Source organism: Euleptes europaea, chromosome 5 (assembly GCF_029931775.1).
Source record: "Euleptes europaea isolate rEulEur1 chromosome 5, rEulEur1.hap1, whole genome shotgun sequence".
In the NCBI taxonomy this organism is placed as follows: domain Eukaryota; kingdom Metazoa; phylum Chordata; class Lepidosauria; order Squamata; family Sphaerodactylidae; genus Euleptes; species Euleptes europaea.
In genome coordinates, this window is record NC_079316.1 from 5,181,267 (window position 1) to 5,242,214 (window position 60,948).

The window sequence follows — 60,948 nt, forward strand, 5'->3', positions numbered from 1 at the left end:
AGAAGGTCCCTATAGCAGAAAGCCTTTGTCCTTGTGAGTCAGGGGATATAGAAACTTCAGAACGTGTCTCAATCCGCTGTTCGTTCTACCACGAAGTCCGCACAAGGGTTCTTTACCCTTTGCTCAACACTTTCCCTGACCAACCAGATGACTTTCTGGCTACGAACTGATGATAAATCAGTTGACTGCTAAATTCTGCACTGCAGCTATTAAAATACGTTGTACCCTGACAGGATAAGAGTAACAGAAATACCTTATTACTCAAAATATTAAGGAGGTCACCCCAAGTTATACGATGTTTATATAAATGTTTATTCATACATGTAATATGTATTTTTTAAGCTTAGATTATTTCTAGTAGCAGTAGTGAGCCCCATGGCAAGCTGCAGTACTGCAGTCCAAGCTCTGCTCAAGACCTGATGAGTTCGATCCCAATGGAAGTTGGTTTCAGGTAGCCTGCTTAAGGTTGACTCAGCCTTCCATCCTTCCGAGGTCGGTAAAATGAGTACCCAGCTTGCTGGGGGTAAAGGGTAGATGTCTGGGGAAGGCACTGGCAAACCACTCCATAAACAAAGTCTGCCTAGAAAACGTTGGGATGTGACACCCCATGGGTCAGGAATGACCTGGTGCTTGCGCAGGGGACCTTTACCTTAGTAGCAGTAGTAGATGTTGTTGTGGTTTTCTTATTATCTGTTGTGGCTGTTGTTGTTTTTGCTGGTCAGTGACCATATTAATAAATGATTATATTATTAGATAAGGTTTCTCTGCAGAATAAAGTTCTTTACAAGAGGTAACATGTTTCAGCTCCTTCTCTGGTTGTCTTTGAGATTTGAAAGAAAAGAAAAGCTCTTTTCCCAGACTAAGCAGTTACATCATTTCTCCTTGTGTGGGTTCTTGGATGCTCCTGAAGATGGTTACGCTGAATGAATCTTTTCCCACACTGAGCATTCTTCCCATCTTAGATGCTTTCCAAGGTTGCCACTCTAAATCTATTTCTACACTGTGCTTCTGAAGAGAGCCACTGCAACTGAATGTCTTTCCATTCTCTGAAAATGTTTCTACCCTGTGTGGGTTCTTAAATGCAGTGCAAGACTGCCACTCCAACTGAATCTCTTTCCACACTCTGAGCATTCAAAAGGCTTCTCCCCTGAGTGGGTTCTTAGATGCTCTTGAAGACTGCCACTCCGACTGAATCTCTTTCCACACTCTGAACATTCAAAAGGCTTCTCCCCTGTGTGGGTTCTTAGATGATGCTGATGACTGCCCCTCTGATTGAATCTCTTTCCACACTCTGAGCATTCAAAAGGCTTCTCCCCTGAGTGGGTTCTTAGATGCTGTTGAAGAGAGCCATTGAAACTGAATCTCCTTCCACACTCTGAGCATTCAAATGGCTTCTCCCCTGTGTGGGTTCTTAAATGCAGTGCAAGACTGCCACTCCAACTGAATCTCTTTCCACACTCTGAGCATTCAAAAGGCTTCTCCCCTGAGTGGGTTCTTAGATGCTGTTGAAGAGAGCCATTGCAACTGAATCGCCTTCCACACTCTGAGCATTCAAAAGGCTTCTCCCCTGTGTGGGTTCTTTGATGCTCTTGAAGACTGCCACTCCGACTGAATCTCTTTCCACACTCTGAACATTCAAAAGGCTTCTCCCCTGTGTGGGTTCTTAGATGCTGTTGAAGAGTGCCCCTCTGACTGAATCTCTTTCCACACTCTGAGCATTCAAAAGGTTTCTCCCCTGAGTGGGTTCTTAGATGCTGTTGAAGAGAGCCATTGCAACTGAATCTCCTTCCACACTCTGAGCATTCAAAAGGCTTCTCTCCTGTGTGGGTTCTTAGATGCAGTGCAAGACTGCCACTCCGACTGAATCTCTTTCCACACTCTGAGCATTCAAAAGGCTTCTCCCCTGTGTGGGTTCTTAGATGCTCTTGAAGATGGCCACTCCGACTGAATCTCTTTCCACACTCTGAGCATTCAAAAGGCTTCTCCCCTGTGTGGGTTTTTAAATGCAGTGCAAGACTGCCACTCTGACTGTATCTCTTTCCACACTCTGAGCATTCAAAACTTTTCTCCCCTGTGTGGGATCTTACATGTTTTGCAAGACTGCTGCTGTCAATGAATCTCTTTCCACACTCTGAGCACTGGGAAGGCTTCTCCCCAGTGTGGGTTCTTAGGTGCTGTTGAAGATTGCTACTGCAACCAAATCTCTTCCCACACTCTGGGCATTCAAAACGTTTCTCCCCTGTATGGGTTCTTATATGTGTTTGAAGAGAGCTACTGCAGCTAAATCTCTTTCCACACTCTGAGCATTCAAACGGCTTCTCCCCTGTGTGGGTTCTTAAATGCACTGCAAGACTGCCACTCTGACTGTATCTCTTTCCACACTCTAAGCATTCAAAAGGCTTCTCCCCAGTGTGGATTTTTAGGTGCTGTTGAAGAATGCCACTCCGACTGAATCTCTTTCCACACTCTGAGCATTCAAAAGGTTTCTCTCCTGTGTGGGTTCTTTGATGTACTACAAGACGGCTGTTATAACTATATCTCTTTCCACACACTGAGCATTGGAAAGGCTTCTCCCCAGTGTGGGTTCTTAGATGGTCTGCAAGATTTCCACTCTGACTGAATCTCTTTCCACACTCTGAGCATTCAAACGGCTTCTCCCCTGTGTGGGTTCTTTGATGTACTACAAGACGGCTGCTATAACTATATCTCTTTCCACACTCTGAGCACTGGAAAGGCTTCTCCCTTGTGTGTGTTCTTTGGTGCATGAAGAGCTGTGATCTGTATTTGAAGTACTTTCCACAATGAAAGCATTTATGTGCCCTCATTATACTTTGCTTTGGGGAAAGGGCCTTACTCCTTCTTCCATGTGAGAACATTCTTCCACTCTCCAAGCAGATCAACAGCTTCTCTCCTGAATGTATCCTTTGGTGTTGAAAGATATCTGACTTCTGTGAAAAGCTCTTGCCACAGGCTGAGCAGCTAGAAGGCTTCTCTCCTGTTCTTCGATGTCTATGGAGCTCTGCTCTGCCAAGGAAACTCTTTCCACACTCCGGGCATTCATGGGTCTTCTTTCCTTTGTGCGTTTGCAAATGGATATCATATTGGGTGGGATCTGAGAAGTTCATTCCACATTCCAAGCACTTATACGCTTCCTCTACCATGAGGATTTGTTCACAGAAATCTCGCCCTTGGCCAGGAATGGGTTGATCCCTCTCAGGGACTATGTGACTTCCTTTCTGCCTCTTAAGTCTGATTTGATCCTTGAGGTTTCCTTTCAAGTTTTCTTTCAGGACTTTATCTGGTAATAGCTGATGCGGTTCCTCACTGCCCTCATTCCACTGATCATCCCCTGCTGGAATAAAAAGAGAGATCCCATTAGCACACACACAACGAGGTCGGACCTTCCCTTGAAGAAATACCATCCATGCTCAACACATTGAAGGCTTTTCCCTGCTGTATATTAAAGTGTACATTAATAGACACTTGGAAAAGACATAAAAGTCTGCTGCATCAGAAAGCTTGCTTTGCAAGTCTAACAATTTATACAGTTCCTCACCTGAGTAAATTCTTTGTTGTGAAGTAAGGGCTGAATTCTGACTCAATGTCTTTCCACATTCACCGCCAGCATATGGTTTCTCTCCTGTAGGAATTTGTCGCTTGAAAACAACACTCGTGTTCTTACTGAAGGTCTTTTCATTTTCCCTGGAGCAGATTCTATGGTTAGCATGGAGGCATTTGTTCCTTCTTGTTTTGGTTGACCTTTCTGTGTGGACTGGGATTTCACGGAAGCCCCCTCCTTGGGATGGAATGGGCTTATCCCTTCTCTTGTCTGTGTGGCTTCCCTCCTGCCTCTCATGTCCATCTCCATCCCCAAAGTTTCCTTTGGAGTCTTCATTCTTGGCTTCTTCCAGACAGAACCCCTGGAATCCCCCAAGCATCTCCTCTACATGTGATGCTGGAAGAAAACAAGATTTCCAGTCAGCACTTACGCAAGAAGCCAAGGCACCCATCAGGCACTGCTCATTAATGGGTGTCCTTCATCAGACCTTCTTCCTCTCCCAACTGAGGTGCTGGTCACACCTTCTCCCAGCCAGGCTCCCCAAGGGAGCAGTTTTTATATTCTGCCTACCCCTCCCATCCCCAAACTCCACGTACGTACTTTAAAGAAAAAAGTGGAAAAGAATCTTTCCCCCACCGGTCATATCTGATTTGTCATGCATCTCTTTTGATTCTCTACAATTGATGATTAAATAGAAAACAAGAAGAATGTAAGTTTTTATACCCCACTTTTCTCTACCCTCAAGAGTCTCTAAGCAGCTTATAAATCACATTTCTTTCCCCTCCCCACAACAGGCACCTTGTGAGATAGGTGGGGCTGAGAGAGTTCTGATGGAACTGTGACAGGCCCAAGGCCACCCAGCCGGCTTCAGGTGGAGGAGTGGGGAATCAAACCCGGTTCCCCAGATTAGAGTCCTCCACTTCTAGCCACTACACCACACTGCCTCTCCACAAGAAGTTACCGTGATGTCCACTCATGCAAATGATATCCACTTCTACTTGGGATGAAAGCCAAGAAGAGCTGGATTTCAGCCTTTGCTGGGGGGAGGGAAGGGAGAACCCAGGACTTAACCAAGTGAACCCCACAGTTCAAAGGCCCCCCCCCCACAGTTTTTGGAAGAGGTGCCAATTGTTGAGAGGGCAGGTAAGGCCCAAAGGGATCTGGGTGACAGCTGTAGGAAAGGGCCTTTTTGGACTCCTCCTGCTTGGCTGTCCTTAAGTAACCCCTCCCCCAAACGTTTCCTGAAATATCCAATATTTAAGGATACAGCAGCCCCCTCAAGAGCCACACCTGAGCTCAGCAACAGAAAGAGCTTCTGAGCATCCCAGATTTCAGGACCCAGAAGGCCTCCCTCCCTCCTCTCCCAGCAGGCTTTATGATTCTACCAAATTACAAGTTGCTGAGAAGTGAAGCACAAATCCTCCAGGGCGATTCCTTGCTCATTCACTGGACATAAACGTGAAGGATACTCATACAGTCATAGAGTTGGAAGGGACCACCAGGGTCGTCTAGTCCAACCCCCTTCACAATGCAGGAAACTCACAACCACCTCCTCCACACAACCCCAGTGACCCCTACTCCATGCCCAGAAGATGGCCAAGACGCCCTCCCTCCCATGAACTGTCCAACGTCACAGAATCAGCATTGCTGATAGATGGCCATCTAGCCTCTGCTTAAAAACCTCCAGGGAAGGAGAGCTTACCACCTCTTGAGGAAGGCTGTTCCACTGAGGAACCGCTCTAACTGTTAGAAAATTCTTCCTGATGTCTAGTTGCAAACTCTTTTGATTTAATTTCAACCTGCTGGTTCTGGTCCGACCTTCTGGGGCAACAGAAAACAACTCGGCACCATCCTCTATATGACAGCTCTTCAAGTACTTGAAGATGGTTATCATATCCCCTCTCTGTCTTCTCCTCTTCAGACTAAACATACCCAGCTCCTTCAACCTTTCCTCATAGGACTTGGTCTCCAGATCCCTCACCATCTTTGTTGCCCTCCTCTGGACACGTTCCAGCTTGTCTACATCCTTCTTAAATTGTGGTGCCCAAAACTGAACACAATATTCTATTTGAGGTCTAACCACAGCAGAGTAAAGCAATACCATCACTTCACATGATCTAGACGCTATACTTCTGTTGATGCAGCCCAAGACTGCATTTGCCTTTATAGCTACCGCATCACACTGCTGACCTCATGTTCAGGTCTACTAAGACCCCAAGATCCTTTTCGCACACACTACTGCTAAGACAAGTCTCCCCATCCTATAATTATGCATTTGATTTTTCAGAATGTTTGCAGAATTTTACATTTATCTCTGTTGAAATGCATTTTATTGGTTTTAGCCCAATTTTCCAGCCTGTCAAGATCATCCTGTATCCTGGCTCTGTCTTCTACCATATTTACTACCCCTCCCAATTTAGTATCATCTGCAAATTTAATAAGCATCCCCTCTATTCCTTCATCCAAATCATTTATAAAGATATTGAACAACACAGGGCCCAGGGAAGATCCCTGGGGTACTCTACTAGTCACTCCTCTCCAAGTGGATGAGGAACCATTAACAAGCACTCTTTGGGTGTGGTCTGTCAACCAATTACAGATCCACCTAACTGTAACAGGATCTAAATCACATTTTCCCAATTTGTCAACAAGAATATTGTGGGGAACCTTATCAAAAGCCTTACTGAAATCTAGATAAACTATGACTACTGCATTCTTCTGATCCAGCAAGGTAGTAACTTTCTCAAAGAAGGAGATAAGATTAGTCTGACATGACTTGTTCTTGAGAAACCCATGCTGGCTCATAGTAATCAGATCCATCCTTTCTAAATGCTCATGGACTGACTGTTTGGTGACTTGTTAAAAAACTTTTCCTGGTATAGAAGTCAAGCTGGTGGGTCGGTAGTTACCCGGGTCCTCCTTTTTCCCCTTCTTGAAGATGGGGACAACATTTGCCCGCCTCCAGTCTTCTCCAGGAATTCTAAAAACAATGGATAGAGGCTCAGAAATTACATCTGCAAGTTCTTTAAGTACCCTTGGATGCAATTTATCTGTCCCTGAGGGGTTTGTTTCATTTAAAGAAACTAGGGGTTTGTGTATTACCCCAATGCCAATCCTAGGCTGCAACTCCCTTCCCTCGTCATGTGTTCTACTTATGCCTTGTTGAGCACCATTTCCCTCGCAAGAAAAGACTGAGGAAAAGTAGGAATCGAGCATTTCTGCCCTCTCTTCATCTCCTGTTACAATTTCATTTTCTGGTCCCCGCAGTGGGCTTATCATGGGCTTGTTCTTATTCTTACTATGTACATAGGAAAAGAACCCTTTTTTGTTGTGTTTAACATGTCTTGCTAGCCTAAGCTTATACTGAGCTTTAGCTTTCCCAACACACTCCCTACAAGCACTAGTTATTTGTTTATATTCTTCTTTGGTTATAAGGCCCTCCTTCTACTTCCTAAATGAGTCTTTTTTATTTCTCAAATCTTTAAAAAGCTATTTATGGAGCCACCCTGGCCTCTTTAGGCTCCTCCTATTTTTCCTTCTTATAGTAATGGTTTGTGATTGCACCTTCGGTATTTCATTTTTAAGAAACTCCCACCCTTCTTGAACTCCCTTCTCTTTCAGTATTTCTGACCATGGGATTCTACCCAGCTTGTTAAAATTAGCTTTACTAAAGTCCAATCTATATGTCTGATTACGTACAGTTTTTCCTTTCCCCAATATTGTAAATTCCATGGTCACTACTACACAGGGTGTCTACTACTTTAACCTCATCAACCAGTTCTTCCCTGTTGGTGAGAATCAAGTCTAAGATAGCAGATCTCCTTGTTTCCCTGTCCACTTTCTGGAATACAAAGTTGTCAGCACGACAAGTCAGGAATTTATTGGACCTTGCATTTTTAGCAGAATTGGACTTCCAACAGATATCCGGTAATTAAAATCTCCCATGACCACCATGTCCCGTTTCTTTCAGAACTTTGTAATCTACCAAAGTAAGAGTTCCTGAGAAGCAAAGCAGAAATCTTCTAGGGCGAGTCCTTGCTTATTCCCTTCACATAACCATGAAGGATACTCACTTGCAGCCAGCTCATCTGGGAAGGAACTACTCTCTTGAGATCCTCTTGAGAAACTCTCCAGCCTTTCTTCAGATGCAAGGCCTCTGTCTGTCTCCACTGTAGTCTCTCTTACAATCCTGGCTCCTTTAGCACAGAGGGAGAGACAACATGATCATTCTTATATGGGTAAGGAAAGAAATCCAAGGAAGGGGAAATATTTTTTCTGGAAGAATGGAAAGCTGGTCAAGATTAAAGCCTACAATTCCAACCAGTGTAGGGGGGTGGGGGTGGGAATCCATTCCATATCACAACCAGAGGTGATTATTGTAATCCCATCTGGGGGACAAGTGTGTTGTAATGGTTGGCAACTGAGCAACTGGGAGATGACCCCTTCCAGAGTCGTCCTGAGGTCCTCTCAGTCCCACCTTGACCTCAGGCCAGGACACCCTCTCTGGCTTGATGGCCACAATACTGGCCTCAGGTGCCCTTGGGCCAGCCAGGAGGCTTGGGTCACTCTACCCAGCCATGGCTGAGCAGGACTCAAAATGATATATTGCTGTTCAAGACTTTGATTCATGCATCATCCCCATGGCAGCCATTTGCACGTGCAGCACCTCTGAAAGAGCCTTACCCAGAGAGGCCACGCTCCCATAGTTCTCCAGCATGACTTCCTTGTAAAGAGCTCTTTGGCCCGGATCCAGCAGGACCCACTCTTCCTCGGTGAAATGCACAGCCACCTCCTCAAAGGAAAAGTGAGACTGAAAGAAAAAAAGGATTCCCTCATCAGTGATCAAGCCAGGCAGAGATGGCACTCTGGAAAGGGGCATTCTGTGGGAATGCAGGATGGAGAGCTGGCATGGGTAACGGGAGTGGCATTTAGGGCCTCTCTCACTTGGACACTGAAGCAGAAACTGCAGAGCAAACCTCCACCCCCACCCCCCAAGAAAGGAATGGGGACTCAGGCATCCTCCGCTCATCTCCCCTACCTGAACCAGAGGTGAAGCAGCCGCTTCCACACCTCTGCAAAGATGACGGCTTACTAGCATCTCTCCACTGCCTGTGAGAAAGGAAGAATGTTAGCCTAGACCCCCTATTTTATTTACATGTTTGAATTCTCCTTCGCACACACCCATTTCCAGGGTGTTTGTATTACTTGGTTTTTGTGCCATCAAGTCACAGCAGACCTATGGCGACCCTGTAGGGCAGGAGACATTGGGAAGGTAGATTACACCAAGTGAATCTATACAATCAACAGAATGAGACATTCTGTTCACCATGTGCCCCAATCACCATGTGCCCCAATCCCATCCAGCCAAAAAGCACCCTTACCATGTGAGAGGGCATCCTGGGTCCGCTCCTGGGCCTCAGCCCACAGCCCTTCCTCCAACAGAGCTCTTTCTGCCTCAGAAAACTTCACTTCCATCTTCAGGGTTGGTCCCCACATCTGAAAGAACAGCAAGGGAGACAGGTGAGGTAAGAATCTTTACCCCTGCTTCAACCAACAGAGCTGCTTCAAGCACAAGCATCAGGGTTGGTTGTTTTCCCAGCTGAGTGAACTATCTAAAGGTATTAATATCTAGCAGAGAAGCCGAATGATAAAGTCGCTGCTTGAAGTGAGTGAAGGAAACCCCCTCACCTGCTCTGCCTGCCTCTGCTCCTCTGCCTCACTCAGGAGGAAACCTTCGGCCAGGGCCACCGCCTGGGAACTGGTCTCCGGCCCGCATCCTCTGACCCAGCACTGCATTTCCTGGGGCAGGATGGTCAGGAACTGCTCCAGGATCACCAGGTCCAGCATCTGCTTCTTGGAGTACCTCTCCGGCTTCAGCCAGTTCTTGCAAAGTCCATGAAGCTGGCTGCAAACCGCTCGGGGCCCATCAGCCTCATGGTAAAGGAACTGCCAAAAACGTTGCCTATCTGCTGTCCTTGTTTCCTGAGCTCTGTCCCAGAATTCAATACCACTCTCTGTTTGGATGGGATGGGGACCTTCCCTTGATCTCTTGCCAATTCCAGGTCCTTCTGGGTCCTGCTGTTCGATCTCCATCCCCTACTCTTGGTTAGCCTCTGACTGTGGAAAGATGCTCTTACTCTAGTGGCTATGAAGAGAGAGAGGAAAAATTATTAAAAGGGGAGAAAGAGACCAAAATAAAGTACACCTACATCATCTACCCCCCTTTTCAAGAAGCACCTAAGGATTGCCCCAGTGGATCAAAAGAAGCATCATTGTCCTCATTTGAGGATCAGCATTAATGTCATGGCACTTTTTATGAGCTTTGAGCTTAGCCAGCGGTGGTTTGGTGCGGTGATCTCTAATCTGGAGAACTGGGTTTGATTCCCCACTCCTTCACATGAGTGGCGGACTCTAATCTGGTGAACTGGATTGGTTTTCCCACTCCTACACATGAAGCCAGCTGGGTGACCTTGGGCTACTCACAGCTCTCTTAGAGCTCTCTGAGCCCCACCTACCTCACAGGGTGTCTGTTGTGGGGAGGGGAAGGGAAGGTGATTGTAAGCTGGTTTGATTCTTCCTTAAGTGGTAGAGAAAGTCGATATATAAAAATCAACTCCTCTTCTTCTCCCATGTCTGGGGATCAGTCTGTCTGGAGGCAACAGCTCAAGGTCAACTGGAGCCCGGGACAAAAGGAATGGTAACTGGTTAGTCATGGCAGATCTCTCCTAAATCTGTCCAGCAAAGGGTCAGGGCATTTCAGCCCCCACAACTGGCCCCTATTTAGCTAACAACATAAAGCATACTTTAAAAAAATCCCCTTATCTCTCATCTGCCTTGCTCCTTGGGAGTCTAGTTGGATTACACCAAGTGAGTCTACACAATCAGCAGTGAACACCCCGGTAAACAGCAGGTGGGCGAGGAGCGGGGGGGAGAACCAGCCAAAATGCACAGCATGTGGGGCAGGCAGGCAGTATGCATGATTCATCCACTGTGATCACACCCGGGACTCTTTTTCTGGGCCTCCCGATGACCACCATGGCTGAGAATTTATTTTTATTTACAGAATTCAGACCCTGCTTTTCTGCCCCCACAAGGGCCACCAATTCGGCTAACAAATTTTTAATATTTCCCCTATCTGCAGTCTGCCTTGTTCTCTTGGAGTGAAGGTAGATTATATCAAGTGAATCTATACAACCAACAGAATGAGACATTCTATGAACCATTATATAGGGTTTGGGTTGTAAACCAACCAGAAACCTAAAAAACAGAACAGTGTAAGCTCTAGCCCTGCGGCAAACCCATAAACAGATTTCAGCAGACGGCAAATCCACGAAAGCAGTTTTATTGGTTAGAATTGACAGGTTTCAGAAGCCATATTCAAAAGGACACTAGTAAGGGTCAAAGGCAAGGCACATAGCATATATGGGAGAGCAAAAGGAGATAACCGGTTACCCAGGCAACTCCCCCCCCTCCAAAAGGAAGGAAGGTGCTTGCGGCGATTCCCACAGTATGGGAATCTAAGAAGACTAAACACGGGGCTTAGACTGGCCTTGGAAAGAATAGCACAACAGCACCTGGAAGCAGCACAACAACACTACCACATACCATCCTCATGGCCTGCTCCTGACAAACAGAAACAAAGTATGTTAACACAGCACAGTAAATGATGGAAAATTGCAGAGTAGGATCCACCTTACAGCAAGCTATACACAGTAGTATAGAACACAATTTCTAATTATTTGTCCAAGTAACTGAATTGTTTTTTACAGTGCTATCCTACTGCAGAAAGCCAGGAGAGAGGGTGTCTTCCTGACCTCCTCAGGCAGGCCATTCCACAATGTGGGGGCCACAACAAAGAAGTCATACGCACGGGCAGTTATTGATTTTGCCCATTTGCCAATGACACCTGCAGAAGGCCCTGCTCAGATGAGTGAAGCTGTCATGACAGAGTATAAGAGGAGAGGCCGTCTTGCAGATATCAGGGTCCAAGTACCAGGAATGGCTTTCTACGTGGTAGCCAATATGTTTAATTGACCCTGGAGGGTCTGGGAATAATATGCATACTCCATCCAGCTGCCAATAATAGTCAAACTCCAGCATGGTCTGTGCATTATAGCCGTCTAGTCACAATGTCACCACAGCCTGGATCCAGGGGGCAGATCAGCCATGTCAAGGTATGGGGCTATTTTTTCCAATAGGCTGAGTTGGAAGAAAACTGCATTAACTTGCTTCTTCTGCAATAACGTTGGGTCCAGTATAACCCCGAGGCTATTAACTGTGCCAGCAAGGGTCAGCTAAATCCCAACAAAAGAGGGCAACATAATATCCCTCCAGACCTCCAACTTCCCAAGCAGCATTTCTTCGGTCTTTCCTGGACTTAGATTCAGTTGGTTCACACTTGGCTATTGAACCACATGCGCCAGGCAGCAATTTAGGATCTCTGCTGCATCACCAGGAGAGTTGGTGAAGGATGCATAGAGCTGGGTCTCCTCAGTGTATCAATGACAGCCAACCCCAAACTGCAAATGATTTGGCCTCAGGGCTTTACATAAAGATTTAAAAGCATGGGGGATGGGGGGAGAGAACAGGATTGCACCCTGTGGGACCTCCTCAGAATGGATAGAAGAGAAAGTTTTTATACCTTGCTTTTTTCTACCTTAAATAGACCCAGAAGGACTTACAGTTGCTATCCCTTCCTCTATTGCGGGAGCTAGCAGATTATGCAGATGATCCAGGACAAACCACCAGACATACTTGCTACTAGAAAAGCAGTGATTGATTTATTTACAGTGCACAGATATAACAGTAATCTATAACACACTGTCTCTCCACTATAGCAACCCACACTGGGTTACAGTACTATGGACATTTATACACATTGCCACCACCAGGGACCAATGAGACCACTTGCCGAGTCATTCACCTGTTGCAAAGCATTGCATCAGTTTCTGGCCTCATCTGGTTTAGGCTAGTCTACTTAGGGACTTTCCAGGCCATTGCATCATCTAGATGCCTCAAATCTAGATGCTGTCTGTCAAACCACTAATATGACAGCCTTGTTCCCTTTGGCATCCTCTCCCCACAACAGGCACCTTGTGAAGTAGGTGGGTCAGAGAGAGGACTCCCAGCAGGCTTTCTGTGGAGAAGTGAGGAATCAACCCTGGTTCCCCAAGAGAGGTTCCACCACTCTTAACCATGCTGTAGTAGGTCTCCAATGGCAATTCTTTGGTTCCAGTCCATGAGGAATGATTTGAATCTGTCCAGCGTACAACCCCATGAGGCCTCCTTCTGCCTGCCAGCACCTCAACAAGGCGGGCCAGTCCACTGTGCCAAAGGCAGCAGATGAGCCCAGGAGGAGCAACAAGAAGGAAGCCGGACCTTTGGCGACTTTCAGACGGAGGGCGTCAGCTCAGCCCAGCAGAGCCCACCTCCCTCCCGTAGCCTGCTCTAAAAACCGACTGAATGAGAAACTATGGATGTATATGAGGATGGCCAAATTAACAGAATTCCTACATGGAAAAGATATGGAAGAATTCAAAAAAACTTGGGCAAAGGCCGTCACATATTGGGATAAACTGGCAAAAATGGATTTTACTATTTTAGTTAGTGAGTTATAGAAACAAGTTTTGTTACTTTTCTATTTTACTGTTAACAATGTAATTTTTAAAACTGTTTAGACACTTCTTCGGAAGTCTGGTGATGGGTCACAGGACATAACCACCAGCAGACTTGCTTTATAAGAAACAGTGTCTTTTATTTACAGCGCACAGATAAAACATACCATCACGTACACTTCTCCACTACTACTTCCAGGCTGTAATTGATATCATTGGTGTGTGTGTTTTACAGAAGCACAGTTACATAGCCTTATATACACCCACTGCACCTGATCTGCATTAGGGCACCTGTGGACCTTCCCAAGCATTGCATCAGCAAACTGCCCAGATCCGGATTCCTGCAGTTCCCTTTGGTACCAGCAAGGCTATTGCTTCTGCTGACATCATCTTTGGCCTCTCAGATCTCTCAGATCTGACAGCTCTCACACAGCTGTTACTGTCAGATTATTACAATCAACTTGATACTCTGACAGGGTGGAGGGTCAAAAGGGTATTTTTGTTTTTTGAACTTTGTAACTTAGAGCAAATAATTGATTAAAAAAAAAAAAACCGACTGAAAGGGGTCTGGAGCAGAGGAGTTCTCCAAGAAGACCTGGAGCCGGCCGGCTACTCCTCTATCCGTTTGCCTGGGGAGGGCAGCTCGGAGACATTGGCTCCACCGCTTTCCTGTTCGTGTGCAAAGTGCCCTCGAGTCACAGCCTGCGTGTGGCGACCCAGCAGCGGGGTTTTCAAAGCAAGAGGCGAGCAGAGGCGCTCTGCCATCGGCGGCCTCTGCACATGCACAGAGACCCTGGGGCTTCCTGGGGGGTCTCCCACCCAGTTACTGCCCAGGGCGGACCCTGCTGAGCTTCTCAGCTCCGAGGAGATCATCGGGCCATCCAAGGCAGGGCTCCGTTTTTCTGCAGGGGTGGATTTTTTTTTAGAAGCAGAGGGACTAACTACACTGAGTAACTACTTAAAACGAATTCCCACGTCGAAAAGACTCGTGAGAGCTGCATTTCTCTCTTGCAAGATGGGGAAGCTTATTCCCCACTCCCCTGCAATGACTTACTTGTGAGTAGACCGCCGCAGGACCCGGCTGCAGGGCTTCTGCCTGCTGATGCATCCCTGAACGTCTTCCCGGTCTCCTTTGCAATTCTGTAGCAAAGCCTCCCTTCCTCCCCCCCCCCGGGGCAAGGAGCCTCTCCTCTTTGCCGCCCCCGCCCCTCCTCTCTGAGACGCTCTAGCAAACAGCTCGATTGGTTTAACCAATGCAGTGCTGCAGACAAGCGAACAAAGGCTTGCAGACCTTTCGGTGAGCTGGCTGCCAGTGAGTATCGCCAGCTGTTCAGGCAAGGGAACAGCTGAGCTGGTTAAAAGATACACCCAAGTCAAGCCAGATCACGCGAAGGGATCCGAAGCAGGTCACATAGGAACCCTCCTCAGATCTATTCAATGGGGCTTCCTCCCAGCAAAGTGGTTTTAGGATTGCACTGGGAATCTGGGTTACTGTAACATGTTCTTTGTTTCTCAAATCAAATGCCAGCTCGGCCGCTTCCTGGAGACTGATGCGATTCTGCCCTATCAAGTAGGGTTGCCAACTGCCAGGTAGTGGAAGATATTACTGCACACTTGCTCAATGTTATTCTAATAAAAAAAAAAATTTTTTTAACCATCAATAGTGTCTATTCTTTTTTAGTGTTTTCAAAATGTAACAGTGTTACTTGCACACTTTAGAGATTACTGCCAGGTAGTGGCAGGAGATTTCCCGCTAATTCAACTGATCTCCGGCAGATAGAGATCAGATCACCTGGAGAAAAATGGCCGCTTTGGCAATTGAACTCTATGGCATTGAAGCCCCTCCCCTCCCCAAACCCCGCCCTCCTCAGGCTCCGCCCCAAAAATCTCCTGCAGGTGGAGAAGAGGGACCTGGCAACCGCACTTATCAGACTAGGGTCGCCATCTCTGGCTTGGGACGTTCCTGGAGATTGAAGAACATGAGAAGAGCCCTGCTTGATCAGACCAGTGCAGGGTTGCTAACCTCCAGGTAGTACAACTCCAGGAGACAGAGATCAGTTCACCTACTTTGGAGGGTGGGCTCTATGGCATTATACCCCAGTTAGGTCCCTCCCCTCCCCAAACCCCACCCTCTTCTTCAAGCTCCACCCCCCAAATTCCAGGTATTTCCCAAATGCAGCTGGCAACCCTAGACCACTGAAGGTCCATCAAGTCCAGCATCCTGTCTTATACAGTGGCCAACCATTTCCTCTGGAGGCTGAACACCAGGGCAGAGAGGCTGAGGCCTCCCCCTGGCATTATTGTCTCCTGGCACTGGGACTGAGTGGTTGACTGCATCTGAATGTGTAGGATCCCTTTCCCTACCACTGATAGTTATCTTCCATGAATCTAATCCCCTTTTAAAGCTGTCTACGCCTGTGGCCATCACTACATCCTCTGACAGCGAATCCCACGTTTTAATTTCCCTTTTGTCCATCCTGAATCTACCGCCCATCAGCTTTGTTGATTTCCCTCAACTTCTAGCAGAGTGGTAGAGGGAGAAAAGGTTTTCCTGGTCAACTCTCTCCACCTGGTGCATACATTTATAAACCTCTCTCATGGCCCCCTTTCTGTTTTCTAAACTGAAAAGGCCCATGCTCTTCGGCTATTCCTCATAAGGAAGGAGCTGCAATCCCCAAATCATCCTGGTTGCCCTCTCCTGCACTTTTTCCAGTTCTTCAAAGTTTACATGGGGCTGCACCATTGATTTATACAGGAGCATTATATTATCAGCCATTTTTTTTTCAATCCCTTCCTCATATTCCCTAACACAGAGTTTGCCTTTTTCACCACTGCAACACACTGGCTTGACACTTTCACAGAGCTATCTACTACGACCCAAAGATCTCTCCCGCTCTCAGTCTCAGCAATTTCAGACCCCATCAGCCTATACCTGAAGCTGGGTTTCTTTGTCCCAACATGGAACGTCTTTTGACACATTGTCACCCACTAACCCAATTTCTGGAGATCCTCTTGGAGCCCTTCACAGTCATCCTTGGTTTTCACCATTTTGTGTTATCTGCATACTTGTTCACTACGCGACTCACCCCTTATTCCAGACCATTTATGAACAAATTAAATAGTACCAGCCCCGATACCAATCCTCGTGGGACTCCACTGCTTACGTCCCTTCTTTGTGAGGACTGTCCATTTGTTCCTACAGTTTTAAGTGTACTCAGGAGTCTTTGGGAAGGTACCTTGTCAAAAGCATTTTCAAAGTCCAAGTATATCATGTCTACTGGGTCACCATTGTCTATGTGCTTGTTTACTTTCTCAAAGAACTCCCAAAGGTTGGTGAGACAGGACTTCCCTTTGCAGAAGCTATGCCGATTTCCCCTCAGCAGGCTTTGTTCCTCTATGTGCTTAACCCTTCTGTCTTTGATTACAGTTTCCACTAATTTGCCAGGGACACTCTTTAGGCCAGGGGTGGGGAACGTCAGGCCTGGGGGTCATTTAAGGCCTGCAAAATCATTTGGTCTGGCCCTTCGTGGGTCCTGGCAGATGTCTAGCTCAGAAGGATCTAAGACTGGCGATTCGCCCCTTTCCGCGGACAGGAATAGCCTCTATTCAAGGCGGATATGAGTTTGTTTTGCTGAGAAAAGGAACCTTCTTTCCCCCTTGCAGAAGAGTCATTAGCTATGGAGCTGCTAGGACAGCCCAAGAAACTGTGTTAATCCTTTCCCACTCGGGCCATGGAGAAACGTATTCCCTCTGTACTACAAGAGGGCTGGGGGCGGAAGTGGCGACAATGGAGGGGTTAAAGGGGGCAGGCCAAAATGTGTGGAGGGGGGGGAGTTCTAGGTTCATGAAAATATAGAATTCCATTGTTCTGAAGTCTATGTATCAGAGAAAGCTATGTCTATGCAAAGCTGAAGTTAGAGCTTGTGAAGAAAAGCAGCCTTGCTCTTCTTCTGGTCACCAAACATTGGTTCAGGCTTTGGCCTTCAATGTTTTGATATCAGGACTCTGGGAGCTGATGACCGCATCAGCTCTCTTGCAAACCTTTCCCGTGGGAACCCAATTCTATTCCCGTGAGAAGTAACTTCAGTTTAGGGTAATGTGTAAATTTCAAAGCAAGTCTTCCTATTGTAAATCAGATATCTGTTCAAAGCAAGCCTGGCATCGCTGGCGCCTGAGAGAACCCAGATGTTTTTGCATTGCTGCAGAAATGCAAATACATCCTTAACTTCAAAAGGCTTAGAGGTGTCATGCCAAATATCTTACAAGCTTACTGCATTCTCAACAATCTGATTGGGGGAATGGCCACCACCTGACGAGATTGGAGAGATACTTAGGAACCCTGTTCTGGACCAATGAACCATGAAGCCTGGTGTGGGGGGGAGACATGCTGGCCATGTCCCCGAGCTATCATCACCTTTTGACAACCATGAGGGGCTGACACTCTGCGTGTTAGGACCAAACCTTGTAACTCCCTTGGAAATTTTGCCTATTTTGCCTGAAACTTAAGAATTACTGTGAAGTTAGAGATTGCTAATATTTGTTTTATGCTACCTACATCAAAATAAACTTATAGATTTTATATTGAAGTCTGAGAAAACTTTCTGGGGCTCAGGGCTAAATCAGTGTCTGAGCGAGGGTGAGTGTATGTGAAAACCACCTACCTTAGTGTTTTGTGGCAACAAGTCTCCCTTGGCAGAAGCTCTACTCTGCAGGGATGGTTTTTGCCTCTTTTGACTTTTGGGAAACTGGCTGGGGGAAGAGCCACTCTCAGTCTGGGCAAAAGGACTGGTGATGGCTTAACCATGGCAGATCTCTCCTCGAGAGGCTCGAAGCATCAGGCAGTAGCTCTGTCCAGCAGAGGGTCAGGGGCAGAGGTGTATTTGACCTCTCGAGGGGAGGGCAAAACGGATGCTGGGAGGAACAGGGTTGCCAGACTCCAGGTGGTACAACCGATCTCCAGGCGACAGAGATCAGTCCTAGAGATCATGGGCACTTTGGAGGGTGGGCTCTATGGCATCATGCCCCATTGAAGTCCCTTCCCTTCCCTCCCCTCCCCCAACCCTGCCCTCTTCCTCCGCCCCACCCCCAAATGTCCAGGAATTTCCCAACCCGGACATGGCAACCCTAGACAAGTGAGGGTCCATCTAGTCCTGCTTCCTGTCTTACACAGTGGCAAGTGCTTCCTCTGTAGTAGCAGACATTTTTAGGTAGGGCTTTATTGTGGCAGTACTCATGGGCACTATGTACCAGCATCTTTAGGGAGGTGCTTTTCCAAGTCACGAGAGGGGTGCAGTGCAACTTGATATCAGTACTGGCACAGTTAAAGAATTAAAACTGGTTTTCAGGGTTCTACTTGGCACGGGTCACAGTCTTGTGCAGTTTGGTTGCAGGAGAAGCCAGCTGTACAAGGTCAGGATGAAACTGAACCCTTTTCCGTGGACTTGGCAGCATGGCAAAGGGTTGGGAATCTGCCTGCTCACTGTATTCCCTGTGGATCAATTCTCAGAAGCAGGGTCCCAATGACAGTCGATTTGTAGACAAATTGTGAGACTCTTCTCTGGGAACCTGTGCCTCTTGGCAGACTATTCCCCGAGGACCGCGTCCATAGCACTGGGCTCGATTCCCAGCCAATTGTTATGATTAGTCTTGGCTATTATGGCAAGAACATATTTGCACAAACAACCCAAATAGAGTAGAACATGGTGCTTCTTGGTTGTTCCTATTCAATTCAGCACTTTTCAAAGCTCTTTCCCCGAAAAAGCTCAAAATGTTTCTTTTGATTCTTCAGCAGTGGCAAATGTAAAATTAAGAATAAAGTTGACCGGACAAACATATTATCTGCCAGTGGAGGGCACTGCAGGAGTGTTTTTCAAAAATCATCAGCAGAAAAGTGAATTTCCGCTGAGCAAACTGCTCTTCAGCTGTTTCAGAGGGTAGCTGTGTTGGTTTTCAGAAGAACAACTAGATTCGAGGAGAGGTTTCTGGTTGGTCTCGAAGAGGGTACTGGACTAGAATCAGGCTGCTTTTGTCTCCTTCCACAAACACAGCTTTTTGAAGCATCCACATGACCTCATCCCCAAATCATGAATGTTCTGTAGCACCCCTTCCCCATTTTACTGCAATGTGGACAAGAAAACACATACTTTTGCAGGCCCTGCCTACATTGGGGTCATTTTCTTGCCTCATCCCCCCACCCCGCAGCTAGTATTCTGCCCCTCCCCACTATACTAAGGTGTGTTTTTTTAAACTTCACTCAATGAAATATTAATATGACTTAACAACACTACCAGGATATGACTGCTATAGAGTTTGGAAATGCTTTAAAACAGGCTGTGCAGCCACCCATGATGTACCACAAGAACATGCAATTTACGTAACCATCCCAGAACTAAAGCTGCTAGATCTCACCGAGGAGTCCACTTCTTCAGCTTGATTCCAACATTCCCCAGGACATCTGGGGCCGACTCTATGTTGCTGCCACCAGGCCAAGAGTGAGAGGTATGTCTGTCTGGTGGTAGCCTGGTTTGCAGCCCTTTAAAGAAACTTTTTGCAGATTACAAATCACTCACCCCTCCCAAACCGCCATGGAAGCAGGAATCCTTGGGAATCAAACTCCTTAGAAAGATGCCCAACTCGGCAACTCCTGGTACTTTGGTAAGCTTGACCCAAGTGCTTGTAGAGATGCAAACACACTCAGGAACGGGGGGGGGGGATTCAGTGGTATAAACAGTCACAGGAAATGCATGCACATAGCATTCTAGTTGATAAATTGGGAAAATGTGGTTTAGATCCTATTATTGTTAGGTGGATCTGCAACTGGTTACAGATCGTACCCAAAGAGTGCTAGTTAATGGTTCCTCATCCATTTGGAGAGAAGTGACTAGTGGAGTTCCTCGGGGATCTGTGCTGGGCCCTGTGTTGTTCAACATCTTTATAAATGATTTGGATGAAGGAATAGAGGGGATACTTATTACATTTGCAGATGATACTAAATTGGGAGGGGTAGCAAATACGGTAGAAGACAGAGCCAATTTGCAGGATAACCTTGATAGGCTGGAGAAGTGGGCTAGAACTAATAAAATGCACTTCAACAAAGACAAATGTAAAGTTCTGCATTGAGGTAGGAAAAATCAAATGCATAATTATAGGATGGGGGAGACTTGCCTGAGCAGTACTGTGTGTGAAAAGGATCTTGGGGTCCTAGTAGACCGAACATTGAACATGAGTCAGCAGTGTGATGCGGTAGCGAAAAAGGCTAATGCAGTCTTGGGCTGCATCAACAAAAGTATAGTGTCCAGATGACGTGAAGTGATGGTATCGCTTTACTCCGCTCTGGTTAGACCTCAACTAGAGTACTGTGCTCAGTTTTGGGCACCACAATTTAAGAAAGATGTAGACAAGCTGGATGTGTCCAGAGGAGGGCAACAAAGATGGTGAGGGGTCTGAAGACCAAGTCCTATGAGGAAAGGTTGAAGGAGCTGGGTATGTTTAGCCTGAAGAGGAGAAGACTGACAGCACTTATGATAACCATGTTCAAGTACTTGAGGGGCTGTCATATAGAGGATGGTGCTGAGTTGTTTTCTGTTGCCCAAGAAGGTCAGATCAGAACCAACGGGTTGAAATTGAATCAAAACAGTTTCCGTCTAGACATTAGGAAGAATTTTTTAACAGTTACAGCGATTCCTCCGTGGAACAGGCTTCCTCGGGAGGTGGTAAGCTCTCCTTCCCTGGAGGTTTTAAAGAAGAGGTTAGATGGTCATCGGTCAGCAATGCTGATTCTGTGACCTTAGACAGATGATGAGAGGGAAGGCATCTTGGCCATCTTCTGGTCACTAGGGGTGTGTGGGGGGGAGGTAGTTGTGAATTTCCTGCACTGTGCAGGGGTTGGACTTGATGACCCTGGTGGTCTTTTCTGTCGCAGTAGCAATGATCTCATCCCCAGTACAAGGAGATACCTGTTTGCTATGTCATCCTTTGCTTGCAGTTTTAGTTTTTAGCTAATATAATCGGGGACAGTTTTTGGGAAAGTTTGGGAAACTTTTAAAAGGTTATTTTGATGAGATAAAAGACCAGAAACAATCTAGCTCTTTCAGATATGTATTGATCATGTGATAAAGTGAACAGATGTGTTTATGCTGACTTGCTTATTACGATAGCCAACCAGGTATTTAGCAATAGTCACATGATTGTGATAAGTGACTTCAGAGATTGGTCAGATAGATACGTTTTGCTATAACTATGCATGAATCTGAGGACCAAATCAGATTTCCTTGGACTGAAGCTCAGAGATTGAAGTACCCTTGCTTGGTAAGATATTAGGAGCCTTTTGGCTTAATTGATATTCCTTAAGAGCAATGAATAAGAGACTGAATTCTGATTTATTCTAACAGACAATTAATTTTAATATGCATTAAAATAATGTTAGGAGAATTGATTATACTTGCCTGCTTAATTACATTCTGTATAAGTTCAATAATATTAGTATTATATACTGTCTTGTTTATTAAAAAGAACCTTTCCTTTTGTTAATAAAAGTTAGAAAGATTCACCCAGGTGTCAATTCATTTGCTGGTTACCTAAACAGAGAAACGAAGGACCTATGTCCTGAGAAAAATATTGTCCTATCAAAAAGGTTGGATGAGGTGTTAAGCCTTTTCTAATTTGATAAAACGGGGAGGATTGTGATGCTGTGAATAGCGGCCAAGAGTAAAGCCTTGAGCTATTTTCAGTTCATAGTTCTCTGAAGTTACGGGCCGAAATCCAGTCCGTTACACTTCCAACTCTTATGATTCTATGAATCTATGATTCTGTTCCCTGTGTGAGTTCTCTGATGCACATTAAGATTGCCACTTGGACTGAATCTCTTTCCACACTCAAGCATTCAAAAGGCTTCTCCCCTGTGTGGGTTCTTACATGCATTTGAAGAGAGCCACTGTGACAGCATTTCTTTCCACACTCTGCATTCAAAAGGCTTCTTTCCTGTGTGGGTTCTTAGATGTTCGTGAAGACTGCCACTGCAACTGAATCTCTTTCCACACTCTGAGCATTCAATAAGGCTTCTCCCCTGTGTGAGTTTTTTTATGCCTTTGAAGATTGCTACTGCAACTGAATCTCTTTCCACACTCTGAGCATTCAAAAGGCTTCTCCCCTGTGTGGGTTCTTAGATGCTTTTGGAGAGAGCCACTCTGACTGAATCTCTTTCCACACTCTGAGCATTCAAAAGGCTTCTCCCCTGTGTGGGTTCTTAGGTGAGGTTGAAGATTGCGATTCTGACTGAATCTTTTTCCACACACTGAACATTCAAAAGGTTTCTCCCCTGTATGGGTTCTGAAATGCTCTTGAAGACTGCAACTGCATCTCTTTTCACACTTTTGGCATTCAAAAGGCTTCTCCCCTGTGTGGGTTCTTAGGTGCTTTTGAAGATTGCCAGTGTCACTGAATCTCTTTCCACACTCTGAGCATTCAAAAGGCTTCTCCCCTGTGTGGGTTCTTAGGTGCTTTTGAAGATTGCCAGTGTCACTGAATCTCTTTCCACACTCTGAGCATTCAAAAGGTTTCTCCCCTGTGTGTGTACTCTGATGCCGTTTAAGATGGCCACTGCAACTGAATCTCTTCCCACACTCTGAGCATTCAAAAGGCTTCTCCCCTGTGTGGGTTCTTAGGTGCTTTTGAAGATTGCCAGTGTCACTGAATCTCTTTCCACACTCTGAGCATTCAAAAGGCTTCTCCCCTGTGTGGGTTCTTACATGCATTTGAAGAGAGCCACTGTGACTGAATCCCTTTCCACACTCTGAACATTCAAAAGGCTTCTCCCCTGTGTGGGTTCTTACATGCATTTGAAGAGAGCCACTGTGACTGAATCCCTTTCCACACTCTGGGCATTCAAAAGGCTTCTCTCCTGTGTGGGTTGTTAGATGCATTTGAAGCGAGCCACTCGGACTGAATCTCTTTCCACACTCTGAGCATTCAAAAGTCTTCTTCCCTGTGTGAGTTCTCTGGTGCTCTTTAAGACTGCCACTGTGACTAAATCTCTTGCCACACTCTGAGCATTCAAAAGCCTTCTCCCCTGTGTGGGTTTTTAGATGCTTTTGAAGAGAGCCATTCTGACTGAATCTCTTGCCACACTCTGAGCATTCAAACGGCTTCTCCCCTGTGTGGGTTCTTAGATGGATTTGAAGAGAGCCACTGCGACTGAATCTCTTTCCACACTCTGAGCATTCAAACGGCTTCTCCCCTGTGTGGGTTCTTACATGCATTTGAAGAGAGCCACTGTGACTGAATCTCTTTCCACACTCTGAGCATTCAAAAGGCTTCTCTCCTGTGTGAGTTCTTTGATGGCTTTGAAGATCGCCACTCTGACTGAATCTCTTGCCACACTCTGAGCATTCAAATGGCTTCTCCCCTGTGTGGGTTCTTAGATGCTTTTGAAGAGAGCCATTCTGACTGAATCTCTTGCCACACTCTGAGCATTCAAAAGGCTTCTTTCCTGTGTGAGTTCTGTGATGCACTTTAAGATGGCCACTGTGACTGAATCTCTTTCCACACTCTGAGCATTCAAAAGGTTTTTTCCCTGTGTGAGTTCTCTGATGCAAATTAAGATTGCCACTCTGACTGAATCTCTTTCCACACTCTGAGCATTCAAAAGGCTTCTTCCCTGTGTGGGTTCTTAGATGCCGTTGAAGATGGCTACTGAGACTGAATCTCTTTCCACACTCTGAGCATTCAAAAGGCTTCTCCCCTGTGTGCGTTCTTACATGCATTTGAAGAGAGCCACTGTGACTGAATCCCTTTCCACACTCTGAGCATTCAAAAGGCTTCTCCCCTGTGTGGGTTTTTAGATGCTTTTGAAGAGAGCCACTGTGACTGAATCCCTTTCCACACTCTGGGCATTCAAAAGGCTTTTCTCCTGTGTGGGTTCTTAGATGCATTTGAAGATGGCCACTCTGACTGAATCTCTTTCCACACTCTGAGCATTCAAAAGGCTTCTCCCCTGTGTGGGTTCTTACATGCATTTGAAGAGAGCCACTGCGAATGAATCTCTTTCCACACTCTGAGCATTCAAACGGCTTTTCCCCTGTGTGGGTTCTTAGATGCTCTTGAAGATTGCCCCTCTGTCTGAATCTCTTGCCACACTCTGAGCATTCAAAAGCCTTCTCCCCTGTGTGGGTTCTTAGATGCTGTTGAAGAGAGCCATTCTGACTGAATCTCTTTCCACACTCTGAGCATTCAAAAGGTTTCTTCCCTGTGTGAGTTCTCTGATGCAAATTAAGATGGCCACTCCGATTGAATCTTTTTCCACACTCTGAGCATTCAAAAGGCTTCTCTCCTGTGTGAGTTCTTCGATGCCTTTGAAGAGAGCCACTGTGACTGAATCTCTTTCCACACTCTGAGCATTCAAATGCCTTCTCCCCTGTATGTATTCTTTGGTGCACAAGGAGCTGCGATCTGTATTTGAAGTACTTTCCACACTGAAAACATTTACTTGCCCTCATTATACTATGCTTTGGGAAGACTGCCTTACTCTTCTTTCCATGAAAGAACATCCTTCCATTCTTTGAGCAAATAAATAACTTCTCACCTGAAAGAATCCTTTCATGTTGAAAAAGATCTGGCTTCTGCAAGAACCTCTTGCCATCTGAACAGCTAAAACGTTTCTGTCCTGCATGTGTTCTTTGATGTCTAAGGAGCTCTGCTCTGCAAAGAAAAATCTTTCCACACCCAGAGCATTCAAGGGTCTCCTTTCCTCTGTGCACATGCAAATGGATATCATATTGGGTTTGATCTGAGAAGTTCGTGCCACACTCCAAACACTTATATGCTTCCTCCACCATGGGGATTAGTTCACAGAAATCCCTCCCTTGGCCAGGAATGGGTTTATCCCTCTTCTCAACCATGGGACTTCCTTTGTGCTTCTTAGGTCTGCCTTGATTCTTGACGTTTCCTTGCAAATCTTCACTTTTGATTTTATCTGGCAATAGCTGATATGGCTCCTCATCGCCCTCAATCCATTGATCATCCCCTGTGGAATAAAAAGAGAAAGCCCATTAGCGCACACGCAAGGAGGTCTGACCTTCCCTTTAAGTTTCATCCATGCTCAAAACATTGCAGTGGCTTTTTCCTTCTGGACATTGAAGTGTACACAAATAGACACCTGAAAAGGACATGAAAGTCTGCTGCATCAGAATGGCTTCTTTTGCAGTCTAGCACTTTATACAGCTCCTCACCTGAGTGAATTCTTTGATGTGAAGTAAGGGCTGCTTTCCGACTGAAGATCTTTCCGTACTCCACGCACGCATATGGTTTTTCTCCTGAGGCAATTTGCATCTTGGAAACATCACTCGTATTCTTACTGAAAGTCTTTCCAAAGGCCACACTTTCATTTTCATTTTCCCTGGAGCGGATTCTCTGGTTAGCATGGAGGTCTTCGTTCCTTCTTGTTTTGGTTGACCTTTCTTCGTGGACTTGGAAGCCGCCTCCTCTTTGGGAGGGAATGGGCTTATGCCTCCTCTTGTCTGTGTGGCTTCCCTCCTGCCTCTGTGGTCCATCTCCATCCCCAGCATTACTTTTGGAGTCTTCATTCTTGGCTTCTTCTGTAGAGAATGCCTGGAATCCCCCAAGCGTCTCTTCTACATGTGCTGTTGGAAGAAAGAGGTCCAGTCAGTACTTATGTAACAAGCCAAGCCACCCATCAGGCACTGCTCACGAAGGGGTCTGCATTTCCTTTATCAGACCTTCTTCCTCTCCCAACTGAGCAGCTGGTCACACCTTCTCCCCAGCCAGGCCCCCTCCAGATGAGCAGTTATTATATTCTGCCCTCCCCTCCCCATACACCCCATATGTACTTTAAAGAAAAAAGTGGAAAAGAATCATTCCCCCATCAGTCATATTTGACTTGTCCTGCAACTCTTTTGATTCTCTGCTACTGATGATTAAATAGAAGTTTTTTACACCCCACTTTTCTCTACCCTGAAGAGTCTCAAAGCAGCTTACGAATCAAATTATTTTCCTCTCCCCATAACAGGTACCTTGGGAGGTAGATGGGGCTGAGAGAGTTCTGAGAGAACTGTGACTGAAACACAATCACCCAGCAGGATTCAGGTGGAGAAGTGGGGAATCAAACCCGGTTCTCCAGATTAGAGTCTGCTGCTCTCAACCACTACACCATGCTTGCTCTTCACAAGAAGTGACCATGATATCCAGTCCTGCAACTGCACAGAGGGTTTCTTACTAGTTCTGCTGAAAGCCACGAAGAGCTGGTTTTAAGCCTCTTCTTGGAGCGGGGGGGGGGGGGGGGAGAAGAGAACCCAGGACTTCACCAAGTGAACCTCATAGTTCAACGGGGACCGCCGAGGTTTTTTGAAGAAGTGTCAGTTGTTGGAAGGGCAGGCAAGGCCCTAAGGCATCTGGGTGACAGTTGTAGGAAAGGGCCTTTGGCCTCCTCCAGCTTGGCTGTCCTTAAGTAACCCCCCCACCCCCAGCCTTTTCCTGGAATATTCAACATTTAAAGATACGGCAGCCATTCAAAACCTGCAGCTGAGCTCAGCCCCGGAAAGAGCTTCTGAGCCACCCAGATTTCAGGCCCCAGAAGCCCTCCCTCCCTCCTCTCCCAGCAGGCTTTTTGATTTTACCAAACAAGGAGTTGCTGAGAAGTGAAGCAGCAATCCTCCGTGACAATTCCTTGCTAATTGCCTGGACATAACCAAGAAGGATACTCAAAATGATATATTGCTTCTGTTCACTATTTGGATCCATGGTCAATCCCTATGGCAGCAATTTGCACGTGCGGCACCTGTGAAAAAGCCTTACCCAGAGATGCCACATTCCCATAGTTCTCCTGCATGACTTCCCTGTAGAGAGCTCTTTGGCACGGATCTAGCAGGGCCCACTCTGCCTCAATGAAATGCACGGCCACCTCCTCAAAGGAAACCGGAGACTGAAAGAAAAAGCAGATTCCCACGTCAGAAATCAAGCCAGGCAGAGACGGCGCTCTGGAAGGAGGCATTCTGGGAGGGTGCAGGATGGAGAGCTTGGCACGAGTGAAGGGAGAGGCATTCAGGACCTCTCTCACTTGAACACTAGAGCAGCAACTGCAGGAGCAACCCTCCCAATCCCCCCAAAGAAAGGAAGGGGGACTCAGGTGTTCTCCCCTCATCTTCCCTACCTGGACCAAAGATGAAGCAGCCGCTTCCTCACCTCCGCAAAGATGATGGCTTAATAGCATCTCTACACTCCCTGCAAGAGACACAACGGAGGAAGAATTTTAGCCTAGACTTCCTTTTTCATTTACTTGTTTGAATCCTGCTTCACACATACCCATTTCCAGGTTTGTGTTATTGTTTCCTTTTTGTGATGTCGAGTCACAGCTGACTTATGGCAACCCCATAACGTTTTCATGGCACGAGGCGTTCAGAGACGGTTTGCCATTGCCTGCCTCTGCGTCACGCCCCTGGTGTTCCTTGGAGGTTGCCAATCCAAATACCAGCCAGGGCCGACCCTGCTTAGCTTGAGGTCTGACGAGATCAGGCTAGCCTGGGGCTATCCAGGTCAGGGCATGTATTATGTACACTCAAGAACATTCACAATGATTTTTTTAGTAAATTTTGGGAGAGACAGAAGAGTCCCATGAGTCCAGGGTTGCTCTTAAATGCTGCTGACACTTTTCAGACTTTTGTGAGACCTGAAATTTGCCCTGTGAATGCTGCAGCTCAAAAACATGATAGCAATCCTGCTGGATCAGACCAAAGGCCCAGAAACACCATTCTCCTGATGAGTCTGGGCTGATGGGAGGAAAAAAGGGGACAGAAATGATGTTGCACGACACGTCTCGGTCATGTCTGTCCAACAACCCAGATGTGACTTTAGCACATATGAAAACTCTAGGGTAAAATCAATGGGTCCCAGAGCGTCTGTGCCCAGGGTTTCAGCTGAATGGAACATCAGTGTGACATAAGTCTGTCTTTGCCCACCATGAGACACCACCTATACTACCTTCAAGTGAGTGATCACTACATCCTGTGGCACCGAGTCCAATAAGCTCACTCTGTGTTGCATGCAGATCCTTTTCCTTTTTCTACCCCACAGCTTCACCATGTGCCCCAATCCCATCTCGCCACAAAGCACCCTTACCATGTGAGAGGGCATCCTGGGAATGCTCCTGGGCCTCAGCCCACGGTCCTTCCTCCGACAGAGCTCCTTCTGCCTCAGAAAATGTTGCTTCCATCTTCAGGGATGGTTCCCATATCTGAAAGAACAGCAAGGGAGACAGCGAGGAAAGCATGGAACAGGCTGAGGTGTTGGATCCTGCCCCACTCCCAGAATCTTCACCCCTACATCGACAAGCAGAGCTGCATCAAGCTCGGGGCAAGAATCAGGGTTGGTTGTTTTCCCAGCCAAGTGAATTCTCTAGAGGTATTAATATCTGGCAGAGAAGCTTTAGGATAAAGTCCTTGCTTGAAAGGGGTGAAGGAAACCCCCTCACCTGCTCTGCCTTCCCCTCGTCCTCTGCCTGACTCAGGAGGAAACCTTCGGCCAGGGCCACCGCCTGGGAACTGGTCTCCGGCCCGCATCCTCTGACCCAGCATTGCATTTCCTGGGGCAGGATGGTCAGGAACTGCTCCAGGATCACCAGGTCCAGTATCTCCTTCTTGGAGTGCCTCTCCGGCTTCAGCCAGTGGTTGCAAAGTCCATGAAGCTGGCTGCAAACCGCTCGGGGCCCATCGGCCTCATGGTAAAGGAACTGCCGGAAACATCGGCTCTGGACATCTGCTGTTTTAGTTTCCTGAGCCAGGATCTCTGGCTTGGCTCTCTCCCAGAATCCAACACCACTCTCTGCTGGGACAGGATGGGGATCTTCCTTTGAGCCCTTGCCAATTCCTGCTGCTTCTGGCTCCTGCTGTTCCATCTCCTTCCCCTTCCCTTGGGTTGCCTCTGACTATGGAAAGATGGCCTTACTCTCGTGGCTATGAAGAGGGGAAGGAAAAGATTATTAAAAAGGAAAAAGAGACCAAAAGAAAGCTCTCCTACATCACCTTACTTTCCTTGTCAAGAGACGCCTCAGGATTGCCCCTGTGGATCAGAAGGAGCCTCACTGTGGTCATTTGTGGATCAGGATTAATGTCATGGTGCTATATTATATTGCATCTCAGACTTTTTAATGAGATGCCTGTTTGGTCCTCCAGATAAGTAAACATCAGTTGTGGAAGCTGTGAGCTTGGCCTCCCATGTCGGGATCAGTTTGTCAAGGGGAAAAATCTCGAGGACAACTGCAGTCTGGGCAAAAGGACTGGTGATGGCTTTACCATGGCAGATCTCTCCTCGAGAGGCTCGAAGCATCAAGCAGTAGCTCTGTCCAGCAGACGGTCAGGGCAGAGGTGTATCTGACCTCTCGAGGGGAGGGCAAAACGGATGCTGGGAGGAACAGGAGCAGTGGCAGAAAGTGAACACCCAGATAAATGTCACGTGGGTGGGAGAACCAGACAAAAACAGGCAATGGCAAACCACCTTTCCCTTGCCTTGAAAGCCCTAGTGTTGCCGTAAGTCGGCTGCGACTTGGCAGCACTTTACACGCATACAAGTGATGCTTAGACAATGGAGTGACTGCAGAATGGGAACAATATGCATACTCCATCAAGCTGCTGAGAATAGTCGTACTGCGGCATTCTGAACCAAGTGTAGTTTCTGAACTGATTTGGAGGAGAGGCCCATGTATAGTGCATTACAGGAGTCTAGTCTCAGTGTCACCATGGCATGGATCCAGGGGCCAGGTCAGCCGTATCTAGGTAAGGGGCCATTTTTTTCCAGCTGCGCCGAGTTGGAAGAAAACCTCCCCCCCCAACTGCATTAACTTGTTTCTCTAGCAATAATGTGGGGTCAAGTATAACCATGAGGCTGTTAACTGTGCCAGCAAGGGTCAGCTGAATCCCAACAAAAACGGGCGGCATAATATCCTTGCAGACCTCCACCCTTCCAAGCAGCATTTCTTCTGTCTTTCCAGGACTTTGATTCAGTTGGTTCTCACTTGGCTATTGAACCACAGCCGCCAGGCAGCAATTTAGGATCTCTACTGCATCACCAGGAGAGTTGGGGAAGAATGCATAGAGCTGGGTCTCCTCAACATATCGATGACAGCCAATCCCAAACTATGAAGGAGTTGACCTACGGGATTTACCTAAAGATTGGAAAACATGGGGGATAGGATCGAGCCCTATGGGACCTCTACAGAATGGACAGCAGAAGAAGAGAGGAATTTTATATGCTGCTTTTCTCCTCCTTAAGGAGACTCAAAGGGACTTACAATTGCTATCTCTTCCACTCCCCACAACAGGCACCTTGTGGGGCTAAGAGAGGACACCCTGCAGAAAGCTTCCTGTGAAGGAGTGAGGAATCAAACCTGGTTCTTCAGGAGAGGTACCACCACTCTTAACCACTGCACCAAGCTGTGGCAGGTCCCACACCGATGATCACCAGCCTCCAATGGCAATTCTTTGGTTCTGGTACAAGAGGAGTGGTTTGACCCTGTCCAAAGTACAACCCATGAGGCCTCCTTCTGCCTGCCGGCACCTCAACAAGGCGGGCCAGTCCACTGTGCCAAAGGCAGCAGATCCATCCAGGAAGAGCAACAAGGAGGAGGCCTGGCCCTTGACTCCTTTTGGACGGAGGGTGTCAACTCAACCCAGCAGAGCCCATCTCCCTCCCGGACCCCGTCTGAAAACCGACTGGAAAGGGCCTGGAGCAGAGCAGTTCTTCGAGAAGACCTGGAGTCAAATCGGCTACTCCTCTCTCTCTATCAGTTTGCCTAGGAAGGGCAGATCAGAGCCCGGGCGACAATTGGCTCCACCGCTTTTCTCTTTGTGTGCAAAGTGCCGTCAAGTCACAGCCGACTTATGGTGACCCAGCAGGCTTTTCAAGGCAAGAGACTAGCAGAGGTGAGAGACTAGCAGAGGTGGTTGGCCATCGCCTGCCTCTGCACAGGGACCCAGGGCTTCCTGGGGTGGGGGGTCTCCCATCCCAGTACTCACCAGGGTTGACCCTGCTTAGCCTCTCAGCTCCGAGGACATCATCGGGCCATCCTTGGTCACCCAGGACAGGGATCCTCTTTTTTTTTTTTTTTTGGTAGGGATGGGATTTTTTTTAACAGCAAAGGGACTACATTTTGTTTTGTTTTTTATAAATATTTTTTATTGATTTCTGATATTAAATGGGGATACAGGAAAGGAAAAAGGGTAAGGGAGATTATTAACAAAAGGGAAATACATTTTGAAACGAGCCCCCCCCCTCGAGAACACCCGTGAGAGCAGCATCTCTCTCTTCCAAGATGGGAAAACGTATCCCCCCTCCCTCCCATGACTTACTTGTGAGTAGACCGTCGCAGAACCCGCTGCAGGGCTTTTGCCTGCTGATGCATCCCCGAAAGTCTTCCCGGTCTCCTTTGCAATTCTGTAGCAAAGCCTCCCTTCCTCCCCCCCCCCCGGGGAAGGAGCCTTTCCTCTTTGCTGCCCCCCCACGCACCCCCCCTCCGCCGCTCTAGCAAACGGCTCGGTCGGTTTAACCCCTTCGGTGCTGCAGAGGAGCAAAAATAGGGCTTCCTGCTCTTTGCAATGAGGATCGGCGGCCAGAGCCGGGCGGTGGGAGCGGATTTCGCCCAGGTTGCCTTCAGCCCCGTGCAGCTCAGCGGGATTGCTCGGGAGTAACCCCGCGCAGGGTCGCGCTTCTGGGGGATCCCAGGCTGTTCAGACAACGGCGCAGTTGAGCTGGAAAATATTTTTTAAAGCAAAGTCAAGCAAGATCACGCTAAGCGACCCGAAGCAGGTATCATCGGAGCCCTCCTCAGGCCTATTCAACGGGGCTTGTGTGTGTGTGTGTTAAGTGCCGTCAAGTCGCTCCCGACTCATGGCAACGCTATGAATTAAAGTCCTCCAAAATGTCCTATCTTTGACAGCCCCGCTGAGATCTTGCAAATTGAGGGCTTTTCAACCTGTTCATCAATGACCTGGAGTTGGGATTGAACAGCGAAGTAGCCAAGTTTGCAGAGGACACCAAATTATTTAGGGTGGTTAAAACAAAATCGGACTGTGAAGAGCTCCAGAAGTATCTCTGCATACTGGAAGAATGGGCATTAAAATGGCAAATGAGATTCAATGTGAGCAAGTGTCAAGTGATGCATATTGGGGCAAAAAATCCCAACTTCACATGTACACTGATGGGATCTGTGCTGGCAGCGACAGACCAAGAAAGGGATCTTGGGGTGGTAGTGGATAGCTCAATGAAGATGTCAACCCAGTGTGCGGCTGCTGTAAAAAAGGCAAATTCCATGCTGGCTATAATTAGACGAATTGAGAATAAAACTGCTGATATCATACTGCCCTTGTACAAATCTATGGTGAGACCACACTTGGAATACTCTGTACAGTTCTGGTCACCACACCTAAAAAAGGATATTACAGAGCTTGAGAAGGTGCAGAAAAGAGCAACCAAAATGATTAGGGGACTAGAGCAAATGTCCTATGGGGAGCGATCAAGCGGTTAAGCTGTTAAGCTTGGGGCTGTTTAGCTTGGAAAGAAGGCGGCTAAAGGGAGACATGATAGAGGTCTATAAAATAATGCATGGTTTGGAGAGAGTGGACAGGGAGAATTTTTTCTTGCTCTCCCATAATACTAGGACGCGAGGTCATCTGTTGAAGCTGGAGGGTGACAGATTCAAAACAGATAAAAGGAAGTATTTTTTCACACAACGCATAGTTAAATTGTGGAACTCCCTGCCCCAAAATGTGCTGATGGCTGCCAACTTGGAAGGCTTTAAGAGGGGAGTGGACATTTTCATGGAGAGGGCTATCCAAGGCTACTAGTCAAAATGGCTACTGGTCATGATGCATACCTATTCTCTCCAGAATCAGAGGAGCATGCCTATTATATTAGGTGCTGTGGAACACAGGCAGGCTGGTGCTGCTGCAGCAGTTGTTTGTGGCTTCCTAGAGGCACCTAGTTGGCCATTGTGTGAACAGACTGCTGGACTTGATGGGCCTTAGTCTGATCCAGCAGGGCCTTTCTTATGTTCACTACTATCATGCACTGGGTTGACACTTTCATTGAGTTATCTACTACGACCCAAAGATCTTGTCCCCTCTCAGTCTCACCAAGTTCAGACCCCACTAACCTATCCTGAAGTTGGGATTTTTTCTGTGTCCCGTGTTGCACGCATGCCTGCATCTGGGAGTTGTGGAGCTCTGCGACGCACATGTGCCATACCAGTCCCCACAGCAGCACAGGGGCCTGTGCTGGAGCAAAAGGGGGCATTCCCGGGGCCAGACTGACATTAGACAGCTTCCTGAAAGCTTTTGGGCGAGGAACGCCCGCTGTTCCCAGCATAAAGTTACTCCAGCTAAAATCATGGTGTAGCCCACAGAGCCCATTATAGAACCAACCCATTAAAGAGTTGGTTTTTATATGCTGACTTTCTCTACCACTTGAAGAATCAAACTGGCTTACAATCACCTTCCCCTCCCTACAACAGACACCCTGTGAGGTAGGAGGGGCTCAAAGAGCTCTAACAGAGCTGTAACTTGCCCAAGGTCACCCAGCTGGCTTCATGTGTAGTAGTGGGGAAATAAATCCAGTTCACCAGATTAGCCTCCACAGCTCATGTGGAGGAGTGGGGGATCAAACCCGATTCTCCAGATCAGAGTCTACCACTCCAAAGCACCGCTCTTAACCACTACACCATGCTGGCTCTCTCATGATAAGTCCATCGTAGGGACTGGAAAGTGGAATTTTAACAGGAGATGGAAGGCAGAACTGCTCAATTCCTACTTTTCCTCAGTCTTTTCTTGTGAGGGTAATGGTACTCAACATGGCATAAACAGAACACATGATGAGGGAAGGGAGTTGCAGCCTAGAATTGGCATTGGGTAATACATAAACACCTAGTTTCTGTAAATGAAACAAAGGCCTCAGGGTCAGATGGATTGCATCCAAGCGTACTTAAAGAACTTGCAGATGAAATATCTGAGCCTCTGTCAATTTCAATACCTTTATTGGCATAGCATCCAGCCTCTGCATTTAGGTAGGAAAAATCAAATGCATAATTATTGGATGGGGGAGACTTGTCTTAGCAGTAGTGTGTACGAAAAGGATCTTGGGGTCTTAGCAGAGCAAACACTGAACATGAATCAGCAGTGTGATGTGGTAGCTAAAAAGGCAAATGCGATCTTGGGCTGCATCAACAGAAGTATAGTGTCCAGATCAGATTTTTCTTGTGAGGGTATATATCTCATTTCTTCCCACATAAGGTAAGGCTTCTGTACATATGCAAGCTCTTTACAAGAGTTTACATGGCTTCAGCACTTCTATGGTCTGAGGTTGACTTTGAGATCTGAAATAAGAGAAAAGCGGTTTTCCCAGGCTAAGCAGTTACATGGTTTCTCCTTGTGTGGGTTCTTGGAGATGACCACTCCGACTGAAAACCTTTCTGCATGCTGGACCTGGTCCCCTGTGTGGAATGATGCTTTCAAATAGTACCACTTTGACTGAATGTTTTTCCACACTGAGCATTCTCCCTTGTGTGGGATCTTAGATGCTCTTGAAGATTGCCACTCAGACTGAATCTCTTTCCACAGTCTGAACATTCAAACAGATCACGAGAGGGAGGGCATCTTGGCCATCTTCTGGGCAAGGAGTAAGGGTCACTGGGGGAGTGGAAGGGGGGCAGTTGTAAATTTCCTGCATTGTGCAGGGGGTTGGACTAGATGACCCTGCTGGTTTCTTCCAAGTGTATACTTTGATGCTGTTTAAGATTGCCACTTTGATTGAATGTCTTTCCACACTGAGAGCATTGAAAAGGTGTCTCCCCTCTGTGGATTCTTAGATGCTTCTGAAGATTGCTACTGCAAGTGAATCTCTTCCCACACTCTGAGCATTCAAAAGGTGTCTCCCTTGGGTGGTTTGTTAGGTGCTGTTGATGACTACCACTGCAACTGAATCTCTTTCCACACTTTGAGCATTCAAAAGGCTTCTCCCCTGTGCGAGTTCTTAGATAGTCACTCTGACTGAATCTATTTCCACACTCTGAACATTCAAAAGGCTTCTCCCCTGTGTGGATTCTTAGATGCTTCTGAAGATGGACACTCTGACCAAATCTCTTTCCACACTCTGAACATTCAAATGGCTTCTCTCCTGTGTGGGATCTTAGATGGTTTTTAAGACTGCCACGTAAACGGAAACTCTTTCCACACTCTGAGCACTGAAAAGGTGTTTCTCCTGTGTGGGTTCTTTGATGCTGTTGAAGAGAGCCATTGGAACTGAATCTCCTTCCACACTCTGAGCATTCAAAAGGCTTCTCCCCTGTGTGGGGTTCTTTGATGCTGTTTGAGGTGGCTATTGCAACTGAATCTCTTTTTACACTCTGAGCATTCAAAAGGCTTCTCCCCTGTGTGGGTTCTTTGATGCTGTTGAAGAGAGCCATTGGAACTGAATCTCCTTCCACACTCTGGGCATTCAAAAGGCTTCTCCCCTGTGTGGGTTCTTAGATGATGTTGAAGATTGCAAAGGGGTTTTTGGCCGGGGAGGGCGGGAGGGAGAGGGGAAAGGCTGGGCGGCAGGGAGTCCAGGGAAAGGGGTGGGGGCCCAGCTGCCCAGCTGAGCCACGAGTGCCGGCAGAGAGGGCTACGCATGCCGGAGTCGGCACGCGTGCCATAGGTTCAACAACACGGGTGTATGGAAACCTGGAGATACTCTTCTTCAGATGTATGTTTGTTAGGATCTGAAACTCACTTAATTAATCTGCTACCATTCAGGGCGATGAATCTTGGTTTTGGCTTATTGATAATAAAGGTTAGTCACACACAAAAATACCATAGAGTCGTTTTCTTAATCAAATTAATTCTTTACTAACTAATCTCAAGGGTAGGGTACATGGATTAAACAATAAACATCCTACATCTCTAAGTTTCCTAGACTTGCTAAACTCCTTTAGCAGTTACTACGCTTACTCACGAGTAGCCATTCTCACAAGGAGAATGTGCTCCTCCATGCTTGCAGGTTGGTAACTTACAAGTAACTGGGATACAGTTTCTCTTTTAGACAAAGGATATACCAAAGCAGTAAAATGCAGATTACTTTGCCTACGTGACCATATGACATGGAAGCAATGGCGATCTGCTCTTCCTGACCATTTGGCTAATTAACCCTTTGACTGTCTGACATGTAACGAATCTCGCTATCTAAGACCCAACAAATCCCCTTTTCGAGGTTCAGTTACATTCAGACATGCAAACATAATTCATCACATTTATTAACACATCATATCATATCAATAAGTCCCCTTTGTTTCTTGTCTTTCACTGAGTTAATCTTGAGTTGAAGATTTCTTCCTTGTCTTGTTTGATTTGCGTTCTTGCACTTTTCATTGCTTGAGAAATTCCAGTATTTTGTCTCTTTCTGTTTCCATATCAAAACAGTGTCTTTCTTCAAAGAGTTTGGATCCTGCTGATTTCTCCAGTTGTTCAGCAATTTTCTTTGCATTTGACTCAGTATCACAGCAAATTAAAACATTGTCCATTATTATTAAAATGTATTGCAATAGGCCATTTTCCTTTCTGCTGAGTAGACATTTCTCTTTATTTCCCCTTTTGAAGCCTTGCTTCTGTAGTTGTGAAGTAAGCTTTTGGCTATCTGTAACAGTAAACATCATCACTGTCATTTTCTTTGAAGTGGCAATGTTTAAAAGAATGTTTATCGCTGTAAGTTGTTGCAGTGATTTCTTCTCCCCACTGAGAAACTTTTGCTCTTTGTTCTCCCAGCTTGAGAAGTTACTTTTCACTTCAGAATGGTTTAAGGTGGTTGAAACCTTTACATCTCCATCAGCTTCAGGACTGCCCCCTTCTGATGCTGTATCCTGTAGACACTTTGCTGCACCAGGCGGCCTAAGCTCCCATGCTGAGGATGTAACCGGCTCGGTTTCCCTTCTTCCAACCTTTGCATCACTCATTCTCTCAGTTGCATTCATCTCGTTTACAATGGAAATTTCCTTTCCCCTTTTGTCTCCTGAGATGCTAACATTTCCTTCATCAGTAGATGGCGCTAGAGGTTCTGTTGAATCACTCTGCACATGCTCTGATGCTTCAATACAAATTTTACATTGCTCATAACTCTTCACACAGTCCTTTACTGGCAAGCCAAACTCATGTAGTTGCTGCCTCACAGACTCCATATTTCTGTGTTTCAATTTCAAATGCCAGAAATACACGCAATTCTCATGTTTACATTTCTCAGTATTTAAACCTTTAATCTCCTTATTGCAGTCAACAAAGCATTCCTTCTCATCAACAACAGCATTTTCCTTTGCACAAAGTCCATTGTCTTTCTCACACTGATACAGTTCATCAGAATTAACACCGTCCTCAGTATAATCCACAATCTGGTCTGCAACGTTCTCCAAGTAGTAATGAGAACCTTCTGACAAAACTTCATATTCCCTTGCTTGAGAATCAAACAAATAGCAACCGTTCTCATTTATTGTCACTTGGAACTTAGCATTTGCTAGCCTTTTCACAGACAGTAAACAATGTTCAGATTTTTGCATATAAAGCACATTCTGTAATCTTAAGCCCATTACATTTCCACAGAGAGACTGGATAGAAACAGAAATTTGTCCTTTCTGGGTGCATATTTGTCTCTCCCCATTGGCCATTATGAATGTTTCAGCGCATGGTTCCAAATAATCAAAGGCTTCCATGATCCCACATGTATGGTTACTTGACCCTGAATCTAAAAGCAATTTTTGTACACGCTTTGGGTCATCTTTTATTGGTAAAATGTGAGTTGATTGATCTTTTAGCAAAAGCGTAGCGATCTGATCTGGTCTCTTGGGCTTGCTATAGCCTTGACTTCCTGTTGTGGCTGAATCTGGTCTTTGTCTAAAATTCGCGGGCTTTCCCCCCGGAGAGGGGGGGTTTCCCCCTTTTGATTCCCTCTGCTTGCATTGATACGATTTATGGCCAAATTTTCGACAGGTGAAACATTGGAACTTTTTCTCATGCACATGCAATACCTGTATTCCATTAGACAGTTCATTTTCGCGTGCTCTGTCTGTTTCAAATTCTTTCAAGGCTGTGATCAGCTTATTAAGGGTTAAATCCTCTCTGGCTAGCAGGTTTCGCTTCTCTGCATTAAAGCGTGGGTGGAGACTGGCAATGAATATTGTTAAAAAATCTTCTGAGCTCACTTCCCCTCCTGCAAATTTCACCTCTGATTCCAAATCTTGCATATGCTTTAAATGTTGTAAGAGAGTTACATTTTCAGGCATCTTATATGAGAGTAGATTCGCCTTGAGGCTCATCCTCTGACCTCTGGACAAAACACCATACTTTTCATTGAGTGCTTTCATCATATCTTTCGTTGAATTACTATTTAAAATGATGGATGATTCTGTTGGTGATATTGCTCCCACCAGAAGGCACATCCCCTGGGCATCAGCTTTATCAAAGGCATTAAACTTATCTCTGTCAGTCTCATCTGGGGGATCTTCATTTAGTACGTGTTTAATCCCCAGTGCCTTAAATGCTAATTCGACAGATCTTTTCCATATTGGGAAGGATGACTGACTTATGTGGGGAATTATTACTGATTGGATCCCTTTCCCATTTACACTCACGGCTCCTGCGTTTGTGCTCGATGTTACTGGCGTGGCTGCCCGGTTTGCGTCCTCTCCCATTCTTGCAGCTTGTCGCTCTCCTCCTCCAGTTCACAGGCGTGAGGGTTGAGTTTTCCTGTCGTCCCCACAGACTCGGCTGCTCGGCTTCTTTACAGGAATTCCCTCAGGCGTCTGTAAGGTCCTTTGTATTCCTCAGTTCCCCGATGGGACACGATTCAAAAATCAAAAATTGTTCTGTGTGACTTTATATCAATAGCCAAGAAAGAACCATCCTCTGCTACCACTTGTTAGGATCTGAAACTCACTTAATTAATCTGCTACCATTCAGGGCGATGAATCTTGGTTTTGGCTTATTGATAATAAAGGTTAGTCACACACAAAAATACCATAGAGTCGTTTTCTTAATCAAATTAATTCTTTACTAACTAATCTCAAGGGTAGGGTACATGGATTAAACAATAAACATCCTACATCTCTAAGTTTCCTAGACTTGCTAAACTCCTTTAGCAGTTACTACGCTTACTCACGAGTAGCCATTCTCACAAGGAGAATGTGCTCCTCCATGCTTGCAGGTTGGTAACTTACAAGTAACTGGGATACAGTTTCTCTTTTAGACAAAGGATATACCAAAGCAGTAAAATGCAGATTACTTTGCCTACGTGACCATATGACATGGAAGCAATGGCGATCTGCTCTTCCTGACCATTTGGCTAATTAACCCTTTGACTGTCTGACATGTAACGAATCTCGCTATCTAAGACCCAACAATGTTCTTCCCTCCATTTCTTGAACATTTCCTTTTTCTTCATCATGGAGTTCTCTGTTCATCCACATTGGCTTCTGCCATGTTTCCTTCTTGTTGGTATAGCGTTGGCTTGAGCTTTCAAGAGCTCTCTTTTTAAGGAGAGCTCACCCTTGCTCCTTTCCCTGTATCTGAAGAAATGAGCTGTGACTCTCGAAAACTCTGCCAGAAATTTTGCTAGTCTTTAAGGTGCTACTGGATTCTTGCTCTTTCCTTCCCTTCCAGCACTCTTGCCCATGGAGTGACCCTCATCATGCCTCTGAGTTTCTTAAAGTCTGCCCTACTAAAATCTAACAGACGTGTGTGGCTACAAACTTCCTTGCTCCCCCCTTCCAGAAGGAATTCTAGGAGGACATGGTCACTTCCCCCTAACATCCCCACCACCTTCACCCCATCTACCAACTCTTGCCTGTTGGTTAATATTAAGTTGAGTATGGCCAAGCGTTTCGTAACTTCCTCTAACATTTGAAAAAGGAAGTTGTCAGCCAGGCAGGGCTGTGCCCTTATTTAATAAAACAGATAACTGAACTCTGTCAAACAATAGAATATAATAGACAGTAAATGCTTTGTTATCTGGAAGCCATGGGGAATGGGGGTTGCTGGTTGATCAAACGTGCCAGTTAATAGACCTTCGCTGCAATGACTGCTGAATTTGTCTCCACCTCGGTTTCTCTTACTCTACCCTCTGACATCACTCAATGGAAGAAGCCCCCTCCTTGAGATGCTGGAGAAGTGTGGGGCTACCTAGTCCGGCAAGTCTGGCTCCTGGCTTGCCTTGGGTTGCTTTCTGGCCAGTCTGGCCACACTCATAAAGGGCACGGGGTCTGCAGCGGTTTTCACTGCAAGCTGTGGCCACAGCAAAGTGCCCGTCTTCCTGCTTTTCCTTGGCAGGAGCTTCGGCACCAAGTGAATAGATTAGCTCACTGCTGCCAATCAGGTGGCAGGCCTCTTCCCTCCGGTTGCCAGCTCTGGGTTGGGAAATACTGTATCTGGAGATTTAGGGGGTGGAGCCTGGAGAGGGTGGGGGTTGGGGAGACAGATAGGGTTGCCAACCTCCTGGTACTCAAATTAGGTCTAGTGCCCCAAGAAATTGCTACTGGAAATCTCAAGCACTTACGGCAAAACAGCAATTACAGACAAACGTATGCTGTGAGGTCTATTCAAATAATAAAGTGCACACACATTGATATACCGTATACACAATCACAAGTGACGCAAGAACATGCAGTACATGTGTGAATCCGTTTGGAGATGCATCAACTCGTCTGTGAGGCTCTAGGTCCTTGAAGATGTATCAGACTCTAGGGCCTGTAAGCTGCGTAGGTGAAAGCCAAAATAGGTCTCCGGTAAAAGTGTCCTATTTCGCAAGCTGCTTTTTCATTATTGGCAGTCCCCAGAAGCTAAACAACCAGAACATATGTTCTGCAAAAAGTGCATGTGCATAAATATTATTAAATTACATTAGGAGTTACAATGCATTTAAAATCATACATTAAAGAAATTTTACTTACCCAGTGCAGGCACGTAGCCTTCCTATAGATCTGGATGGCGAATCTGCGTCATCTGAATCCTCTACTGTGATTACTGATCTTAAAGAGACCATGTCTAATACTCCACAGCTGAAATCCATTTCCATTAAATTGTCTGATTTCATGAAGCCAACATTTAAAGGAGCATCCATAAATAGTGCTTGAGATTTCCAGTAGCAACCTCCTGGTACTAGCTGGAGATCTCCTGCTATTACAACTGAACTCCAGCCGATACAGATCAGTTCACCTGGAGAAAATGGCCGCTTTGGCCATTGGACTCTATGGCAATGAATGTCCCTCTCTTCCCCAAGCCCCACCCTCCTCAGGCTCCGCCCCCAAAACCTCCCGCAGGTGATGAAGAGGGGCCTGGCAACCCTAGACAGGACCGCCCCAGGGTACAATGCCATGGAGTCCATTCTCCAAGCAGCCATTTCCCCCCGAGGAACTGATCTTCGTCATCTGGAGATTAATTGTACTATTGGGAGATGTCCAGGCACAACACTGCTCCTCTCACCCAGGAATGGTGAGAGCAGAGATGGGCCCTATGTTGTCCCCATACATATTGCTAGCCTTGTGTTTGTCAGGTTAACTTTTGCAGTTGCTGGAAGTGGATGTTTGATGGCAATTGGGATGTTTCTGGATCACTGAAGGAGGATTTGCATTACCAGGAGGAGGATTTGCATTACCAGCCATGATTTAGGCCAGCTAACAGAGTTGTTTGGATAACAAAGTGCCACATAACACAGCTTTTACTGTAGTATAATACAGTGGTATACAAAACAGTGCAAGGCAATGTGAAGTATTGGGACATCTCCATATGAGGAAAGGCTAAAGAGTTTGGTACATTTTACTTCTAATTCTGTGAACTTAGGCAGATCATGAGAGGGAGGGATGAGCCAGTGCTCGGCTCTCGTGGCCCTTTCTTACATGCTCAGGGTAATGCCAAATGCCACTTTGGGGCCAGGAAGGAATTTTCTTCCAGGCCACGTTGGCCAGGGATCCTGGAGGGTTTTTTGCCTTCCTGTGTTGTGAAGAGGGTTGGACTAGATGACCCTTCAGGTCCCTTCCAGTGCTATGTTTCTGTTTCTATGTTAGAAAAAACTAGTGGGGACCCGCAAAACTCTTGGGGGAGGGGAAAATCCCATTTCTCCTCCTCCTCCTCCCATTTCTTGTCTTTCAGTGATGGGGGGTAGGCTGGCCCACCTCTGGCTCCTGGGCTCTACAGCCCCCCTACACACACACGGGCATGCTGCTTAGGAAGGACTGTAGTCAGTGGTATGGGGTCTGTCTGCCCTCTATCCTCCCTCAGGGGTGGACTTGGGAAGTAGATATATAGATAATGAACATGGAAAACATGAGACATGAAGAACATGCAGGTCCAGAGGGCATAAAGGTAGGATTTTTTTTTTTTTACAATAAATAAAAGAAAGAGAGGGAAGGAGGAGGAGTGGGCAGGCCTTGATCCTTTCTTGGGACCCCAAAGCCATAATTGCTATTGGGACTTCTATCTATGAATCCGTCAATTACTTAGAAAACAGGAAGGTGGACATTTTTTGTTCTCCTACCGGGCACTTTTTTTGTTCTAATGCTTCAGAAAAAGAAATTATCAGTAAGGGTACATAGTTCAGTGGTAGAAAACGTCTCCTTTGGAGACACAAGATTCTGGTCTGTGACTAATAAATACTATTAATTCCTTCAATCAATCAAAAGATTCCATGGTTCATAGGGATGCCACCTCTGGGTTGGAAAATACCTGGAAATCTGAGGATGGGGATTGCAGAGAGTGGTAGGATTGCCAGGTCCAGGTTGGGAAATACCTGGAGATCCAGGGTGGGGGTGGAGCCTGGAGTGGTCAAGGTTTGGGGAGAGAGGAACCTCAGTCGGGTATAATGCCCTAGAATCCACCCTCCAAAGCTGCCATTTTCTCCAGGGGAATTGATCTTGCTTGTCTGGAGATCATTTGTAACATCAGGAGATTTCCAGGCAAGCCTAATTCAACATCCAGTTAAGAAACTCTGCAAGAGGAGAGCCGGAAGGTCACCTCTGCCTGAGACCCTGAACAACCCCTGCTTGTTGGAGAAGGCAGGATTGGGTGAAAAGGACGGATGGGTTCTATTTTTCTCTTCTCCTCTCTCCACAGCTCTCCTTCCCAGCATTTGGTTTTTACAGGACGTCATTTGGAATGACGTCCTGTGATTTTCTTGGCACGTTGCCTGTGTGATGTTGGAAAATCCCCCTTTAAGCACTGGGGTAGGCCATCCCTCTTCCCCAGTTATTAACCAGGGACGTTCAGGCCCGCGTGGCCGTGATCTCTGCTGATGGCATGACATCTCTGTCAGTGAACTCACTGGCATATAGCGACAAGGGACAGGGTGGGGGAAGAGGGTTGGTTCAAAGCGTTTCGACTCCCAGCTGCACTGAGCTGCAGGACTCTGACCCTGCCTTGGCAAACACACCAGATCACTGCGCTTCTTCAGTTCCGGGCTAGAGATCTGCATCTCGTGTGATCGAGGATTAGCCACCCACGGGAGGACGTTTTAAAGAAGAAAGGAGCCATGGAGGAGCTGGTGACCGACCCCAGGTAATCAACGTGCCTCTTTTGAACATATGAATTTGCTTCGGGCAGCGTTAGACCATGAACACACATGCAGCTGCCTTATACTGAATCAGACCCTCGGTCCATCAAGGTGAGGACTGTTTACTCAGACTGGCAGCTGCTCTCTCTCAGGCTGAAGTATTTCATGTCACTCATTGCCTGGAGATGCTGGGGATCGAACCTGGGACCGTCTGCGTGCCAAGCAGATGCTCTGCCACTGAGCCACAGCCCCTCTCCTCATTGGCCCCAATGGGCCAGCTAGCTCAGTATTGATTGCTCTGACTAGTGGATTTGGTGGCAGGGAGGAATCTTCCCCTGCCCTGCTGCCCAACTACTTTCGCCAGAGGTGCCAAAGATCAAACTTGGCATCTTTTGCATGCAAAACATGTGCTTTACAACTGAGCCATGGCCTTTTCCCCTCACATTGATTTCTGTGCAGTGCCCTCCAGTTGAGAAGTGCCAGTCTCCCCTTTATAAGACTTCCAACAGCAACAGTTATTCTGCATCTTCTTCCTGAAGTCAGGGAACGGGAGTGGAGACTGAGGGCCTATTCACACGTTGTAAAGTTCTTGCATCCCCTGTGTGTCTTCCCTAGGTGGTCCGAAAGTTCCATGCACGAAAACTAATTTTTAGGTGCTTGCACATTGGATTCAGATGAGGTAGGGTTGCCAACTTCCAGGTACTAGCTGGAGATCTCCTGCTATTACAACTGATCTCCAGCCGATAGAAATAAATTCACCTGGAGAAAATGGCCGCTTTGGCAATAGGACTCTATGGCATTGAAGTCCCTCCCCAAACACTGCCCTCAGGCTCCGGCCCAAAAACCTCCCCCCGGTAGCGAAGAGGGACCTGGCAACCCTAAGATGAGGACAATGGTGCACCTTAAGCCTTCCCTTCATTGGGGTTGCCAACTCCTGGTTGGGAAATTCCTGGAAATTTGGAGGTGGAGCCTGGGGAGGGTGGGTTTGGGGAGAAGAGGAACCTCACCAGGGTATAATGCCATATAACACGATGCCACCCTCCGAAGGAGCTATTTTCTCAAGAGGAACTGGTTTCTGTTTCCTGGAGATCACTGATTTAAAAACATCCACAAATTATTTGTTTATTTTGTTTAACCCATGTAATCCATTTTGTGTGTCAAGTCTGGGCAACTCCCCCCCCCCCGCCCGCCTTTAAGGTGTGCCTAGCTGGGCTAGATAATCTCCACTGTGTCACCCTAAAGTGAATTAATCAGCGCTCTGTGGAGTAAACTGGTTGAATGTGGTATCCAGTCTTTAGGAATCTCTCTTTCTGACCTAAAAGAGCACGGGTTATCTGCAGCTCTTTCTTCAATCTTGAGCTGCTTGCAAAAACTGGATTTTGAAAGTACTGCAATAAGAGCACGTAGAGTTCACCTCTAATCCTAGGTCTAAACTTGCCACAATCCCTCCCAATGTATTTTGATTTTCTGACAATGCCGCGATACAGACGATTATTTATGTTGGCTAGACTGAATGCCATTCCATCAGGGGAGTTAATAGGTCGTTTAAATAGGATGAGGTTAGAGACAGATGGATAAAGACTTTTATCTGGGATAATCTGTAAATGGGATAAATCTGAGGGTTCTTTTAGCAGGGGTGAATTTTGGTACTACATTGGCAGTTGCCAAATTCCCCACCCCCCAGTCAATCAATATTTAAAAACCACTAATTTTCTTATGGGCTATTTAGCTAGTTCTCCCCCCCCCCCCCGTTTTTTTCCTGTATTTTGATCTCAGTGTGACGTTGTTCAGGGCTGAATTGGCCCTATCGACAGTATCATTAAAGTAAGTAATCAGCGCTCCGAGCAGACTATTACTTACCCTATCTGCTTCCATCCCACCAATCAATCAGTATTAAAGGGTCTAGCACAGGCATTCTCTTGGGCCATGACGATCCATCAATCCTCTCTATCTCGGAGAAGCATACTGCCATTAGCGGATTAGATCCCAGGGCTCCAACCCAGCTACCAATAATATAAATTAATAATTATTAATAAGTAACGACATTGCATATTAATTAACTGATAATATTGCAGATGATAAGAAAAGCTAAAATCAAGGCTAGCAAATATTTTGACACAAACCAATAAGTGGGAAACTCCTTCTCAAAGTATTTCAGAATAGGACTGTGTGCAAGGGTGCTAGGGTTGCCATCCTCCAGGTGGCACCTGGAAATATCTCACTATTACAATTGGTCTCCAGACCACAGAGATCAGTTCCCCTGAAGAAAATGGCTGCTTTGGAGGGTGGACTCTATGGCATTGTATCCCACTGAAGTCCCTCCCCTCCCCAAACCCACCCCAGGCTCCACCCCCCAAATCTCCAGGTATTTCCCAACCCAGAGCTGGCAACCCTATGTGCAACCGGCTGAGATGTACCTTTCTTTTCTCCCAAGATTCCCCCCTCAACTGATCCACTTGCTGATAGACAATTACAGCATCCCTGCCGCCTGTTTCTCCAAACCACCAAAGGTTCTGCAACTCCTTCATGGTAAGTTTGTGGTGCAGAGGCTGAAAAGAGCATACTAGCAGAGCTCAGAATCTCCTTCCCCTACAGTTACCAACCTCCAGATGGGGGCTAGAGTTCTCCCAAAATTACAACTGATCTCAGAGGTCAGATCCCCTGGGGATTACAGATAATAAAGGTCAATTCCCCTGGATAAACAGCAGCTTCAAAGGGAAGACTCTACACTATACCATTGAGTCTAGGAGAAACGGAAGTCCCTTCCCAAGTCCTGCCCCAGAATCTCCAGGAATTTCCCAAGCCAGAGTTGAAACCCTACCAGCCCTCTTAGGATGCTGATCTGAACTACTGGGTGTGTATTCTTCTGAGAATAAAAAGAATATCCCTAGAAACCCATTACTCCTCTACACCTCTCCCTTGTTCCTGCTCTGTAGACATATAGGAACATATGAGTAGCCATGCTGTTCAGACCAGTGGTCCATATCACCCACCATCCTGTTTCTCACAGTGACCAAATACCCCAGATAGGGTTGCCAGGTCCCTCTTCACCACTGGCGGGACTTCAACGCCATAGAGTCCAATTGCCAAAGTGGCCATTTTCTCCAGGTGAACTGATCTCTATCAGCTGGATATTAGTTGTAATAGCAGGAGGTCTCCAGCTAGTACCTGGAGGTTGGCAACCCTAGCTGCAAAAGGTCTACAATCAGAACACAGAAGTCAAGGCCTACCCCTGATCTTGCCCCTCCTCTATGGCCTCTCCCTTCCCCAAAGCCCACCCTCTACAGGCTCCACCTGCCAAATCTCCAGATATTTCCCAACCTGGAGGTGGCAACCCTAGTTCCCAGCGTGGTGCCTATGGGCACCATGGTGGCCACTGACATCTTTTCTGGAGCCTGACTAGTATTTTTAGGAAGTGGCTGGGGCCAGGAAGGGCTTTTGCCCAGCAAGGCTTCTGATTGAGTGCGCAGATTTATAAAATGTTTATTTGGCAGGAGCTACCACCGCAGTACAAGGATAGGCGCTGTGTTACTGAAGTTAAGATGTGGTGAACATTTAGTGGCTGCTGCATCCACCACCTGTGGCAGCTATTTTGTGGCAGCCAGTTTGTTGCTGCGCCCACCATGCCTTATCAGAATTCCAAATGTGCCTGCAAATGTATCTACTCTAACTGGTCATGGGTCTCGGCTTCCTCATGGAGGGCTTGACCAGGGACTTGGCCAGGGCTTCTGCTAGGGTTGCTAGGTCCCTCTTTGCCACCGGCAGGAGGTTTTTGGGGCGGAGCCTGAGGAGGGCAGGGTTTAGGAGGGGAGGGACTTCAGTGCCATGGAGTCCAATTGCCAAAGCGACCACTTTCTCCAGGTGAACTGATCTCTATCGGCAAGGGAGCAGTTGTAATAGCAGGAGATCTCCAGCTAGTACCTGGAGGTTGGCAACCCTACCTGCTGCAGAACAGATACTCAGTGCCACACTCTGCCCCTCTGTCCAGCTGGGTCTTGCTCTTGAGTTGGGAACAGCTGAAAAGGGGCAGGAGAGGCAGTGTTGTGTAGTGGCTAGTGTGTTGGAGTTGGACTGAAGAAACCTGGGTTGTAATCCTCACAAAGCTCACTATGGGTAACTTTGGGCTAGTCATTTCCCCCCTGCCTCACAGGGTTATTGTAATCACCAATAATTCCAGGAGGTCTCCAGGCCCCACCTGTGGGCTGGCAACCGTATTTCTCCTCCCTCCTGTGTCTCCCTTAATTTTTATTATAACCTTCTTCAGGCAGGGGCCTACCTTCTTGTACTTTGTAAAGATCCCTGCCCATTAAACAAAGGCTAAACAGACAGCAATTGGGGGGGGGGGGAAATACCATGTTCAATAAAGGATGAGTTAAAACTTTCCCCGGCATGGGGCCCAACTTTCCTTGCAGTTCAGACCACCGTTGACCACAGCATCACTGGCGCGGTGACCTTCCTGACACTGTTTTCCATCATCATCTTCATCGAAGAAGCTCTGTACCTCTCCAAGAAGGTCCGGTGCCCCGTCAAGATGAAAACTCTCATCTGGAGCAGCTCAGCGCCCACTGTGAGTGTCAGCGTCTTGGGGTTCCATGAGAGCAGAATGAGCAGGGTTGCCAGTACTGGGTTGGGAAATTCCTGGAGATTTTGGGGGTAGAGCCTGGAGAGGGTGGGGTTTGGGGAGGAGAGGGACTTCAGTGGGGCGTGATGCCAGAGAGTCCACCCTCCAAAGCAGCCATTTTCTCCAGGGGAACTGGTCTCTGTCGCATGATCAGTTGTAATTCCAGGAGATCTCCAGGTGCCATCTGTGAGCTGGCAACCCAAGGAATGAGGTATGCCCTGCCTTGGCAGGTTGTCAAGTCAAAGCTATGTAGACAGAGGCTAGATACCTTGAAGACCTGCCCAAGAGGCAGAAGATCTATAGGTAAAGCTTTCTTGACACATGCAAAGGTGAGCCCTTGTTCCTGTTATCCAGTGGTTAGGTACAGATGCCCTGGTCTATCTGAAGCTGCAGCCCTAGACTGGTGTCTGCCTCTTAACCTGGTTTAAACATTCATGTTGTAAAGGTGGGAAATTGTTGACCATTAGATCCAGAAGTGATTACTGCCACCACCTTCCTTGGGGATTGCATGCCTCTGGATTTCACACTGCTGCCATTCAGCTAGGAATGCCAGCCTCCAGGTGGGACCTGGGAATCCCCCATAATTACAACTCATCTCCAGACTACAGAGACTAGTTCCCTTGCAGAAAATGGATGTTTTGGAGGGTGGACTCCATGGCGTTGTACCCGGATGAAGTCCCTCCCCAGGCACCACCCCCAAATCTCCAGGAGCTTCCCAACCTGCTGTAAGAGTTGCAATGTCTAGCATGCAAAGGAACTGAGAAGACCTAGCAGGGGGTGGGCAAGTGGTCAGCTAGTTAGGGCTGTAAGGCTAGAGACCTTTCCACCCTTTTTTCACACCTCTTGTCTGTCCTTATTCTTAGGGGACAATTTCCTCCTTTTTCTCGGAAGTCCTTCTACCCTCTCTCTCCCTCCTTAGCTAGATAGACAGCTAGAGGCTCTGGTCTCTCAGCTTTCCTATCCTAAAATGTAGTTCCCTCAATAAAGACAGCTTTATCATTGATCAGTGAGACTGACCCTTCACTGCGTACTTAGCCTACTCTACCAACAGTACCTGGATGAGGTCCCTCTCCAGGCGCCACCCCCAAATCTCCAGGAGTTTCCCAACCTAAAGATGGCAACCCAGGGCCCCCCTCCAATCTTTCGCCCATGGCTGGGGGTGCCTGGCAACCCTACATTCAGCCTGGGCTGTCTTCTTTTCTTTGCCAGGTGGTCTCGATATTCTGCTGTGTCGGTATCTGGGTGCCCCGCTCCATAATGGTGGTGGAGATGGCCATTGGCTCGTGAGTATCTCCAGGGGATAGGCCCTGCTGTTTGGCACAGGAGCAGGAGAATAGCATGCCTGAATCTTGGGGGCTCTGCCACGGGGAAGCCCCAGGCCCAGAGACCCTTCCAATGGTGGGGGCAGCCCTAATGCCTCGAGCTGCCCTTTTCTGCTTTTCTTCTAGGTACTTTGCTGCTTGCTTCTACCTGATGATGCTGGTCATGGTGGAGGGCTTTGGAGGGACAGAGGCCGTGCTCAAGGCCCTGAAGGGCACCCCCATGGTGATCAGCACAGGGCCCTGCTGCTGCTGCTGCCCCTGCTGCCCCCGCATCCTGATGACCAAGTGAGTAAAAAAAGGGTGGGTGGGGCCAGGTGGAGCTTTTGCTCAGCAAGGCTTCTGATTGGCCACTGGATATTTGATTGGCGTGTGCCGATTTTTAAAGATGCTGCTTTGGCAGCAGCTGCCACCACAGCACAAGGATCTTCACTGTGTGACTGAAGTTAAGCGGTGGCAGCCAGTTTTTGGTTGCAGCCATTTTGTATCTGTTCCCATGTCAGAATTGCAAAGATGCCCACAGACTCAATAAGGTTGGGGACCCCTGGTGTAGTGGTAAGCACCTGGGCCGTCCTTAGTCAGTGCCTGGTTTCATTTCCCCTTCAGGATTTACTTCTTCCCAGGAGGTGTGAGGAGGGACGGATTACATTTGGCTCTGTCTCCTGAGTAGCCATTTTGGGATGGTGCCCTGTGCCCTCCCTCAGAATCCCAGATGTTCCCACAGGCACAGAGTAGGTTGACCAGGTCCCTCTTGGCCACTGGTGGGAGGTTTTTGGGGCGGAGCCTGAGGAGGGCGGGGTTTGGGGAGGGGCGGGACTTCAATGCCACAGAATCCAATGGCCAAAACGGCCATTTTCTCCAGAGGAACTGATCTCTATTGGCTCGATATCAGTTGTAATAGCAGGAAATCTCCTGCCACCACCTGGAGGTTACTAAATTCAAAATTCAAAACTGAAATAAAACATGTTACATCACACACAAGAAAAACCACCAAACTGAAATATAGCCTCGCAGGGGTTAAGGCAACGCCAATAAGGGCAAGTTCAATGCAGCCAGTCAGCCAGTAGCGAAGGAATGCAAGCTGAGCATAGGTGGTGATTTTCTCCACCAAGATCAACTTCATTTTAAATCTATAACACCTAGTGTTACAACAGGGGATGCATATTAAAATGTGAATTTTTGCATTCATGACCACCTTGCTCCATGAAGTAATTGGGTCAGCAAGTTGAAGAAGACTTCGAAACACGTCCTTGTGACGGACCGATGTTTGGATAATATATTGTTGTTATTCTTGCTACTCCTTGCTACTCTTCGTGATTGTAATTTATAGCCTTTTAGCTCTGCATTTATGCTCAGTTACAGCCTGAAAGGCTTTATATTTTGTTAAGCTGACTGGCTGCATTGAACTTGCCCTTATTGGCGTTACCTTAAGCCCTGCGAGGCTATATTTCAGTTTGGTGGTTTTTCTTGTGTGTGATGTAACATCTTTTATTTCAGTTTTGAATTTTGTTGTGAATATATTGATTTTGAAGTATTCTTGTGTGTGGTGTAACATGCTCTTATTTCAATTGTGAATACATTGAGCCACGTGCTGTTTCTCTATATAGTTGCCACTATTTCAGCATAGGTTCTTTCCCTTCTTAGTTAAACCACCTGGAGGTTGGCAACTAGGGTTGTCAGCTCTGGGGTTGGGAAATACCTGGAGGTTTTTGAGGCAGAGCCTGAGGAGGGTGGGTTTTGGGGAGGGGCGGGACTTCAATGCCATAGAATCCAATTGCCAAAGCGGCCGTTTTCTCCAGGGGAACTGATCTCTATTGGCTGGGTTCAGTTGTAATAGCAGGAGGTCTCCAGCTGTTACCTGGAGGTTGGCAACCCTATTGGCAACTCTAGAGGGGACTTCAGTGGCGTATAATGCCATTCAGTCTACACCTCCCTGCAAGCAGACATTTCCTCCAAGATAACTGATCTCTGCAGTCAGGAGATCTGGTGTAATTCCAGATCACCAGGTGCCACCTGGAGGTTAGCAGCTCTTTCCAAAATATTTCCTGGCTGCTGAGCTGGTATGGGGACAGCGGCGGGCTTGATCAAACCCTAGCTGCCTTTCCCCCTTTGCAGGCGAAAGCTGAAGATCATGATCCTGGCTACTTTCCAGTACGCCTTCTTCAAGACAGCCTGCGTCTTCCTCGGCTTGGTCCTGGACACAGAAGGTCTCTACAACCCCTCTGATGTAAGTGAGGGCAACCGTTTTGTCCTCTCAAGGAGAGGCAAACTATGTTCTCCTTGGAGTGCCAGGCCAGGGCTAGGAGTCCTGGGTTCAAATCTCTGCACAACACTGAATCTCACAAGGTGACTTGGGCTGGTCGTTCTCTTTCAATCTAATCCACCTCGCAGGGCTGTTGTGAGGATAGTGGAGGAGGGGAAAACCACACACATTGCCCCTGACTTCCTGGAGGAAAGGCAGAATAAAAATATAATAGATCAGGGGGTCCCAACATGGTGCCCTGATGCCCTCTGACACTTTTCCTGTCACCTGCCGAGTGTTTTCAGGAAGTGTGCATGGCCAGGTGGGGCTTTTGCTTGGCAAAGCTTCTGATTGGCCATCAGATATTTTAAAACACAGCTTTGGCCACTGCTGCCGTCACAGCACAAGGTTCTGTGTGACTGAAGGTAAACTGCAGCAGCCATTTTCTGGCTGGGTCCCCCTTCTGTGGCAGCCATTTTCTGGCCGCACCTACCACACCATATCAGAATTCCAAAGGTGTCCGCAGGCTCAAAAAACTTGGGGATCCCTGTAATAGAGAGATGAATCCATATGATGGGGGCATTTTAAATGCAGCCTGTAAGTTGCTTGACACATTTTGCCTTGGAGTACTAAGTGTGTCTGAACAGGACTAGGAGACCTGGGTTCAAATCCTTCTGCTATGTCACTCTCTGGGACAGCTTGAGCTGGTCACCCTTTCCCAGCCTAACCTACCTCACAAGATTGTTGTGAGGATAAAACAGAAGATGGAACAACCGCATAATCCACTCAGTGCTTTGGAGGAAGGGCAGGATAAAAATCTACTTTAAAAAATTTGCATATTGCCATTTTGCTCTCTGCCTGGGAAGAGGATGAGGAATAAAGGGGTAAATACCAGGAAGGGAAGCCCAGAGAATGATGTCACAGCAGTTGGTGTTTTCTTTCCAAACTCCAGGCATGCTCAGTGACTGGTGTAGAAGAAAACAGGTTCTTGGCAACATGTTTAGGCAGAATTTGCAGATGTCCTTTATTAAAATTGAATAAACAAGTAGCTACTTGGAGAGATTCCAGACTCACACAGGAGACGATTCAGTCAAAAGATCTCTGTCCAGCAAAGAAATTGTAGAATGGTTTAATTCTGGTAAGCTAGGAATGCATCTTGAGAGAAGAGAACATGTATTCCTGCCCTAAGGAGTTGGTGTGTTTCCCCCAAAAAAACTCTGGTCTTAGCCATGGGCCATCCAGCATAAACGGTACAGGGTATGCTCATCACCAGAGCCAGGCCTAAAAACTGGGTACTTTGTCCTCTCCCAGAGGTAGAATTAAACCACTCTGCAACACTACTAGGCAGAGCTACCCTTCAAAATGTCTGCTTTCTTGCTGAGGCAGACTGAAAGTATCACTGCCCTCTCCCTGAGCAGTAGAAAAGAGCAAGAATCCAGTAGCACCTTAAAGACTAACAAAATTTCTGACAGGGAATGACCTGGACTAACTGCCTCTGTGCTTCCCTACACAAGAACAGCCCATCAAAGTCAGTGTTTTCTACTCAGACTGGAAGCAGCTCTCTATGGTCTCAGGTGGAAGTCTTTCAGATCACCTACTGCCTGGTCCTTTTAACTGGAGATGCCGGAGATCGATCCGGGGATCTTCTGCATACCAAGCAAATGCTCTGTCACTGAGCCAAAGCCCCTCTCCAAACACGCACGAAAGCTTCCTTATACAGAATCAGAACATCGGCCCATCAGGGTCACGACTGTCTACACAGACTGGCAGCTGCTCTCCAAGGTCTCAGGAGGAGGAGGAAGAAGAAGAGTTGGTTTTTATATGCCGAGTTTCTCTACCACTTAAGGGAGAATCAAACCAGCTTACAATCACCTTCCCTTCCCCTCCCCACAATAGTTACCCTGTGAGGTAGGTAGGGCTGAGAGAGCTGTGACTAGCCCAAGGTCACCCAGCTGGCTTCATGTGTGGGAGTGGGGAAACAAATCCAGTTCACCAGATCAGCCTCCGCCGCTCATGTGGAGGAGTGAGGAATCAAACCCAGTTTTCTAGAGCACCACTCCAAACCACCACTCTTAACCACTACACCAAGCTGGCAGAGGTCTTTCACATCACCTACTGTCTGGTCCTTTTAACTGGAGATGCTGGGGATTGAACCGGTGACCTTCTGCTTGCCAAGCAGGTGCTCTGTCACTGAATCATGGCTCTTCCTCCTACGTTCCACCCCCTTGGATAGAGATTAGATGATTCAGCAGGACTCCCATGGGCTCAGCTGAGTGGCTGTTTATCCCTTCAGGGACAGGGCAGGCCTCTATCCATCACAGTGACTTATTGCCTTCTGCATAGGGACTCTAGGATTACCAGTAGTCAGTAGCCAGCGTGGTGTAGTGTTTAAGAGCGGTGAACTCTAATCTGGAGAACTGGGTTTGATTCTCCGCTCCTCCACATGAGCGGAGGATTCTAATCTGGTGAACTGGGTTTGATTCCCCACTCCCACACATGAAGCCAGCTGGGTGACCTTGAGCTAGTCACAGTTCTCTCAGTACTATCTCAGCCACACCTACCTCACAAGGCGTCTGTTGTGGGGAGAGGAAGGGAAGGAGATTGTAAGCCGATTTGATTCTCCTTAAAAGGTAGAGGACATCAGCATATAAAAACCAACTTCTTCTTCAAACATTTCTCCAACTGTCGCTGTAAGAATTTGCATACATTTGCTTATGTCTGGCATCTGCTGACCTTGGGAGATGCAAAGGTTTCTGCGGCCTTCCAGGGGTATCACTCTTAACCGCTGTTTAGGGGCATTTCCACCCATATTTAGCACGCTGAGGGTATCCCATAACTGCAACCATTTGCTTTGTCTTTTGCAACCAGATTTCAGCCGGGAGCGTGGCTCTTTGGATAAACACTTGCCTTGGGGTGTCCACCCTCTTTGCTCTGTGGGGATTGGCAGTCCTGTTCCGGCAAGCCAAGGCTCACCTCTCAGAACAGAACATAGTGGGCAAGTTTGTTTGCTTCCAGGTAATTGCATCTTAACTGTCTTTAAATAAATGGATGGATGAGATGCAGGACTCACCCTGGGGGGTATGGTTGCCAGGTCCCTCCTCACCACCGGCGGGAGGTTTTTGGGGTGGAGCCTGAGGTGGGCAGGGTTTGGGGAGGAGAGGGACTTCAGTGCCATAGAGTCCAATCGCCAAAGGTTTGGGGAGAAGAGAGACTTCAGTGCCATAGAGTCCAATTGCCAAAGCCGCCATTTTCTCCAGGTGAACTGATCTCTGTTGACTGGAGATCAGTTGTAATAGCGGGAGATCTCCAGCTACTAACTGGAGGTTTGGCAACCGGCTAAGGAATTATTCAGTACGCAGCCACCAATGCACTAAATTCTTTACTTTTAAGAGAAAACCTGCAAGTGTTCAAATATGTACTACTTTACAAGATAAACCATCATATATACCAGTACTTTTTATACAATATATTAGAAAGCTGTTCCATTCTTTATACAGGGAAATACATATACACGGATATATCACTGTTCTTATCTCAGTGGAACAATGTCCCTTGTTGAATTCTAACTATAGAATGTAAACTAAACTTGTCAAGACGTCGCAATGTCCAGTTGTGGGTGCGTGGATCTTGCGCACACACACAAAATGCACTTGCTTCTGAGTCAGCTGGTTTGATTAATCCAATCAGGACATCACTTCTTCCAAGCCTGTGTTATACAGCTCATGCCTTCATTGATGTATTTTTCTTTGTAAAATTGACTCAGGATAATGCCTTGATGCCCAAATCAGGGCCAACGTCCCAATAATGGAAAATGACAAGACTCCGACTATATCTTGTTTCATAGGCTTCCTCAGAATATTAATTTCATTTATCCGGACGCAATCTTGCAGCTCCTGGAATGTGACTCTTAGTCCAATGGAGTCTAGTGCATTGGTGGCTGCGTACTGAATAATTCCTTAGCCGGTTGCCAAATCTTTCTATTTAGTACACTAACTGGAGGCTGGCAGCTGTACTGGGTGTGTGGGTGAACTACCCTTGCAGCAGGGTTGCCAACTCTGGGTTGGGAGATTCTTAAAGATTTGGGGGTGGAGGCTGGGGCGGGTGGGTATAATGCCACAGGGTCCACCCTCCAAAGCAACAATTTTCTGCAGGGGAACTGATCTCTGTCATCTAGAGATCAGTCGTAATTCCAGGAGATCTCCAGGCCCCACCTGGATGTCGGCAGCCCCACCTTGCAGTCAAAGGCAGCAGCCACATCAGATGTTTCACTCCTTTTCCATTCAGCTATTCTGGAGAATCCAGGCTAGTGTGTCGTCAAACGGCTGCATTCCCATGTTTTCTGTGTCAAGACGTGGTTATTTGTTCCTGACTTTGAATGCAATTATAGTGGCAGCCGCATGGATTGGCAGTGAGCTCTTCATGATCCATATGGGAGGAAGGGCCTGTGAGCTGTCGATTTAATATATTTATAAACCATGCTGTTAATAAAAAGATCCCAAGATGTGCTATGGAACGCCTGCCGCTCTCTATGACTTGCATTGAGTTTCCTGGTTATGTAGCTGCTGGCCTCTGACCTATGGAAACATAGAGTTGGAAGGGACCACCAGGGTCATCTAGTCCAACCCCCTGTACCATGCAGGAAATTCACAACTACCTCCCCCCCCCATACCCCCAGTGACCCCTACTCTATGCCCAGAAGATGGCCAAGATGCCCTCCCTCTCATGAACTGCCTAAGGTCATAGAATCAGCATTGCTGACAGATAGGCCATCTAGCCTCTGCTTAAAAACCTCCAGGGAAGGAGAGCCTACCACCTCCCGAGGAAGCCTATTCCACTGAGGAACCGCTCTAACAGAAAATTCTTCCCAACGTCTAGATGGAAACTCTTTTGCCTTTATTTCAACCCGTTGGTTCTGGTTCGACTTTCTGGGGCAACAGAAAACAACTCGGCACCATCCTCTATATGACAGCCCTTCCAGTTCTTGAAGATGGACATGTCTCCATGCTCAACAGGGACATGACCACCTGCTGTAGCCCCTCCCTTTCCCACTGTTCAGGGAATAACACTCCCTCAGCAGTTATTAGCATGGGAAGAACCCGTGCTTTTCTCTGGAGCTGCTGAAAATGCAGCCTCCCGCTCTCTTCTGTGCTTCTGAATTTCAGGTTCTTCTCATCCTGACGGCGCTACAGCCTTCCATTTTCAGTATCCTGGCAGATGTGGGCCAGATAGCCTGCTCTCCGCCCTTCTCCTCCAGAGCAAGGTCACAGCGTAAGTCTTCATCCCTGTGAGGTTAGGGCCGCCAGCTCTGGCTGGGGAAATATCTGGAGATTTTAGAGATGGAGCTGGGGGAGGGCGGGGTTTGGGAAGGGAGGGACTTCATCAGGGTACCATGCCATGGTGTCCACCCTCGAAAGCAGCCATTTTATCTGGATCTTTATTGCCTGGAGATCAGTTGTAATAGCAGGGAATCTCCAAGCTGCCCCTGGAAGTTGGCAATCCTAGGTTAGACATGGAAAGGGGTGGGTGGGCTGGAGAGAGCTGGAGGGAGACAATCAAGGTAGTCGCTAAAGCCCAGCCATATTTGAAAGGCTGTTGGAAGCTCAGAGGCAGACCCAGCAGGCAGAGAGTGTCTATTCTGCAAAGTTCTCTGAGGCCCAGCCAACAAGGCTGGTACAAGATAATTCATCTCTCCAAGTCTGTTGTTTCCTCCCGCATTGCAAGCAAGTAGAAGCAAGCCAAACTCAAGGGCAGAAGCTCGCCTTAGACCTAGCTGGGTGGCAGCATGGATTCAGGAAATGGTGATGGGCATTGGCTGTAGTTCTGCGTTCTCCCACGCTGGCAACAGCGTTGGGAGATCCCTGGAGATTAAGGGGTGGAGTCTAGGGAGAGAACTCAGCAGGGATTCCATGCAATAGATTCCACCATCCCAAAGTAGCCATTTTTCCAAGAAATGGATCTCTGTAGTCTGGGGATCAGTTGTAATTGAACACATGAAGCTACCCCTTGACCCATCAAAGTCAGTATTGTCTATTCACACCGGCAGCAGCTCTCCAGGGTCTCAGGCAGAAAAGGGTCTTTCGCATCACCTGCTTGCCTAGTCCCTTTTAGAGATGCCTGGGATTGAACCTGGGGCCTTCTGCATGCCAAGCAGATGCTCTGCCTCTGATCCACAGCCCCTCCTGGGAGATCTCCAGGCCCCACTTGGAGGGTGGTGGTGGTACAAACATCCAGGCTGGACTGTGGCCTCCAGGGCACACGTGTGCCTTAACCCCAGGCAACTACTTGAGAAGAGGACCGTTGCGGTGTAGAGTGACTCAGGGTGGTGTAATGGTGAGAGTGTCAATCTGGAATCTGGGAGTCCCAGGTTCAAATCTCCACTCTGCCATGGAAGTTTGCTGGGTGACTTGGGGCCTGTCACACACTGTCAGCCTAATTTACCTCACAGGGCTGTAGTGAGGATAAAAATGGAGGGGAGGAGAATGATGTAAGGTGCTACTGGGGGGAAAAACAGAGTGTAAATGAAATAAGTAAGTAAGAAGAGTCAGCATGGTATAGTGGTTAAGAGCGGTGGATTTTAATATAGAGAACCAGGTTTGATGCCCCACTCCTCCACATGCGGCCAGCTGGGTGACCTTGGGCCAGTTTATAAGCCACTTTGAGACTCCTTAAAGGTAGAGAAAAGCAGGGTATAAAAACCAACTCCTCCTCCTCCACTACTACTACTACATCATTTATAAATAAAAACCAGGCCTGCTAGCTGGAATACAACTGGATCAGAAGAAAACTAAGAGGGCTCAAACAGATTACCATAGGCCAGGAAGGGCTGATGAAGAGGCAGAGTTGAGCAGGATTATGGGGTTTTCCAGTAGCTCCCAGTGGGGAGGGTTAACCAGGCAGCCAGGGGCTCCTTCCTGCTCCCATTTGGAGGAGCAGCTGGAATTGCAGTCCCAGTGGGATAGTTAACTCTTGAAATTTAAAGAATAATTCTGGTACCTGCTGGGCCTGATGGTGGCGCCATCTAGGCTAGGAGAGAAACCCATGAGAAGGTGGTACAAGGAGGTAGAGCCCTGGGGCTTTTGGTGGGGGCAGAGGCCAGTACCTAGGATCCAGTGCCACATTCCCATGCAGAGCTGGAAAAAGGGCAGAAGAGGACAACCGAGAAGATTAAGGAGTTGGAGCACCTTCCCAATGAGGAAAGGCTGGAGAGACTGGGATATTTCATTTTAGAAAAGAGAACACTAAGGGAGGACATGATAGAGGTTTATAAAATTATGTATGGCATGGAGAGAGTTTACAAAGAGAACTTTTTCTCCCTCTCCCACTATACTAGAACTCGAGGGCATCCAGTGAAGCTGATGAGCAGTACATTCAGGATGGACAAAAGGACATACTACTTTACACAATGAACAATTGCAATGTGGAGTACACTGCCAGAAGTTGTCGTGGTGGCCCACAGGCATACTGTATAGGCAGCTTTAAAAGGGGATTAGACAGATTCATGGAGGAAAGGTCTATCAGTGGCCACTAGCCATGGTGACTAAAGAGAACCTCCATATCCAGAGGCAGTCAACCTTTGAATCCTAGTGCCAGGAAGCAACATAAGGGGAAGGCCTTGGCCTCTATGCCCTGTTGCTGGACCTCCAGAGTAACTGGTTGGCTGCTGTGTGAGACGGAATGGTGGACTAGATGGACCACGGGTCTGATCCACTCTCAGCCAGGGGCCTAGAGAAGCCTCTTAAGGCACTTTGTAAGGGCTGGAAAAGTTGCCCCTAGGAAGATTCTGCAACCCCAGTGATGGAATTTAGGTTATCAGGGTGCTCAAGGCACATGGCACAACGTGTACGCTGTTATTAACATAAGAACATAAGAAAGGCCATGCTGGATCAGACCAAGGTCCATCAAGTCCAGCAGTCTGTTCACACAGTGGCCAACCAGGTGCCTCTAGGAAGCCCACAAACAAGACGACTACTGCAGCATTATCCTGCCTGTGTTCCAAAGCACCTAATATAATACGCATGCATCATGACTAGCACCTAATATAATAGGCATGTGGAGAATAAAGTGACGCACAGAGGCTTTTTATCTTAGCAAACTAATATCAGTTCTTTATTGTAAGGAATGCCATTTTAGACAGGATAGAGACAGCATTCTAATCAGCTCTAGCAAGGATGGATAGAGATGCAGGAAGCATGTCCTGCTCTCATAATTGCAAGATGGAGAGAGGAAAAAAAGAGAGTGTAAGAGAGAAGGTGGCCGGAAGTGTTAGCGTCAGAACAGTAGAAAGGAAGGGATGCAGAGGTCCTGAGCTATCTATCATTCTGACTCTCTATAGTCCCCCTCTGGAGTCTAAGGCTAAGAGAAAGTGCCAAGCCCTTCACTTTCAACATCCAAAAGGCGTTCTGCGGGAGTAGAAGCAGCAATTGTTCCCCTAGGGGAGGCTCCAAATAATTATTTTCTTTCTCTGTCATTGTGCACAAAGAGATGAACATGCAGATTCTGATCATCGAAACCTTCCTGATGACAGTGCTGGCCAGGATGTATTACCGGAAGCCAGATGGTAGAGCAGCGTACGGTCCAGTTACCCCTCCCGAAAGCAAAGCAGAGACCGGCAGCCACTGAGATCCATCTGCTCTCAGAAACAGTGGGCAAACCGAAGATTAGGATACACCTGTAAAACATTGGCTCTGTGACCTCAAGCAGAAGAAGAAGAGTTGGTTTTTATATGCAGACTTTCTCTACCACTTAAGGAAGAATCAAACTGGCTTACAATCACCTTCCCTTCCCCCTCCCCACAACAGACACCCTGCGAGGTAGGTGGGGCTGAGAGCTGTGACTAGCCCATGGTCACCCAGCTGGCTTCATGTGGAGGAGTGGGGTATCGAACCTGGTTCTCTATATTAAAATCCACTGCTCTTAACCACTATACCATGCTGGCTCTCCTTACTTACTTATTTCATTTACACTCTGTTTTCCCCCCCAGTAGCACCTTACATCATTCTCCTCCCCTCCATTTTTATCCTCACTACATTTTTATCCTCATG

At 47.1% G+C, this 60,948-nt stretch overlaps 1 protein-coding gene across 1 annotated transcript; it reads left to right on the plus strand.

Moving 5' to 3' along the window:
- Positions 1-43,704: 43,704 nt before the first annotated feature.
- SLC51A (solute carrier family 51 subunit alpha) lies at positions 43,705-60,526 on the plus strand. The gene is made up of 9 exons (XM_056850269.1): positions 43,705-43,730; positions 46,160-46,254; positions 48,138-48,292; positions 49,556-49,629; positions 49,795-49,953; positions 51,781-51,892; positions 54,776-54,922; positions 57,070-57,175; positions 60,387-60,526. Exons 1-9 carry the CDS (start codon positions 43,705-43,707, stop codon positions 60,524-60,526), a joined length of 1,014 nt encoding a protein of 337 aa, XP_056706247.1.
- The last annotated feature ends 422 nt before the right edge of the window (positions 60,527-60,948 follow it).

What these genes read in the sequence shown, in the direction of transcription:
- SLC51A (XM_056850269.1), top strand. Translation starts at nt 43,705, where the DNA reads ATGGAGGAGCTGGTGACCGACCCCAG. An exon ending in CCCCGCATCCTGATGACCAA is followed by an intron (nt 49,954 to 51,780) that starts GTGAGTAAAAAA and finishes CCCCCTTTGCAG; the next exon opens with GCGAAAGCTGAAGATCATGA. An exon ending in GTCTCTACAACCCCTCTGAT is followed by an intron (nt 51,893 to 54,775) that starts GTAAGTGAGGGC and finishes TTTTGCAACCAG; the next exon opens with ATTTCAGCCGGGAGCGTGGC.